This window comes from Maniola jurtina, chromosome 3 (genome assembly GCF_905333055.1).
Source record: "Maniola jurtina chromosome 3, ilManJurt1.1, whole genome shotgun sequence".
NCBI lineage: Eukaryota > Metazoa > Arthropoda > Insecta > Lepidoptera > Nymphalidae > Maniola > Maniola jurtina.
This window is the reverse complement of record NC_060031.1, coordinates 16686383-16751386: the sequence shown is the minus strand read 5'-3', so window position 1 is coordinate 16751386 and position 65004 is coordinate 16686383. Positions and strand designations below refer to the sequence as shown.

The 65004-nt window shown below is 44.9% G+C and overlaps 9 protein-coding genes and 1 long non-coding RNA gene across 10 annotated transcripts; 4 read left to right on the top strand and 6 right to left on the bottom strand.

The window, feature by feature from the left end:
* The first annotated feature begins 4458 nt into the window (after positions 1-4458).
* LOC123879566 lies at positions 4459-6934 on the top strand. Its single transcript, XM_045927349.1, has 2 exons — positions 4459-4715; positions 5002-6934. Exons 1-2 carry the CDS (start codon positions 4459-4461, stop codon positions 6932-6934), a joined length of 2190 nt encoding a protein of 729 aa, XP_045783305.1.
* A 3443-nt stretch (positions 6935-10377) lies between these two features.
* LOC123879635 (histone-lysine N-methyltransferase SETD1A-like) lies at positions 10378-12858 on the bottom strand. Its single transcript, XM_045927443.1, has 2 exons — positions 12167-12858; positions 10378-11174 (listed from the first exon to the last, which is right to left on the bottom strand). Exons 1-2 carry the CDS (start codon positions 12454-12456, stop codon positions 10463-10465), a joined length of 1002 nt encoding a protein of 333 aa, XP_045783399.1. The 5' UTR covers positions 12457-12858; the 3' UTR covers positions 10378-10462.
* Positions 12859-13687: 829 nt separating this feature from the next.
* LOC123879644 (ubiquitin-conjugating enzyme E2 S) lies at positions 13688-15379 on the top strand. The gene is made up of 2 exons (XM_045927470.1): positions 13688-14122; positions 14880-15379. The coding sequence occupies exons 1-2, from the start codon at positions 13975-13977 to the stop codon at positions 15320-15322; spliced, it is 591 nt and encodes a 196-aa protein (XP_045783426.1). The 5' UTR covers positions 13688-13974; the 3' UTR covers positions 15323-15379.
* Positions 15380-16318: 939 nt separating this feature from the next.
* Positions 16319-29677, bottom strand: LOC123879642 (aquaporin-5-like). The gene is made up of 4 exons (XM_045927454.1): positions 29405-29677; positions 25530-26074; positions 18443-18523; positions 16319-16883 (listed from the first exon to the last, which is right to left on the bottom strand). Exons 1-4 carry the CDS (start codon positions 29544-29546, stop codon positions 16746-16748), a joined length of 906 nt encoding a protein of 301 aa, XP_045783410.1. The 5' UTR covers positions 29547-29677; the 3' UTR covers positions 16319-16745.
* Positions 29678-34588: 4911 nt separating this feature from the next.
* On the bottom strand, positions 34589-39986 carry LOC123879775 (aquaporin-8-like). The gene is given in 5 exon segments (XM_045927676.1): positions 34589-34994; positions 36207-36400; positions 36402-36648; positions 37081-37508; positions 38195-39986. Coding segments are annotated over 5 exon segments (1077 nt in total). The 5' UTR covers positions 38235-39986; the 3' UTR covers positions 34589-34826.
* A 101-nt stretch (positions 39987-40087) lies between these two features.
* LOC123879760 (brahma-associated protein of 60 kDa-like) lies at positions 40088-43323 on the bottom strand. Its single transcript, XM_045927670.1, has 4 exons — positions 41991-43323; positions 41353-41448; positions 40584-40694; positions 40088-40470 (listed from the first exon to the last, which is right to left on the bottom strand). The coding sequence occupies exons 1-4, from the start codon at positions 43299-43301 to the stop codon at positions 40303-40305; spliced, it is 1686 nt and encodes a 561-aa protein (XP_045783626.1). The 5' UTR covers positions 43302-43323; the 3' UTR covers positions 40088-40302.
* A 7-nt stretch (positions 43324-43330) lies between these two features.
* On the bottom strand, positions 43331-47180 carry LOC123879559. Its single transcript, XM_045927336.1, has 6 exons — positions 46776-47180; positions 46571-46699; positions 45725-45898; positions 45471-45551; positions 43366-45302; positions 43331-43334 (listed from the first exon to the last, which is right to left on the bottom strand). The coding sequence occupies exons 1-6, from the start codon at positions 46992-46994 to the stop codon at positions 43331-43333; spliced, it is 2544 nt and encodes an 847-aa protein (XP_045783292.1). The 5' UTR covers positions 46995-47180.
* A 15-nt stretch (positions 47181-47195) lies between these two features.
* On the bottom strand, positions 47196-49590 carry LOC123879551 (basic proline-rich protein-like; the record flags this gene model as incomplete). Its single annotated transcript, XM_045927324.1, has 2 exons — positions 49207-49590; positions 47196-47324 (listed from the first exon to the last, which is right to left on the bottom strand). Coding segments are annotated over exons 1-2 (243 nt in total), but the record flags the coding sequence as incomplete, so codon positions are not given.
* A 2276-nt stretch (positions 49591-51866) lies between these two features.
* Positions 51867-53966, top strand: LOC123879658. Its single transcript, XR_006799053.1, has 3 exons — positions 51867-51896; positions 52043-52124; positions 53286-53966. It is a non-coding gene; the product is annotated as an uncharacterized LOC123879658 (long non-coding RNA).
* A 2001-nt stretch (positions 53967-55967) lies between these two features.
* On the top strand, positions 55968-59287 carry LOC123879651. Its single transcript, XM_045927481.1, has 2 exons — positions 55968-58033; positions 58132-59287. Exon 1 carries the CDS (start codon positions 56019-56021, stop codon positions 57972-57974), a length of 1956 nt encoding a protein of 651 aa, XP_045783437.1. The 5' UTR covers positions 55968-56018; the 3' UTR covers positions 57975-58033; positions 58132-59287.
* Positions 59288-65004: the final 5717 nt, after the last annotated feature.

Here is a 65004-nt window from a genome sequence, read left to right as displayed (position 1 = left end):
CTAACCTAACCTAACCTAACCTAACCTAACCTAACCCTAACCTAACCTAACCTAACCTAACCTAACCTAACCTAACCTAACCTAACCTAACCTAACCTAACCTAACCTAACCTAACCTAACCTAACCTAACCTAACCTAACCTAACCTAACCTAACCTAACCTAACCTAACCTAACCTAACCTAACCTAACCTAACCTAACCTAACCTAACCTAACCTAACCTAACCTAACCTAACCTAACCAGTGCCGCCGTTGCCCACAGCAGGAATCGCGCGCGTTTTAAGTGCTCCAACGCCCGCTCCGCAAAGTTTTAATCTTTGGAAAATAGAAAAAGTGGTTTTTTCTTATCAGATTGTGAAGTGTTATGCATCAAAAGTTGCGCCTCGTTTAGGCCTTCAATCTGGCGGAAAGTGCATAGAAATAAGTTGAAAATTGGACGGGCAGTGGCCAAAAAACCAAAAAGTTTGAAAATTTTCGAACTTAAACGGCGTGCGCCGCAAAAACCAGATCGACGACATACCTTTTTTGTTGCTGGAGTCGACGAGCCTCACGGAGCCCTACAAGGCGACACCTCTGCTGGATTTTTCCTGCACCGCTAAGTGGGGGGAAATACAGGAAAAACCACCGACCACGTGGCCACGTGGTCCAGGATCGAGACGACTTGGGTTGCTCCGGGAGGCCGCATTTAAAAGAAGAAATCAAGCCCCGCACGGCGACACTTAGATTTTAAAAATCGGTTAAGTATTCGCAGAGTTATTGAAAATTTTAAAAATTTCAAAATTTCAAAATTTTATTTTAAAAAATATAGATCGAGAACCCCTATTTATTTTTATTAGAATTTGTAGATCTCAATTAGTTGTACACACATTTTAAATTTCAAAATTTTCGGCCTAATAGTTTATTAGATATTAAATTTTTAAAAAATTCGGGGTTCTCACGACACTCCAAAAAAACGGTGCAATAACTCTGTAATACACCGGACCTACCGCGTGCATAGGCCTTAGATTGTGCAGTGGTAGTTAATTAGACTGTTAGTTAATTAGTATAGGTTCTTGACAGTAGGAGGCCCCATACACCTCCAACTTTTTAACTTTTAAAACTTGTATATAGCAAAATACGTACTAACAGTGGACACTAAATTCTATTAATTTTAAGTTATTTAACTGAGTAGACTGCACACTGCTAGTTAGTCAGTACTTTAAATAAGTTAGAAATAGGTTTTAAATTTAGTTAGTTATAAGTATCTTAGGCTATCTTTTGACTGTTGGGCCTTTTACACCCAAAAATATCTCTGTCAAAACCAATTCCGACTACACAAATTTTTTTCATTGTGTAAAGGACGATTCTTTTTGATGTACAAACCTTATGGAGGCTAGTTTATGTTGACCATTAACAAGACTCATTGGACCAGATTGATTGTACACTGATAGTTAGTACTTTAAATAAGTTAGTAATAGGTTTTTGACAGCTGGAGGCTTTTTACACCTCTAACTTTTTCAAATCTGGTTTAATTTGTTAAAAGTAGCTTTAAGTTTTAAGTTTAATTTTAATTTTGACTACAGGCCCTATACACCACTTATTCATTGGAACCTTTATTAAGCTTATTGACTTAACTATTGTAAGCGACTATTAAATATTCAATTATCAAATTTATACATTTAAATACATTGACTGGGGTACCTTTACACTACCCCGTTGACGTTGTACTAGCGGATACTATACCAGTAGTAAAGATGTTAGGAATACGCACCCCGACCAAGAACGCGTCAATGGCAAAATCACCCGAAGGGAACCCGCCGAAGCCACTGGAGGAGGCTGGATCTTCTTCGCAATCCAGCATAAGGAAAAGCGTAGGCGAATGGGAAGCGAGACTGGAAGACAAACAAAAGTCCATCTCTTCGCTCAAGAAGACAGCTAATGAGCCGACACAGAAAGCCAGCCCACCCGCCCAAAAAAGGCCAATCGCCTTCAAAATTGACAACCCTCCGGGCCCCAAAAATATCGTACGGAACCCAAGAGTGGTCGAGGCTAGAACATGCCTCGTGAAAGTCAAGAACGCCATGGCTCTTTCCAAAAACATAAAGAAAGAAATAAAAGAAGAAGTTACAAACCAGGTGGACAGACTTTACCGTCTGGTCAAAGAGGCAGAGGCGGACCACGAAGCAACCCCACCCATTAGTGCGGCTAAGCCAATTATAGAGGCAAATGACCCAGTGACTCCTCCTTCATCGTTCTCCCGCTCTGAGCGGGAGAGGGAGGTGGGGAGGGTCATTGAGTCTGAAACTGCAGCTCTCAAGAAGGTATTGGAAGAGCATAGCAAGAAACTTGCCGAAAATACCGAAAAAATGGACAGGCTGAAAGAGGCACTGCGGACTAGCCAAGAAAATATGCCAAATATCTCATATGCTAGTGCAGTGGCAAGACAGCCTACAAAATCACCACCTAGGCAAACAGTCCTCCACTCTATAGCCGTAACTACAGAGGATGAAGGAATAACGGGTGAAAAAGTACTCGATAAAATAAGGGAAGCAGTTGACGCTAAAGAAGAATGGATCAGAGTTGATAGGGTGAGAAAGGCGAAAAATAGGAAGATCATAATGAGTTTTGAAAAGAAGGAAGACAGAGACAAGGTAAAGGAAAGACTGAGGGTGAAGGGAACCGATCTCACCGTCGAGGAGGTGAAAAATAGGGACCCGCTTCTGGTCCTCAAGGGAGTCCTAACTGTAAACACTGATGAGGACATAACAAAAGCCTTGAGGAACCAGAATAGGGAAATCTTTGGAAACCTCAACGACGGGGACGACCGGATCTCAGTCAAGTACAGAAAAAGAACCCGCAATCCGCACATGGCCGATGTGGTACTGAGCGCCTCGCCTGCCATCTGGAGGCAGATCACGGTAAAGGGCAATGTCCACATAGATCTCCAGAGGGTCAGAGCGGAGGACCAGTCTCCACTGATCCAGTGCTCGAGATGCCTGGGCTACGGCCACAGTAAGAAATTTTGTAAGGAAACTGAGGATGGGTGCAGCCACTGCGGAGGACCGCACCTTAAGACCAAGTGTGCGGAGTGGGCCGCGGCCACCCCGCCCTCGTGCAGGAACTGCTTGAGAGCGAAGCTCGATAATAGAGAGCACAACGCTTTCAGCAGCGACTGCCCGATTAGGCGGAGATGGGACGAACTGGCCCGCTCCACAGTGGCGTATTGCTAAGGTTGCGCATGTGGATACGGTGGCACTTCATCTCCTCCAGGCGAATCTCCAGAGAAAGAAATTGGCGTTCACAGAGCTGCTACTCGAGTCGGGGAAATGCGGGGCGCACATAGCGCTAGTACAGGAGCCATATGTTGGTAGAGAAGGCAGGGTCTCGGGTCGGAGCGGGATCAGGGTCTTCCAGAACGTTGACAACGGGGAGGGTACGGTAAAGGCTGCAGTAATTGTTTTTAATGCGGACCTCCACGTCATACAGTACCCAAAACTCACCACGAACAACATCGCGGTGGTGGGGATCCGAACCAGCGCCTGGGAGATAGCCCTGGTATCGCTCTACTTCGAGCCTGACCTAGAGATGGACCTCTACCTGGCGCACCTCCGCAAAATCCGGCTTGAGTTGGGAGCACAAAAATGGATAGTCGCGGGTGACTGCAATGCCAAAAACATTTGGTGGGGTAGTCCCGTGACGGATCGCCGGGGAGAAGAACTGCATGGGACTCTGGAGGACCTGGGTCTTGTTATCCTTAACAAAGGGGAAATTCCCACGTTCGACGTCGTAAGAGGTGAGCGAAGATACACCAGCTTCGTCGATATCACAACGGCGTCACCCGACCTCCTGGACCTGGTGGACGGCTGGCGCGTGCGCGAAGACTTAACTACCTCGGACCACAACGGCATATCGTTTAAGTTACACCTAAAACGCACAAGACACAACTATATCAAGCACACAACACGATCATATAACACACGGAAAGCCAATTGGACCCAGTTTCGTGAGAAACTGGGTCAAATTTTGCAATCCCAAAACATTACAGTCACAAACATCCAAGACACTATCACAGCTACACAATTAGATTACATCATACACAAACTTATACAGGCGTTAACTGGAGCGAGTGAGTGTGCAATTCCCAAAATTAGGAGGAAGGACACACTCACGTTGCCGTGGTGGTCTGAGGAGCTGTCGACGCTGAAGCGCGAGGTGGCCACCAGGAAGAGGAGGATCCGGTGTGCGGCACCGATTCGACGGTCGAAAGTGGTCGAAGAATACCTGGAGGCCAGGACAAAGTACGAGACCAAAGAAAAAGAGGCTCAAACTAGGTCCTGGAAGGAATTTTGCGGGAAACAGGACCGAGAGTCTCTCTGGGGGGGTATATATAGGGTGTTGGGCAGGACGGCCAAGCGGGAGGAAGATCCACCGCTGGTGGTAGAAAACACGGAAATTGATGCCAAGAGCTCCGCCCGACTTATGGCCGAGACCTTTTACCCCAAGGACTCCGAAGAGCAAGACTCCGAGGAGCACCGACGGGTGAGGGCCCTGGCGGAGCTCACGGATAGCGAGACTTCCTCGGACCAGGGGGACCCCCCTTTCACTCATTTAGAGTTAAAGCTGGCGAGTCGTTCTTTCGACCCGAAGAAAGCCCCTGGAGCGGACGGCTTCACCGCCGACATATGCCTGCATGCGATAAACCTCAACCCGGACCTCTTCTTGTGCCTTTTCAACCGGTGCCTGGCAATCCACCACTTTCCCGGGGCCTGGAAGGAGGCCACAGTAATCTTCCTTCGGAAGCCCGGAAAGGCCACCTACACGACCCCAAAATCGTATCGTCCTATAGGCCTCCTTCCGGTACTTGGAAAGGTCTTGGAAAAGATGCTTGTCACTAGACTACAATTTCATATAGCGCCTAGGCTTAGCACACGCCAATTTGGCTTTATGCCCCAACGGAGCACCGAAGACGCCCTCTACACCTTAGTGAAACATATCACTCTACACCTTAGTGAAACATATCAGACATAAACTAGACAGCAAGAAGATTGTCGTTCTGATATCACTGGATATAGAGGGCGCATTTGATAACGCTTGGTGGCCCAAAATAAAGGTCAGGCTGGCGGAGGAAAAATGCCCCATAAACATCCGACGGCTTTTGAGTAGCTATCTAAATGACAGGAGCGTCAAAGTCAGGTACTGTGGGGAGGAGTACGCAATAGCTACCGAGAAGGGTTGCGTGCAGGGATCTATTGGCGGACCAATATTATGGAACTTACTTTTAGACCCACTGCTCCGGGACTTGGAAACTAGTGGCGCGTACGTGCAGGCATTCGCTGACGATGTGGTGTTGGTGTTCGAGGGCGACACGGCCCTCGAAATCGAACGGCAGGCAAACGCCGCCCTTGAACGTGTGAGAATGTGGGGAGCGGCAAATAAACTTCGATTTGCGCCTCATAAGACCAATGCAATGGTTATGACGCGCAAATTAAAGTACGACGACCCGCGTCTACGCATGGGCGGGGTCGACGTTGCCTTGTCGAACGAAATCAAACTGTTGGGTGTTGTCATTGACCGAAAACTCACATTCAACGCCCACGTCGCGAGTGTCTGCAAGCGCGCGGTAGCCTTCTACCATCAGTTGGCACGAGCAGCTAAGGTCAGCTGGGGTCTCCACCCCGAAGTAATCCGTACTATCTATGTAGCGGTGGTCGAACCTGTAGTTCTGTATGCCGCCAGCGTATGGGCGCCTGCTGTGGACAGGCTCGGAATCCGGAAGCAGCTGAACGTGGTCCAGCGAGGCTTCGCACAGAAGCTCTGTAGGGCATATCGCACTGTCTCCCTGAACGCGGCCCTGTTGCTCGCTGGGATACTCCCACTCGACCTTCGCGTCCGCGAAGCCGCGGCGCTGTATGAGGCGAGGAAGGGGGTGCCCCAGCGAGAGATAGGGGATCGGGAGGTAGAGCGAATGTCTTCGGCCCTTCGGTCACCGCATCCCGCCAGTCATCTCGACCTCGAGTTCAAGTGCCTGATGGACCAGGAGCAACTTATGGCCAATAATGACAATGACTTCAATATCTATACGGACGGTAGCAAGATTGAGGGCAAGGTGGGGGCGGCGCTATCCATATGGAGTGACGCCGCCGAAACCAAAGCCCTCAAGCTTGCGTTACCGTCTTACTGCACGGTCTACCAGGCGGAGCTTCTGGCGATATGCCGGGCGGCACGGATGGCCGCAGCAAACTTGGCCGGATCTGTCGGAATTTACTCCGATTCATTGTCAGCATTGCAGACGCTGCAAAATCCAAAGGCTCTCCACCCCCTGGCGGTAGAAGCGCGAGGGTTCCTGCGAGACGCTTTGCTCCAGAACAAACGTATAAGCTTGTTCTGGATCAAAGCCCATGCAGGACTGGAGGGGAATGAGCGTGCCGACAATCTGGCCAAGGAGGCTGCTCTGAAGTCTAAACGCAAATTTGACTACGACAGCTGCCCCGTCTCATTCATCAAGCGAAGCATTCGTATGCGATCGCTTGATGAATGGAACGACCGGTACCGAGCCGGTGAAACGGCCGGCGTCACCAAAATATTTCTCCCTGATGCGGTGGCGGCCTACAGAGTTGTAAGTAAAATGGAGGTGGACGGACTCGTCACCCAGGTGTTGACGGGGCACGGCGGATTCTCCGAGTACTTGCATCGCTTCAAGTGCAAGGAGAGTCCGTCCTGCATCTGCGACCCCGGGGTGTCCGAGTCTGTTCCCCATCTCCTGTTTGACTGTCCAGTTCATGCGTATAAACGAATGAAGCTGGAACAAGAGATCGAAATTCAACTGTCGATAGGTAATATTGCGGATATCATACACGATAATAAAAAAAGGGATGTTTTCTTTAAATATTGTAAAGATATATGCATAGAAGTAAATAAGCGAAACAGTAACCTGATTGGGAACAGAGCGGACTAATGTAGACACAGTGTTTCTTGTATATTATTGAATATAGTAACCAACATGTGTAAAAATTAGATCCGCTCTGTCCCCAATATCGTATTGTTAATTATTCATCATAAAATAGTATATATAAACAGATGTAAATAGATATAAGAATGTAATTATTTGTGTAATAAAGATATAAAATAAAAATAAAAGAAAAGAAAACACCCCCGAAAGTAGAAAGATGGATAGGAAGGGAACCCACCCATCGAGTGAAAGAAGACGCATGAAAGAAAGATCTAGTATGAAGAATGAAAGTACGAGCAGAATGTTAGTGAGAACTGGAATGAAAGAGTAGCCAAAAACAGAAAAGCAGTCACAGTCTCTGATAACGTCAGAGGTCAATGTATTTAGTTTAAAAAAAAAAAAAAAAAAAAAAAAAAAAAAAAAAAAAAAAAAAAAAACCTAACCTAACCTAACCTAACCTAACCTAACCTAACCTAACCTAACCTAACCTAACCTAACCTAACCTAACCTAACCTAACCTAACCTAACCTAACCTAACCTAACCTAACCTAACCTAACCTAACCTAACCTAACCTAACCTAACCTAACCTAACCTAACCTAACCTAACCTAACCTAACCTAACCTAACCTAACCTAACCTAACCTAACCTAACCTAACCTAACCTAACCTAACCTAACCTAACCTAACCTAACCTAACCTAACCTAACCTAACCTAACCTAACCTAACCTAACCTAACCTAACCTAACCTAACCTAACCTAACCTAACCTAACCTAACCTAACCTAACCTAACCTAACCTAACCTAACCTAACCTAACCTAACCTAACCTAACCTAACCTAACCTAACCTAACCTAACCTAACCTAACCTAACCTAACCTAACCTAACCTAACCTAACCTAACCTAACCTAACCTAACCTAACCTAACCTAACCTAACCTAACCTAACCTAACCTAACCTAACCTAACCTAACCTAACCTAACCTAACCTAACCTAACCTAACCTAACCTAACCTAACCTAACCTAACCTAACCTAACCTAACCTAACCTAACCTAACCTAACCTAACCTAACCTAACCTAACCTAACCTAACCTAACCTAACCTAACCTAACCTAACCTAACCTAACCTAACCTAACCTAACCTAACCTAACCTAACCTAACCTAACCTAACCTAACCTAACCTAACCTAACCTAACCTAACCTAACCTAACCTAACCTAACCTAACCTAACCTAACCTAACCTAACCTAACCTAACCTAACCTAACCTAACCTAACCTAACCTAACCTAACCTAACCTAACCTAACCTAACCTAACCTAACCTAACCTAACCTAACCTAACCTAACCTAACCTAACCTAACCTAACCTAACCTAACCTAACCTAACCTAACCTAACCTAACCTAACCTAACCTAACCTAACCTAACCTAACCTAACCTAACCTAACCTAACCTAACCTAACCTAACCTAACCTAACCTAACCTAACCTAACCTAACCTAACCTAACCTAACCTAACCTAACCTAACCTAACCTAACCTAACCTAACCTAACCTAACCTAACCTAACCTAACCTAACCTAACCTAACCTAACCTAACCTAACCTAACCTAACCTAACCTAACCTAACCTAACCTAACCTAACCTAACCTAACCTAACCTAACCTAACCTAACCTAACCTAACCTAACCTAACCTAACCTAACCTAACCTAACCTAACCTAACCTAACCTAACCTAACCTAACCTAACCTAACCTAACCTAACCTAACCTAACCTAACCTAACCTAACCTAACCTAACCTAACCTAACCTAACCTAACCTAACCTAACCTAACCTAACCTAACCTAACCTAACCTAACCTAACCTAACCTAACCTAACCTAACCTAACCTAACCTAACCTAACCTAACCTAACCTAACCTAACCTAACCTAACCTAACCTAACCTAACCTAACCTAACCTAACCTAACCTAACCTAACCTAACCTAACCTAACCTAACCTAACCTAACCTAACCTAACCTAACCTAACCTAACCTAACCTAACCTAACCTAACCTAACCTAACCTAACCTAACCTAACCTAACCTAACCTAACCTAACCTAACCTAACCTAACCTAACCTAACCTAACCTAACCTAACCTAACCTAACCTAACCTAACCTAACCTAACCTAACCTAACCTAACCTAACCTAACCTAACCTAACCTAACCTAACCTAACCTAACCTAACCTAACCTAACCTAACCTAACCTAACCTAACCTAACCTAACCTAACCTAACCTAACCTAACCTAACCTAACCTAACCTAACCTAACCTAACATAACCTAACATAACCTAACATAACCTAACATAACCTAACATAACCTAACATAACCTAACATAACCTAACATAACCTAACATAACCTAACATAACCTAACATAACCTAACATAACCTAACATAACCTAACATAACCTAACATAACCTAACATAACCTAACATAACCTAACATAACCTAACATAACCTAACATAACCTAACATAACCTAACATAACCTAACATAACCTAACATAACCTAACATAACCTAACATAACCTAACATAACCTAACATAACCTAACATAACCTAACATAACCTAACATAACCTAACATAACCTAACATAACCTAACATAACCTAACATAACCTAACATAACCTAACATAACCTAACATAACCTAACATAACCTAACATAACCTAACATAACCTAACATAACCTAACATAACCTAACATAACCTAACATAACCTAACATAACCTAACATAACCTAACATAACCTAACATAACCTAACATAACCTAACATAACCTAACATAACCTAACATAACCTAACATAACCTAACATAACCTAACATAACCTAACATAACCTAACATAACCTAACATAACCTAACATAACCTAACATAACCTAACATAACCTAACATAACCTAACATAACCTAACATAACCTAACATAACCTAACATAACCTAACATAACCTAACATAACCTAACATAACCTAACATAACCTAACATAACCTAACATAACCTAACATAACCTAACGGTTAGCAGTTGGTCCTTAAGTTTACAAAGTTATGTATGCTGCTGTCATCTGTGCACTTTGTTCCCATTGGCCTACCTGTCAACTACACGTTATGTTGGTCGCTTATATTTCGTCAGATATTTATTCCATAGTAGACCTGATTTCATGTATATGTTTGTGGTTATATAGGCTAATACAATATAATTTTTCCATATTTTTCATTACATGAGTTCAGGAGATAAAGGGGCTGTAACTTTCAGAAGTGATGTTAGAGAACCATTTTTTTGGCTTTGGTTTTGAGAAATTACTCGACATATTTGCTGCATGTTGAAAAAAAAAACATTTGCTGCACGTTGAGAAGAAGAAAAGGTACTAATTTAGGAGAGAGAGAGAAGAGGTACTATTTAACATTAATATAATTTTAAACAACGCATTCACTGGTAACACAGTTTATTGCTATAATGATACAGATCACTAGGCTGTATGCTTATCATTATTAAATGATGTCCAGATCGAGCGAGTGTACCATTCTCGGTTTCCTCACGCACGCGTCCTCGTTCTGCGCCACGTCGCGCGGCGCGGCGCGGGGCGAGGCGTCGGGAGAGCGGAGCGGCACGGAGGGCGAAGCGCCGGGAGTGCGGAGCGGCGCGGAGGGCGAGGCGTCGGGAGAGCGGAGCGGCGCGGAGGGCGAGGCGTCGGGAGAGCGGAGCGGCGCGGAGGGCGAGGGCGGCGGCTCGGCGGGCACCGGCGTTGGAGCACGACGGCGGCGGCGCACGCGGCGGCGTGCGCGGCGCGGGGGCGGCGGGCCCTCGTCCAGCGTGTGCAGCAGCGCCAGCGCTCGGCGCTTCAGACTGAGCAGAGAGCCCTCGTCACCGGCGCTCACATCGGTGACTGTTGCTTGCAGAGTGTCTCCGGGAGCAGAATCCAAGGCGTCCTCGGCCGAGACATCCGCCACTGTGGACGGCGGCTCCGCCACGCTCTGGGTGTCACGCTCGCCGAGCCTCGCGCTGTCGGTGTTGGCGGTGTTGTTTGTTTCCATGTCGTGGTCATCTCCATTGTAAAGAGATCCATTGCACACTGTGATGTCCGCACTGAACGATGTGGTTGTGGTTGTTTTCTCTTCAGATGGAGATTCCTTGGCTTCAATGTGTGCATTAGCAACTTGTCTGATTTGGTTTTCCCCGTGTGCCTCAGGTAAGGGTATCACTCTGAAACAAGTAATGTGTATGATGCGTGAGAACTAATGCAGACTGACATATCAATATATCTCTTTAAAATAGACCCCCACTGAAGATTTTGAGTTTCAATGGAATGTTTTAAAAATCTTAATCTGTGGGAACCGAGTCATGGGAAAAAGCTATTCCTAACACAAATTATTTAAAATAACAAACGACAACCACATGCAACTCTATGGATAAACTCCGGTAACACTATTTAGTTATGTGCGACATCAGATGTTACCTTCTCACATTTAAGATGAGAGAGTGTAATGTCACTGCACAAATCTGTCTCGTTTGAACTGAAACTTAAGTCTGAGTCGAGTCAAAGCTTGCTACAGATTTTTCTTATTGTTTAGGTTTCCAACCTCAAAAGGAAAAAGGAACCTGTAAAGAATCACTATGTTGTCTGTCTGTCGGCCCATGGTGTCTGTCAAGATGACCTGTAGGGTACTTCCCCTTGACCTAGAATCATGAAATTTGGTAGGTAGATAGGTCTTATAGCACACTTAAGGGAAAAAATCTAAAAACTAAAATATTAAAATAAACTGAAAATATTAAAATGTGTTCACAAAAAAATTAATTTATTAAATCTAATGTTCTATATAAAAGAGTTAGGTAGTTACTTTTAGTATGATGGTACAGAACCCTTCATATGCGAGTCAAACTTGCACTTGACCAGTTTGTTTACATTGAGTGTGACATTTATAGTGTAATTTGACTTTGCTTTGACTTCAGTTGAGTTAAAGCGAGACAGATTTAGGTAAGATATATACGTCTGGCTCGTTTGAACTCTGTCTTAAGTCTCTAAGCAAAGTCCGAGTCCCTGAGATAGGCTTGCGCTTGCCGACGACCATGCCTGAGTAACAGCAATAATCTAGGTTGACGTTTATCCTTGCCTTGAAGGTATTTAAGTCATACTTGGCAGGAACCATGGACAGAGATATAAAAGAGCATTGGATGTCAAGCGGACGTGCACTCACTCGACGCGCTCCCCGGCGCGCAGCAGGCGTAGCGGCTCGGCGCTCGGCAGCAGGTGGCCGGCCGCGCGCAGGCAGAAGGCGCCGCGCAGCGCGAACAGCCGGCGCAGGCGCCGCTGCAGCCAGCGCACGCGGCGCGCCGGCCGCGCCAGCACGAAGGCGCGCGCGCGCACGTCGCTGAAGTACCGGCGCAGGCAGATGCTCACACGGAAACTTGATTTTGAGTTATGGAACGAGTCCGACAGTGCCGACACATCCGAGTCATCGGAACTACTGTGTGCTGTTGAGGACATGACTCCCGAAGTCGCGATTTCCGAAGTAATTGTAACTTTAAGACAAATGTACCGGCACCTAAACCTGTGATATGAACCAACAAGAAATATACCGCCGACTAGGAAAAAAGCGACGAGAGACAGAGATCTATTTCTAAACTAACATAAAAAGTAAAAACATTAGCCTGGCCCACCGACCAGAAACAAAAGCCACAGACCAAGGCCCAGAAAACACAAAAAAAGTATTTCCAAAATTTATCGGACTTTTTTTTAATCTCTTCTTTTTTTTTAATTTATTTTACAGCCCTGGATTCCTGGATATGACTCTTTTGAGGCCTTTTTTTATGATGATGTTGATTTTATCCCTTTCAGGAAAAGGCATGGGAAAAAGCCTTTTTTTATCTCTCGTCTGGCTTGGCTTTACACAGATTAGCCCAAAGAGTATGATCCAATCACAGATCCAATCATCGGCTCTACATTCGCGGCGCGAACGGCCGCGAAAGCCCGCGACAACTGCGAATCACGAGTGTAGATGTTGTTCATGCCTTCGCGTTCGCGCTTCGCGCCTTTCCCCGATCAGTGTCGGTTTTTGGTCCGCGACAAAGGGTTTCGTCCATAGTCACGAGCAAGACTGTGAAGAATCGCGGCATACATTCACGGCGTGACTTCGCGCCGTGAGTGTAGAGCCCACTTAACATGTAGGTACCCAAGGTACCCTTAAGGTACCTGACTAGTGACTAATTACCAATCACGGGTTAAATTAAAGAAATAATCTTATGTAGGTACCTTATTAAATCATGACTGTGATTTTCAGTACACGTTGTCCCGGGCAACATTGTAAACGCGTCAAACGTTATGAGATACGCCTCAATCAGAGAGTACTTTTCAAATATAGGATAGCCTCAATAGAAAATGGAATAATAGCTAATACCACATACCTATAATTTATCTCTTTTTGTTTGACACTTTTAATTTATTTAGTGTCCTTTACTGTCCTAATAATATCTAGTCGTAATCTTAGGTTGTAACCACGTAACGAACATGGGTAACGAATGAAAGACGGGCGTGTGGCTGCACCAGACGATCATCGAACGTCACGAATCCATCATCATCAGACCGTCAAAATGATTTTCTAAAGTTACCCAGATACAGAATTTCCTAGAACTTTGTCTATGATAAGAATAGTCTTTTTATGCTTTTTACCTTTCTTGACTAATCTATGATTTCTTGACATAGAGTCAAGAGTGACCCATAGAGTAGGATTATATTAGGAGTGACCGACAGATGTATTATTTATTATTATTATTTTCATTATTTTCTTCCAACGAACTTCTAATTTCTATCGTTCCGAATAACGCAGAAGAAATCTAGAAATACAATAAATTGTGCAAAACTAATCTCGTTTTTGCCATAGTGAAAGTGGTCAAGTAATTCACTTCGTTAGTATCGACATTCGGCAGTGAAGTGCGGTGGTGCGGTGTTCGGCCAGCGTCCGTGTGATGGTGTAGCGTGTGTGCGGCGTGGGCGCACCGGCGCAGCATGTCCAACGTGGAGAACGTGTGTCCGCAGGTGCTGCGCGGCGTGGCGCGCGAGCTGCGGCGCCTGGCCGCCAGCCCGCCCGCCGGCGTCAAGGTGCTGCTGCGCGAGGACGACCTCAGCGACGTGCACGCGCTCATCGACGGCCCGGGTCAGTGCTGCACTCGACTAGCTTGCACCTTGTCAATAATGCGTACAATAGCCATTCTGAACAATGCCATAGTACGTCAACTTACCATCAACTTGTATGTCGACCAACAATTCAGATATTATTGTTGGGAATGAGCTACATAGTAGGTATGCAGCTACATGCATAGTAGGTATATACAGGGTAGAGATGAAACAGATAGCTGTTTGGCCGGATTCTGGATATTGTGCTAGCCTCGTAGCTGGCGGTAATACAGAATATACAGCGGAGGATATTCTGCCCAATAGAACAACACCTGCCTGCTACACAACACCCAAATTTAATCAATCACACAAACTATCTTTCAACACTCTGCAGCAGTGTGTGCAGCTAAAGACTTTTTTCTGAAGTTGGCCTCATTTATGAAGACAAGAGATACCACTTGTCACCAGAAATGCAGAAACATTATTACCACAATTTGCCATTAGTGCTGTATGAGTTTTTTCTAAGTTTTAGAATGAAAATTTTGTGACTACTGTTAATATTTGTTGTGACATAAATATAGTAGGTAGCTACTTAACAAAATTTGGTAGGTTCTTTATATTTGATATTTTGTATTTTTTAATAGATAGCCATCTGTTATCTGGTAATTTAGGTCTGAATAGTAATTTAGGCGGATAAGCTGAATACCAGTTAGCATGCAACCTGCAGGCAGAGGTAGTTTCCCTTGCTGAAGCTATGATGAGAGCATCAGTATGAAGGAGTGGGTGGTGTGTTGCAGCCGACACGCCGTACGCGGGCGGCGTGTTCCGCGTGCGGCTGGCGCTGGGCCGCGAGTTCCCGGCGGCGCCGCCGCGCGCCTACTTCGTGACGCGCATCTTCCACCCCAACGTGTCGGCGGCGGGCGAGGTGTGCGTGGACACGCTGAAGCGCGACTGGCGGCCGGAGCTGGGCCTGGCGCACGCGCTGCTGGCCGTGCGCTGCCTGCTCATCGCGCCCAACGCCGAGTCGGCGCTCAACGCGGACGCGGCGCAGCTGCTGCGCGACCGCTACGACGACTACTTCGCGCGCGCCAAGCTCTACACCGACATCCACGCGCGCGCCACGTCCGACGCGCCCGACGCCACGTCCTCCGCCTCCGCCTCCGCGGCCGCCGCCGACGCGCCGCGCGCCAAGCGCTCGCGCCGCGACGGGCCCGGCCGCCGCATCCTCAAGCGCTTATGAGGGCCGCGATGGCTTGTGCACTTGTATTTATTTTGTATTAAATAATGTCAAATATTAGTGTTGCAGTTTTTCACGAATATGTTCCTAGAGTCCTATACTGCCTCGGTGACCGAGATGACGATAAGTCAGAAAAAGCAGTTTCGAAAGAAAAACTGGCTTAAAATTTACTTCCAATAGTTTTTGTTTCTAAAAACTGCCCCCTCAATCTCCACAGAGTAAACATTATGTTCCTTGCACTCAATCTTCATGTTAGAGTTCCTTAGAAGCATGAAACCCAGGCTGGGAGAAAGTTCATTCATATTTTTAAAAATCTAACTTACTGACCTCTGGATTACCACAGAAATATAATACAGTTGATCACCTCCTATGGATACTTTTATTTTTCACATCACTAGAGTGAGCAATAGTCATTTTTGCTCACTCAGTGTGCACTCACAAAAGTGTTTTAAATTTAGAACAAATTGGTATTTCTTCAATTCATTGTCTCAAGAAACATTTGGAAAATTGTGTATCCCACTATCCATCCAAAATTTCCAAATATTTCTTGTGAAAGAAAAAATGCTAATGCAAACCCTGAGTGCTCTAAATTCAAAACTTTTTCTGACTAGGTGAGAAAAACAACTTTTACTCTCTGGTTTTAGGCAAATGTGCCCTTTTTGAGCTAGTGAGATGATGATGAGTGATGATGTACCTACCTAACAGAGTTTAATGTCTATGATATGATTTTTTGCTACCGTTTTTCTTAAAACTACTGGGCTGATTTCCATGGTACTTTTGGCATTGGATATATGAAAAAATATATCACTATCTCTACAGGGTGTAGTACCAGTACTTGTCACATTAATACACTTTGTCACTACACTCCAAGTTCCAACTCCTCGACCTGATGCCTCCAGGCCTGCACAGGCAGATCACAACACAAGGCAGCCTGCCGTTCATTTTGGATGTTAATGAATTTTTATTTTTGGCTTGTCGAGTAAAATGATAAAAGTTACGAACAATAAAAGTGTCACATTTGAAAAATTACTTACAATTTCTTAATAGATAATTATTATAATTAGGTATAAAATTTTACATAATAACAGAAACAAGAATATTACAATTAATAATAATTATTACGAATCTCATAACAACGACTGGAGACTGGAATATACACAATCCAGCTCGTACCCTGTAAGGACTGAGTCCGGGCACGCGACGCGCAACGGGAGTTGTTGCGGGAGCCGCTGTGGCGCCGCGCGTCGCGCGTCCGTGGCTTAGCGTAGCGTAAAGACATAACCATTTTAAGAAAACTTGGTGGTTCACTTGAAACCGGCCTCGTGTTCCGGCGAAGGGCGCCACTCTGCCGCCGAAGGAGTTACATGATTTGAACAGAACTGTCGTTAGTAGGAGGTTTGTGCAGCAGTGTAGTGGCAGGGTGCGGTCAGTGGTCGCGCTTGTCGTGCAGCGGCAGGTCCTCGGCGCGCGCGGCGCGCGGGGCGCGCGGCGCGGGCGGCAGCAGCACGAAGCGGTGCAGCAGCGCGGCCGCCGCGGCGCCGCCCAGCGGCCCCACCCAGTACACCTGCACGTCGCCGAATCCATCAAATTATTGCATTCAACATCTGGGAGTTATCCCTTAAGGGGCATGAGACCGGCTTGCCCGCGAAATTCAAATTTAATTTGGTTTTTTGCAATTTGTAAACTAATACGACAACGTAGGCTTATGGCATTCTGATTCCGACAGTGGCAGTATCATCCTCACAGGTATATATAAAAATCTTTACTTGAAAAGGTCCAGTTTAAGAAATTAATTAAATTATCGATTAATTTGTGAGAATAGTCGATACTTTAATTAACTTCTTAAACTGGAGCTAAAAATTGGTTCGAATGTTGGGAACACCATTGAAAAAAAAAGTATTCAAGGTCAAAGTTCTCAAAAATGATGATGAGATGAATCAGAGATGAATGATTTCCTGTATAAAATTGATCTTATAAAATTCCTAAAGAATTGCAATTGAAATCCTAAATCCTATCCTATAAATCTAATCCTATCCTTAATCCTAAAAGTTGAAGGAGTTCGCCATATTGAATTTATGATGACGTCACATCCCGTAGCATCGTAACATCGACCAGCGGGACTACTCATAAATACTATTACATTAGGTATATTACGCCTACCTACCACCTATATACATAGAATAATAATTATTACTTACCTACTTGTTATAACCAATAAAGTTGTCTTTTGATATTTACTCGTAGTTTGCTATTTACTTATTCCAATGTGCAGTTTACAAACCGCTGCTACCTAGTACCTACTAAACAAATACACCTAAGTAGTATAATCTCCAGCGTATTGTCTCGAGCTGTAGTGACGGGCTCGCCAGCTGTCAGCTACCTACTGGTAGGTAAATAGGTAAATATGTGCTAGAAACACATGAGAGGAAATATTTAGACAGGCAGGTCTTGTTCTTATACGAAACTAATACCTATACGCACGCAACAGGTCGAGATGGCAATCGGGGTGGGATCGCCCCGCACGCCCCCCGCGACAATCCAGTGCGGGCGAGCGTGGGTGTGCGGGGCGTCCCCTACCTCATATCCACCGATCTGTCACGTACTACACTTATTTGGCATCTATTTTCTGTGAGAAATAAACAAATAGGTACCTAAACTTACCGAGAAGAGAATGTGGAACAGATAGGTAGTGGGTACAGAGTGAGGCAGATAGGCGCGTGTACTTACCCAGTGATGCTGGAAGCAGTTCTGCAGCAGAGCGGGTTCAGGCTGCGGCGGGACAGGCGTGTCGAACGGATAGTGAGGCAGATAGGCGCGTGTACTTACCCAGTGATGCTGGAAGCAGTTCTGCAGCAGAGCGGGTTCAGGCTGCGGCGGGACAGGCGTGTCGAACGGATAGTGAGGCAGATAGGCGCGTGTACTTACCCAGTGATGCTGGAAGCAGTTCTGCAGCAGCGCGGGTTCAGGCTGCGGCGGGATAGGCGTGTCGAACGGATAGTGAGGCAGATAGGCGCGTGTACTTACCCAGTGATGCTGGAAGCAGTTCTGCAGCAGAGCGGGTTCAGGCTGCGGCGGGACAGGCGTGTCGAACGGATAGTGAGGCAGATAGGCGCGTGTACTTACCCAGTGATGCTGGAAGCAGTTCTGCAGCAGCGCGGGCGCGAAGCTGCGCGCCGGGTTCAGGCTGGCGCCCGTCATGGCGCCCTGCGGAAGGGACATGGCGTAAATATCATTGAGTTACATCTAAAGCCGCGCCCGGCCGGCACCGCCGCAACCGCTATGTGATATTATGTCCCTGCATTTTAAATCAGGGGGCACGGCAGTGCCCCCGCCAAGACGAGCCAAACGGCGGCCGGGGCGCTACGTACCTTTTTCTCGAAGTGTTTCGCCGTATTTTCGACCCGTCATAACTTCGGTCTGGATGACGTTAGAAAGCTGAAATTTTCAATATAAGGTGTCCTCAGCAAATTTACCAAATATACCAAGTATCAAATATCTAGCTTTTATAGTTACAGATTTATTGATACCTAAAATACGCCGATTTCGTCCCTCACTGATGATCATCAAAACCTCTACTCAAAACCTCTAAGGTACTTCCCGAAGTCCTAGAAGACTGAAATTTGGTATGTAGACTAGAAATTGCATACAAACTACAGGAAAATTAAGAAATTGGAAATTGCCCCCCCTCTACGCCTCTTATGGGAAAAGCAAATCTGTAAATTCTGTCGCTAGAACGCTGATATTTTCAGGATAAGATGTCCTTGGCAGATTTATTAAACGCACTGAGTATCAATTGTCTAGCTTTTATAGTTTCAGATTTATTGACAGTCAAAACTTCTAGTCTGTAATTCTAGGGTACTTCCCGAAGTGCTAGAAGACTGAAATTTGGTATGTAGACTAGAAATTGCATACAAACTACAGGAAAATTAAGAAATGGGAAATTGCCCCCCCTCTACGCCTCTTATGAGAAAAGCAAATCTGTAAATTCTGTCGCTAGAATGCTGATATTTTCAGGATAAGATGTCTTTGGCAGATTTATTAAACGCACTGAGTATCAATTGTCTAGCTTTTATAGTTTCAGATTTATTGACAGTCAAAATTTCTAGTCTGTAATTCTAGGGTACTTCCCGAAGTGCTAGAAGACTGAAATTTGGTATGTAGACTAGAAATTGCATACAAACTACAGGAAAATTAAGAAATTGGAAATTTCCCCCCCTCTACGCCTCTTATGGGGGAAGCAAATCTGTAAATTCTGTCGCTAGAATGCTGATATATTTTCAGGATAAGATGTCTTCGGCAGATTTATTAAACGCATTGACTATCAATTGTCTAACTTTTATAGTTTCAGATTTATTGACAGTCAAAACTTCTAGTCACAAATTCTAGGGTACTTTCTGAAGTCCTAGAAGACTGAAATTTGGCATTAAGCAGGAATTTCAAGAATTATGAACAACAGATAAATTAAGAAATCGGGTCCCCCTTCATCCCCTCGTATATGAGATGCATATCTGTAAAATCTGTTACTCGAATACTAAAGTTTTCAAGATAAGATGTCCGTGGCAGATTTATCAAACGTACCAAGTATCTGTGTTTCCTGAAGTCCTAAAAGACTGAAGTTTGGTATATCTGCTTCAAAATTGAGTTGCAAGATTCCACCCGAACAAACATATTTACATACGAGTACATTGCAAGTTGAATAAAAGCTTTAAAAAAAAGAGGTAACGATAGAGAGTGGGCCATGTAAATGATGTACCTACAAGAAATAGATCCAAAAAAAATCTAGGGCACCTGCCAAAAAGAAATGAAATCCCACCAAAAACATTTCATGTAAAAAGGTAGCCAAGACTCACAAGTTCATAATGTTTTCACTGTTAAAAAGTTATGAGATCTCTAGTAGAGCCAAGCCCCTAGCTGAGCTTAGATTTGTGCTGGCCATGGGAGCTATCCCAAGTCCAAAGTATATAGCTTTTAAATGTTCTTGACTATATGACATTTATAACAATAAATAACAAATCACTCTACTTACAAGCTCTGATTCTACAAACCCTATATCTTGGTAAAAAAGTACGGCTTGGCCGTTTACAGTTCGTGGATTTTTTATCTGAAATAACATTTAAGCCCGGAATAGCTTCTGCGACCATCACGAAGTACAATACAAATTAGTAATTGTCGAACAAACTATTCCTTATGGCCTTAAAATATGTTATGTCATGTATTAGTTTTACGAACATTAAACGGCCAAGCCGTCCTTTTTTACCAAGATGTAGGGTTTGTAGAATCAGAGCTTGTAAGTAGAGTGATTTGTTATTTATTGTTATAAATGTCATATAGTCAAGAACATTTAAAAGCTATATACTTTGGACTTGGGATAGCTCCCATGGCCAGCACAAATCTAAGCTCAGCTAGGGGCTTGGCTCTACTAGAGATCTCATAACTTTTTAACAGTGCAAACATTATGAACTTGTGAGTCTTGGCTACCTTTTTACATGAAATGTTTTTGGTGGGTCTATAATATCCTCGAAAATATTCATGTAAAGGGCTACATTCATAACACCATCACAAACGCTGAATTTTATTTAGCTTTCTTTCGGGAAAGCCGTGTGAAAATAACTATATCTAGTTCCTACCTACCATCACCTACTTACCTAGGTATTCTTACATTTTGTATTTTTTCGCTATTGAGGTAAAAAAATTGTATGTAAATTCTCTTCTAAAATCAGCGGTATCGCACGACAGCACATGTACACGCTACAACTTCAGGTGTGTACAGTAAAATGATACTTCAGGTCACTGGTTATATGGTTGTTTATTTCTTAACTCGTATACCACTGAGTACAACAACGATCGATACTGCACTCGATACTGTATGCTTCCGCAAGCATCAAACTACCGCGCGATGCACTCGGGCGACAACGCCATCTATCCGCGGTTGGCGAAACCAAACACACATGACTACGAATTTTATAAAACATTTTAGCAGATTGTACATTCCGCCCACCATGAACCGCTGCTGGTTCATAAGTAACTAGTATAACAAATATAGAACTTAACAATTTGATGATCATTAATCACTAGTCCATGGTGGCTCTACAGAATAATTTCATAGAAGTAACACATTATGACAACCTTAAATTTAACTTACACTAGAAAGCAATTTGCTTACAACTTAACAAAATACTTAGGAACTAAATTACAAAATTCTCAAATTCTTGGCTACAAGAGATATCTATAAGATGGTTGTAAGTCAGTGACTAATCGCTAACAACAAAAGTGATCTTGTATCTACCTATCACATCATGCGTAACATTGTCCGAACCAGCATGCTTGCCAACGATTACGTCCTATAGCCATCTAGCTGAGTGAGAAAACTGACCCATCGGACGTACGATGGATTGACTAGATGGCGAAATACGACAAAAAGATTTCGGTGATGTCTGTCTGTCTTTCTCTACTAGTTTGGTATCTTGGCACTCTTTATGTGGACTGTAATTTATTTTAACCTTGCTTAGCCAAGAGGAACCTTGCTTCCACAAATTTAAACTATCGCGATCTTCGACAGCTCTCAAAATATCCGATCTACGATTAGCATTGAAGGTCTTCCATCTACTTCGCTGACTGCTACGCGACGCAAGTACTACGGGAGAGTCCGTCCGAGCGTGAAATTTCTCCTTGGATGAAATATCATGTGGTTCTGGCTCCCAGAATTTCTTCAACATATCATTCTCATTTATCTGAGTGTGCATGCTGACCATGACACTGTTTTCTTGGCACAACTTAGATTTTTGAGGATTTGCATGAATCTGGCCATATAAGATCCATCCAAAGTGAGTGTTTTGGACCACAGGGGACCCAGGAGGACCCTTGATGAGACCTTCAGCTAAAATCTGACTATGCACTTCTGCACCAAGCAGCAAATCTATTTTATTGGGTATATCAAACTTCGGGTCAGCTAACTTCAACCTAGTTAGTTCTGGCCATAGCTGAACGTTTACCTTCTTTGAGGGAAGAAAAGGCGTCAGTTTGTTAACTACATGAGCTTTGACTACCAAAGTGTATTGAGGATCATGGATAGACTTCAGCTTGATTTCTACCATCGACATAGAAGCTACAGACTTGTCCTGATTACCAACTCCTGAAATGTATACCGTGTTGGGAGTTTTCTTCAGTCCTAATGCTTGTACAGCTGACTCGGTTATTAGAGAAGCCATTGAGCCTTGATCCAACAAGCATCTAACAACTACATCAGCACCTCTTCCCGACTCTACTTCAACAAGAGCTGTAGGCAAGAGGACTTGGCTACAAACCCTTGAAAAACGGGCAATTTCTTCGTTTTGTGATGTGGTTGCTGACGAAACAACTACATCTTTCTCACTCGACTCTCCATTCTCTGACTCTACCTTCTCTGACTCTACATTCTCCGTTGCTTGGGGGTGAAGTAGAGAATGGTGCTTCCTTCTACATGCTCTACATCTAGAGGATTGACGGCATGAAAAGACAAAATGGTCCGGGCTCATACAATTGAAACACAGCCTACTAGTTTGGACAAAGTTATGCCGGGTATTATAGTCACTCTTCGCAAAATCTTTACAATTCATTAACTTATGATCGCCTCTACAATATTGACAGCTAAATTTGGACAGATTGGGTGTATTAGAACCATTAAAATTCGCTACATGAAAAACATTGACCTTATTGCTCACATTAGAAGGCTTAGGTTTAGCATCCAAAAACTCTAGAGATCTAAACTTATGTTCAAGAAACTCTTTAAAAGCAGACAAAGTAGGCAATTCATCAGATTCATTTGCCTTTGATTCCCATTGCTTCCTGGACTCAGGATCCAGCTTTTGACTCATAATGTAAATGATAATAATGTCCCAGTTACTAATGTCTATCTCTATATTTTGTAGAGCACTAAGACATTCGTTCATATTGTCTAATAATTCTCTAATGGCACTAGACGATTCATCTTGCAATGCTTTCTGACTCATGAAACGCAGTAAAATGCTGTTAGCCAAATATTTTTTATTATCATAACGATTAGTTAACTGAGTCCAGCAAACACAATAATTTTCATCAGTAATGGGAAAATGTCTCAAAAGCTGCTCTGCTTCTCCAGACAAATGACTCTTAAGATAATGTAGTTTCTGAACGTCATCTAATTTAGTATTGTTGTGTATTAATGAAGTAAAAAGATCCCTAAAACTTGTCCACTCTGTGTACTTTCCAGAAAACTTTGGTATGGAAATTTCAGGCAATTTAACAAAATATTTAGATTTACTATCTTCACTTGACAAACTTACTGACTCTACGGGTGCTTTAACTTTGCCTTTTAATTTTAGTAATGTTTCTTTTAATTCAGTTTTATAATCAAAATATATTTCCTCCGTTCTATCATAGATTGAATTTCTAGAATAATTAGACGTTTCAAATTCTTCCTTAGTTACTTCTGTAATTATCTGTCTATGCACGTCCACAAATGATTGCCATTGATTCTCTAAAGCCTCCAAACGCGTCTCTACATATGAAACCGTTATACGATCTTTAGGTGATTTCCTAAAGTTGACTTTACCTTTAGAGATAAGCTCCTTATTATCCTCCTGAAGTTTATCGAAAACTTCCATGGCTATTATATGTGGTGCATAAACAAATAACTCACTAATCAACAAATAGTAGTAGTACAAACATAAACACAACTTAAAGTTCAATTTTGAAAATTTCACAAGTCCAAAATAGAACGCAAAATATTTTACAAGTTAGAGTTCAACTTAGAAAATCACAAGTCCTTATTATAACTTAACTAATTCTATGTTACAATCTACAAGAAAATTTTCTAAGTGTTTGAGAATTACAGACATAGACGAAATTTGGGCATGGATTCCCCGTCACTTCACTTTTCTTCGAGAATTAGTCTATGTCCATGCACTAGCTTTAATTTGTTAAAGTTAATTTCTTCTTTGACTTAAGGTCCAATTTTGCTTGAATTTATTTCTTTGACTGAAGGTCCAAATTAGCTTGAAAAATAAGTAATTAATAAAGTACTCACAATTTATCACGGCACACTTCACTCACTATATTCCGCACCAACTTCGCACTCCTGGTCGGGTCGTGTCGTCATCGGGTCCTCGTGACGTCCTCGGTTGAACTTCCTTCTCGCTCCACCACTGGCCGCTGACGTCATAGCCTGTTCTTCCTCTTCAGGCTGAAACCCCTGGCTCCAATCTCCAGGGTTGACACCATCGATGACAATCCGCCACCACGTCGATGCCGACTAGGTTGTACAAACCACCAACCCTATAATCCGCTATATCCGGTTCGAAGGACCATATGTACACGCTACAACTTCAGGTGTGTACAGTAAAATGATACTTCAGGTCACTGGTTATATGGTTGTTTATTTCTTAACTCGTATACCACTGAGTACAACAACGATCGATACTGCACTCGATACTGTATGCTTCCGCAAGCATCAAACTACCGCGCGATGCACTCGGGCGACAACGCCATCTATCCGCGGTTGGCGAAACCAAACACACATGACTACGAATTTTATAAAACATTTTAGCAGATTGTACAGCACAGTTTTTCTTTTCTTATGCTTAGAATCCCTCACTGCAACTGCACTTGTGATTCTAAACTACAAAAAATCTGTGTTATTTTTGCGTTACATTCGGTTTGTTAACAAAAAGATACTAAAGAAAATTTCTGTGATTTTAACATCTAAAAAGGGACCTATTTTAATCCATACTGTTATATCAATAATAAAAATTTTTTTTTAAAATTTTTTTTTTTTTTATTTTTATTTTTTTTTTTATTCTTTTTTTTTTATATTCTTTTGTTTGTAAAAAATGGAAATATAGGAGTAAAATCATAAAATAAATTAATCTTTTTTTCTTTTTTGTCAGCCCTAGCACAGACTACGGTCTATTTGGGCTGCAAAATTCCAAACACCAGTCTGTTTTTTATCTAGTGCTTTGGTCTATAAAAAATGGTGAAAAATGTTTCTCTTTAAATTAAGTCTATTACTAAATAAATAAAAAAAAAAAAAAATATCTGTCTGTATGTTAGCTTATTTACAGTCTATCGTTTAAAACCTATTTTGATGAATTTCAGCACATACAAGCTAAATCCCGGAGAAGGGCCCGGGCCACTAGTCGGATATGTGGCAGGGCAGTCGCGGGGGAGTGCGACGAGGGGAGCGGGGAGGACTCACGCCCGCGAACACCAGGCCGGCGACGGTGAGGCCGAACTTGACGGAGAGCGCGGGGTCCTCGCGGCCCGCCTCGTGCGCCGCCCACAGCGCGCAGCACAGCAGCGCCAGCGCGCCCGTCAGCAGCGCCTCCACCGCCGCCGCCGCCGCTGGGCCCACGCCGTTCGGCAGCGTGACGCCGGCGCCCTCGCGGAACGCGGCCGGCGCCAGCAGCGCCAGCGCGCCCGCGCCCAGCAGCGCGCCCGCCAGCTGCGCCACCACGTAGGCGGCGGCGGCGAGCGCGGGCAGGCGGCCCGTCAGCAGCGCCGCCAGCGACACGGCGGGGTTCATGTGCGCGCCCGACGCCGGCCCGAACGCCTCCACGTTGAGCAGCACCACGAAGCCGAACGCCCAGGCGGGGTGCGCCAGCGGCGGCGCCGCGCCGCCCGCCGGCAGCAGCGACGCCACGCCCAGCAGCACCAGCAGCGCCGTGGCCAGCAGCTCGGCCACCAGCGCGCGCCACCAGCGCCGCGCCCAGCCGCGCGTCCCGCCCGCGCCTTCCGCCTCCGCTGCGGGACACCACATGTACATACTCTCTCTCATTTGTTCATGAGCAGAACTTACGATCCGATCAGCGCAGCCTACGGCGCTCGTCGGAGGCCGGGAGCGGGGTGACCTTATTCAGTGACCCCGCCTTAGGCCTCCGGGCGGCGATATGATCATTTAACATCAGGTGATCCGCCTGCTCGTTTGCTCGATATTTCTATTTAAAAAAAATCCTAAGCTCGCGCCTCGCATCTCTCGCTAGGTATATAGTAAGTATGTATAAAAAAAACTTAGGTTCATTGAGTCCCTTTCCACCAGAGCTAAGCTAAGCTACGCAACAGGAATACGTTCTGCTCGTATGACACATCCGTAGCTTAGCGACGTAGCACAACGTAGCACTTGCACGTGCTAGGTACCTACAATGTACCTACCTACTCAACGGTGAATAATTAGTGGTTGGAAAGAAATGCCTAGATGAATCCCAATTGCCTACCTAGTGTACTCATTAGGTACGACGAGTGGCCGCGGGTCTTGACCTTTACAACATTTAAGTTGACCGCCTTTGTACTGACAACTAAATGGGTGTTCCTCAAGGCTCTATCCTAGGTCCCTTCATGTTCTTGGTATATATAAACGATCTACCATATTTTGTCCAAAATACTTGCGATATTGTACTATTTGCTGATGATACGTCTTTGATTTTTAAATTAGATAGAAATGAGAATAATTTACCTAATTTGCCTAGTTTGAACCCCGAGCGGGCGAAGGATTCTATAATAGAATCACGAATCACGAGCGTAGCGAGTGATTCTACGTTAGAATCCTGAGTGTAGCGAGGGGTTCAAAGGCACAAGAAACAAAAACTTTGCTATCGTGTGATACAAAAAACTTTTCACCTCAATAGCGAAAAAATACAAGATGTAAGAAAAATAATTATTTATTGAAACACTAAGAATTTTTTACATTCATGTAAGTATATTACGTGTTATAGAAATATTAAGCTGTGCCTATTAAGACTAGTGGTTAGAACATCCATCTCCTAATCGGAGGTCGGGGGTTCGATCCCGGGCACGCAACACTAACTTTTTAGTTATGTGCGTCTTGCTTTAACGGTGAAGGAAAACATCGTGAGGAAACCTTCATGTCTGAGAGTTCTCCATGTTCTGAAAGGTGTGTGAAGTCTGCCAATACGCATTGGGCCAGCGTGGCAGAGTATGGCCTAAACCCTTCTCATTCTGATAGGAGACCCGTACTCAGTAGTGGGGCGGAACTGGGTTGATCATGTTATTGAATTTATTTGGGAAAACGCGAGTAGATAAGTATTATTTATAAAAAATCTGAATCGGAATGTAGACCGTTCGGTTTTATTTTCGATCTAATTTTATTGGTAGAGTTGGGGTGACATTTCGCCGTCCGAGCCGCAGGCGCCCGCGCGCCGCGCTACACCTCCACTCTACACGGGTCACTACTATGAATATAATGAATATTGAAGTGTGCAGGCCTGCCTTCGCCGAACGTTAGGCCGGCTTCTCACGTAGACACATGCTCGTCGCGCAAGCTTGAAATGAACAACATCGAACGAGCACGCACTGTGAGGCCTAGCTTTAGGCGCACTGCGCACGGTCGAGTCGCCGCGCCCGCTCCGCGCCGGCCGCAGCGCGCTCGGCACTTCCGTATTGTTAAACTTAAAGGTTCCTCGGAATGAATTCTTAAACGTTCTAAAATCCTCTTAAATTATTCGCTACATGTTCTGGAGAGATACCGGCGCTTATCGCGAGCGGCGACACCGCGCGGCGCGGCGGAGCGCGGGTCCAGAGTTCCTTCCACTATCTATACGACTTATCGTCCTCACAGTATTTACCTACCTACTCGCCTAATGAAGCCCGAAATGAACTTATAGTTTCCTGTTATTCGATGTTAATGCGTTCGCTAAGGATTGGGCAGTTTGGTATTTTTTTAATTTTCGACACTTATCACTACATTACTATATTATTTAAGTTTGCTAACCGTCGAGGAATAGCTAGGTACGCAAACATCGACCGAACGCCGCGAGCCGCTTTGTTCGTCGTCGTACCACGCACTTGAGAATCGACATTGCGTATTTGTTATTCAAATAGTAAACATCAGAATTTAATGAACTTGAATTTAATTATTATTTAAACTAGCCCTAGATGTTTCCCGCTACTTCGTTCGCGTACATTTAAAGTTTTCAAAAATCCCGTGGGAACTTTGAATTTTCGGGATAACAACTTTTCCTGAACCGATCTGATGGGACTTACCCCCGGACTTGGTCTCGTCTCAATATCGGAGCCAACATTCCGCGACTCAGCTCATCGTCAATGAGAGCTTCACTCCGCTCCGGCACATCACGATGTGTGTACCTACTACCTACGTACACACGACACGCGCGGCGCACGCTGCAGTGTTTGGCGGCGAAGGAAACAGTGAGCCCGTGAACAAATACTTACATTTCAGATAGCTAGCTAAAAAGGGCCGCCTTTAGGTATTGCCTAGAACCAGTGAGCAAAAGCCGTTGTCGCCTCACCCAGTGAGAAAAAGTGTTTTCAATTTAGAAAGCTCTGGATTGGTAGTTAGGTATTTCTTCAATTCACTGTCTCAAGGAACGTTCGGAAATTGTTATATACTTTTTAATTTTAGATTTACGCTTGTATTAATTTTGTACCTACTCATCTTAGTACAATGACAAAATTATTTTAGTATCTACTAACTACTGATTAATTTCAATCATAATAATGCTACGTGCTAACCATGTTATGTATCTACCTAGCTGTAATTAATGCAAATCTATGTACTGCATGCCCGAGGAGGCGATGTAGGTATGTCCTGTAATAGTAGGTAATTCAATATTTAAATGAATTTGAGCTTTGAATATTTCCAATAACAAAATACATTTCTGACGTTTGTTTTGATATATCGTTGTAGTGAGTGTTGTCACAAGTCGCGGCGCCGCGCGTCACCGACACATGGCTCTTATTTCGTCGGCTTTTTTATATTTGTAACAAACACCTGATTATAAATAGGAGACCGTGCGTCGAGCGCGCGCCGCCGCCGCCCGCCCGAGGTCCGAGTTCTGCGATCCGCCTTCACGGGGATGGGACGTAATGCGACGCGTGGAGATCTGCCGTAGAATTATAAAGCTCTGCTCTATGGACGATCTCTACACACACAACTTCAACCACGAATTATAAGTGAACACGGAATGCGGAACTCCGAACGCAAACCGAATTATTTTCATACGCACGTGGACTTTTTTAAACTTTTCCTGAGTGCCGAAACTTAAAAGCTCATGATCTCTCGCACACGCGGGCGGACCGGGGAGGGGGGATACTGACCGTCGCCGGGCATGTCGGTGTGGGTGCGGGTGGTGCGGGAGCAGCAGCGGAGCGGCCGGGGAGCGAGGCGACAGGTCGGACGCCGCGCTCGGACTGGCAGCAGCGGCGCGCGTTCGCCGCTCGCTGCGAGCGCGGTCTTCATATTTTGTCGCCGATTTATAAACAACACTATCGACGCTTTTCTTTTCTTTAAATATTGTACCTACGGACTACAGTATATATTCTTCCATATTATTTGAATAGTGTGTTTAATTTGTTAGTTTTATACTTACCTACAATACTGGTTATGTACTAGGTATATAACCACAATAGATAAGTGGTAGGTAGGTATGCCTCTGTATGAACAATTGCAAATGAGTATCAAACTTGAGCTATGTAATAATTATATTATTAATTAAGTAAGTATTACCTATATAAGACAGAAGGCCGGCTACGCAAAAGCCTACAAACTGAGATCTCAGCCGGAGACATTTAGGTATCCATTAAAGTAAGAGCTGTTGACCGTTACACATGTCCCCGCCTTCTTGATTTGGAGCGCATTAGGAACGTGTCGATGCCGCTCCGCTCCGCTCCGCCCGTCAGCTCAACACTGCCGCTGCACTCACTTGTGTCAAAAACCTTCTTCTAGGGAAACTGCCAAGTAGGTAGAAGTAACTATATGTGCTCGCTCGAGATCGTTCACCATTTTTAATTTGTTACCCAACGACGCCAATCCGGTTGTACACAAATCCTACACAAACGAAACGGTGGCCTAGTGACATCCTGTTTCGGCTAGAGTATTGTAAAAAGAATGCCATTAGGTATTTCGAATTTTAGTTTACAGGACGAAATAAGTACCACTTGTGAATTAAGATATGGAATGTATCCATCTAAAACCAAAATAGCAATATTATTCCGATTAAAATATTTACAAGTTAGGAACCTCTAGTTTGTACCCACGCATTCAAATATCTTTATATGGATTTTTGGTGAATGGCTGCGGTCAGTGGAGCGCGTGTCCTTACTCGTTATGCAAATGAGGAAATAACGTTAATGCCATTATAGATGTACCGGTAGATTCGCGCGAGCTTCGCGGCCTGCGCCCTTCTCTTCGCTGCTTCCGACAGATATATCTAGTTATGTGACTTATTTTTATACGAATTAACTTTTCAGTTATTTCGCATAGATGTAACAATTTGTGATAAAAGAAATAACACAAATGTAGCGTTGTATTAACTATCGCAAAGCTTACTCCTACAACTTCGCCTCGGGTACCTACTTCATTTTTTTTTAACTGATACGATAAACGAAAAGGTAGGTTTCTATCAATTTGAATGGTTTTCACATAATTGAAAGTAAGTATGACTCTCTACTTGCTGTTAATTTGAGATAGTTTCTATACAGCAAATATAAATGAATTCGTGAATGTAGAGAGTATGACGTCAATGTGAAAGCTTCGCCCGCGGCGGTGCGTGCATCCACGTAGAACATGACACATAGAACATGATCAAATAGATTTTGTTGCGTAAGTCGAGTAGGTAGGTACATATCGTCGAATGATGTATGATTACAATTTGACTAATGAGTTGTTGGTGTAGCGTGTTTATCTGGCTGTGTAAACGCATGCCGTGTTATCGGCGCGGGTCACTCGGCGGCGCTCGAAGCCTGCCTCCTCGGCACGACAGCTGCGATTATCGTCCTTTGCTTGGTTGAACTTACTATTTTGGTATGTCTCTTTACCTAACAGTGCGGGAAAGTCCGTGTATCCGCCGCGACGCGGACGAGCTGCGCCTCAGGGCGCTATGCGATCGCAACAGGGTCCGATACACATTCCTACTTGCCTACTGTTAAACTGCTATTGCCGTTGCTCCCAAGTCCCACTGCTACGGCTAAACTATGCGGTCGCAGCAGCAACGCCGCGATTTCAGCCAATCACAACAACTGAAGAACAAACTTCTCTACGACACACCAAAATGAGAGTAACGAAATATTACCTAAGTATTATTGTAATAAAATATACCTACAATACGGGAGTGTGCCCTAATTCCTGCAAGCGATCTGTCGAAGGCGACCCTCGTTAGGGAGTAAAGTCAGGTTTGTAACACACACAAGGAACTGTGCCGCACCGTCGCGTCGTGTGACGTCACGGCAGGGCGGCGCTATCGCGGCCCGCGGGTCAGCGGCTATCGGCAGTTATCGCGCTATCGGCTGTTTGCTCCGACCGTAATCTGCCCGTCGCATTCGAATCATAAAATATTCGGACCATTTTAATATCTATGAATGAGATAGAGATGCAGATGCAGAGCTGTAGCGGGGCGAGATGAAGAACCAACCGGGTTGTACAGCACTTCTTACATCTATGAGTACAAAAGAGCTGAAGATGAACTTAACAATTGTTGGTGCGTAAGTAATTAAGCACGATAAAATGAGTTACTACAAGATCTGAGGACCAGTAAGGTAGGTACACAAAATAGGTAGGTTTTTTTTTTCCTTTAAATCTGGCTTTACTCTGATTAGCCAATGTCAAGTTTGTGATATTTTCAAGTTATTGAATTTATACAAGTATGGACTCCGTCTGCGCCGGCGCCCGCCGACATACGCGCGGCGCCCATTTGGAGCGCTTCCCAGTCAGTTCCACCACCAAAAAACACCAACTAACACAAAAACCAGCCACTCTTAACAAAAAAAAAACACTCCAAACAAGCACAGCACGCGCGCCAGCAAACGCCATCACAGACGAAGTCAAATAGGTAGGTTGAGGTTTGTACAGTTGGCGCCGACCGCTGCGCGCCGCGCGCACACTGCGGCGCCGACCGCTGCGCGCCGCGCGCACACAGCGGCGCCGACCGCTGCGCGCCGCGCGCACACAGCGGCGCCGTCATGCGTCTTCCACTTCCATCGATATTATCTACCTATCATTTACTTATTTCCCTACGTTAATAGCAATATGTCGTTTTTAGGGTTCTGTAGGGACCTTTCTAGGCACGTCCGGCCCGCCTGTTTGTCTGTGTGTCAGATGTTTTAAGCTTGTTATGCGTGTTACACGTAGGTACTCGACCAGACTTTTGCATTCTATGCCACCAATTAATATTCCTTATCGATAAGTAAAAATTAAGTTTATACTCAAAGAAAAATTCGTCGTTCTCATAGGAATTATTTCAAATGATGACATGTTCGAAAGCCCTAGGTAAGTGGTAGTGCAGCAGTGCGGCGGCCGAGGGGAATGCCTGCTCATGTCCAGTGTTCTCTGTGAATATCCTGCACTGCGATATACGTAGGTACCTATAAATAGCTAATGAACAGTGACACGATCGGCAAAATAATATGTAATATGATTAGGTAATGATTCTGCTAATGAGGCGTGAATTAATTAGCCGTGCGTGCGGCGACGTGCGTCTCCACGGACCACGTTCGCTTACTAAATATCTAGATATACCTAACGTAATGGTCGTTTGCTTTGACGAAGCAATGTTCCTGAATATTTATAACTTTAATATGATATCAATAAAATTATGCTAATAGCGAGCGTTAGGTATCAGCGCAGCTGGGTAGCTACGTGTAACGACTACCGAGTATCGCTATACCTAGCTAGTGATATCGATACTCGACGCGCTGGTATCGAGTGCGCTATTTAAGAATCAGTGCGACGTGGGGGTCGCGCCAAAGGTTATTTTTTTTAACTGCTTTAGTATAACTAATTTATTTTATATTCACTTGAACACGGATTCAAGGTATTGGGCAACATTCAGATTACTTATTTGACATACATACCCACCTACCTATACCCAACTGTGCGAATAAATTGAAATGTCCGCCGGATTGAAATTCTCATAACATAGACATAATATCTACCCTCAGGCTCACAACATAATGATGACTGCCGGGCGACGTGCAAACTCAGATATTGTTACAAGTGGCCTCTGAGCCGTTTGTGGGCGGCAGTCGACGCGTGCAGCACTTTCCGCGACGGAGCCTCCAGCTTCGCGCCCTGGAGCACCAGCATCAGCCCCGAGCGCGCTCTGCTCTCACAATGAGAGGGGTTCGGCCGCCGCGCTCGCGCTGGCCGAGTGCGGAGCGGCAAACTTCACACACTTGACAAAATTATGGAGAACTCTCAGGCATGCAGGTTTCTTTCGCCGTTATAACGAGTGATGTTTAATTTCTCATAATTCATATAACTCTGAAAAGTTAGAGATGCTTGCCCGGAATCGAACCCCCGACTATGCGGACGGAAGGCCGACGTCTCGACCACTAGGCCATAATATATAGGAATAGGATTCGTAACCGTCATCATCATACATTGATATCCAAGTAGGGTGTACACTCCCACGTTGACTCGGGACCGGGTTGGCGGGACCGAGCTCGGCGCTCGGCAGCAAGTGAAACAATAAAATGTAATTTGGAGCGTTCAGCAGACTTCAGACCCGCGATAAAAGTTGAATAGTGTTGTGGATTTTTAAACTGAAAGTCTATTTGAAAGTTTAGATAATAACGTTAATTTATTTAACAATACTTAACATTTATAGATTCACAGTTGTTAAATTTTAGGTGTGGAATATTTATTTGGTTTAGAACCACCCACATAATTACACACCTGAATTATTAATGTTATTCCTTTAATCCTGTAGCTCCAATTTATATACAAAATCACAAAAATAAACTTAGGCACTTATCTAATATACAATTTGAACACAGGTCAAGTTAGTGTTTGTTTATGCGTTCGCTGCCACGGCAGTTGGGCCGAGGCGGCGCGCTGTGCGGCGTCACTCGGAGCTTAAACCATTGTGATAGGTTGAACCATTGAACCTCTTTATGTGTGGTTGACAAAATTTTTCTTAACTTTGTTAACTTATATACCTAAGAATTAATAACTTAATGTAAAACCTCAAAGTTTGCGCGGGGACTCACAGCGCGGTGGCCGGGCGACACGCGGCGCCGCGTCAGGCAGACGCGCGCGGCTTGCGCGGCGGCGCGGGCGGCGCGGCGGCGGGCGCGCGGCGCCACGCGCTCGCGTACAGCACGGCGGCCAGCGCGGCGCCGCGTCAGGCGGACGCGCGCGGCTTGCGCGGCGGCGCGGGCGGCGCGGCGGCGGGCGCGCGGCGCCACGCGCTCGCGTACAGCACGGCGGCCAGCGCGGCGCCGCACGGCGGCCCCACGCAATACACCTGCGCACCGCACGATACCAAATTACCAATGCACAAAATACCAATAGGAATTTGGAAAACGAATTATTTGGTAAAATCATAAATAAAAATATAAATGATATTTTACCATTTGGCACATTTACAAAGTAAACATTTGTAAATACAATATAAGTGAACGTCCGCGGAATGCGACGTTTGCCATCTGACTAGTTTTGAAACGTTTTCGGTGTCGACAGGGATGTCTACGAGTCGTTCGTAAAACTTTCAATTCACGAATATTCTGAAGGAACAGGATTTACTTATGTATAGACACACCCCCTCCATTGTTGCGCAAAGCTTTGATCCCGCTTTCGAGCATTACAGAATGATACGAGATGATGCATTACCCAGAGCGCCGCGAGGTCGCCGGCGAGCGCGGCCGGCGCCAGGCTGCGCGCGGGGTTCATGCTGGCGCCCGTCACGTCGCCCTGGCACACAAGCACATCGATGAGCCTTCCAATCGAGATTCGCTGTTACGCGTTGAGTAGTTCTCCATTTCCGAAACTATTCATCACATCTTCACAAAACTAAATGATACTAACATGACAGTACATCCTTTGTAAAATAAAAATAATTGTGAAAATCGGTTCAAATTTGACAAAGTTATGGAGTAAAATCGATAAAAATTTTGATAGCATGAAAACTACCCTATAAGTTCACCTGGAGTATATAAAACCTGGAGCTACCACTATATAAAATTTCATTCAAATTCGTTAAGTAGTTTTCGCGTGATGTGGGCACAAAAAAAAAATTGTTTTGTGGTCTATATCGATAATAATGTTTCCTCCTATTAAAATTTTCAAAATATATTTAATGTTCAGAAATCGTCCAGTTCCAGTTTTATTATAAGTATAGATAGATAGATATAATCTTCTTGAAGTAGAAGTTCACGGTCTGACTTGCGCCCTGTTAATATAGAAACTTCTCTAATCTAGCATTTTCCTCACTGTAGTGAGATGAAAAGATGTGTGTTTCGCAAGGCTGCAAAATTGACGATCGAGCCTTTGACTTTTTCGCTATGCATAGGATTATATTTTTATACTAGCTGATGCCCGCAGCTTCGCCCGCGTGGATTGGTCAGATCCCCTGCAGCATCAGGATTGAGGAGTTGGACTCCAAATTTTTTATGAAACAATGTCGCAAAGTTCCTCTATCGATTAAAAAGAAATGACGCAAATCGGTTCAGAAATCTCGGAGATTTCGGTGTACATAGGTTGAAAAACACAACTCCCTTTTTGAAAGTCGGTTAAAAAAGTAGCCTATGTTACTCCCTGGTCAATTCTCTACTTGTCTGTGAAAATCCCGTCAAAATCGGTTCAGCCGTTCCCAAGATTAGCCTTTTCAAACAGACAGACAGACAGACAAAAATTTTAAAAACGTGTGATTCAGTTATAGTATCGTTCAAATAACCATATGACCTTAATATGCGGTAGTTATTTCGAAATTACAGACAGACACTCCAATTTTATTTATTAGTATAGATAATCGTGGATATAACGTCAGCGCGGCGACGGTGAAGCCGATGCGCAGCGGCCACGAGTCCTTGTAGTGCGCGTTGCGCGCGTCCCACGCCGCCAGGTTGGCCAGCGCCAGCACCGCGCCCAGCAGCGCCTCGATACACAGCGCCTGTCAACACTCACGGCAGCGAACGTCAGCGCGGCGACGGTGAAGCCGATGCGCAGCGGCCACGAGTCCTTGTAGTGCGCGTTGCGCGCGTCCCACGCCGCCAGGTTGGCCAGCGCCAGCACCGCGCCCAGCAGCGCCTCGATACACAGCGCCTGGAAACACTCACGGCAGCGAACGTCAGCGCGGCGACGGTGAAGCCGATGCGCAGCGGCCACGAGTCCTTGTAGTGCGCGTTGCGCGCGTCCCACGCCGCCAGGTTGGCCAGCGCCAGCACCGCGCCCAGCAGCGCCTCGATACACAGCGCCTGTCAACACTCACGGCAGCGAACGTCAGCGCGGCGACGGTGAAGCCGATGCGCAGCGGCCACGAGTCCTTGTAGTGCGCGTTGCGCGCGTCCCACGCCGCCAGGTTGGCCAGCGCCAGCACCGCGCCCAGCAGCGCCTCGATACACAGCGCCTGGAAACATCCACAATATCGCTTACTACTCGTGGTGTACAGCGGGGTGAATCAGCGGCTTCGTAGCGCAGCCGAACCACGCTGTTTTTCTATTATAGAAGCCTTCGCTCGCTCGGGATTCAAACTAGACACTTGTAACAAAAACGAAAGTTATCTTGATGATTAAATTGTATATCAAATTAGAACTCTCACGGAAGTTTTAAAAACTTAAATTCACGCCAACGAAATGTGCGTGTTAATGATTTTAAGTTTATTTCGTGGTTTAACGACATCTTATATTGTAGATATTTCGTGGCATGTTCCGCTATCGTGCTCCGTGTGTGTGAGATACGTATGGTTCAGAGGATACTGTGATGATATAACTGCTTCGCTTTGACACTTGACAAAACCGTTGTTGCTTTTGTGCGTAACTCGCTAGCGCGGACGCCTCACCTGGTACACGGACACGACCCGCAGCTCAGGCAGCGTGACGCAGCGCGCCACGGCGCCCGGCGCCAGCGCCCACGTCGCCGCCGCGCCCGCCAGCGCGCCCACCAGCTGCGCCGCCAGCGCCGCGCCCGCGTGCGCCGCGCCCACGCGCCGCGCCATCAGCGCCGCCAGCGTCACGGTGGGGTTGAAGTGCGCGCCGGAGATGTGGTCGAAGCACTGCACCAGCGCCGCCACGCCCAGCCCGCCCGCCAGCGCGCGCTCCGCCAGCGGCCGCCGCGCCGCGCACGCCGGCAGGCACGTGAGCGCCACCAGCAGCGCCGCGCCGCACGCCTCGGCCGCCGCCACGCGCCACAGCCCCCCGCCCCCGCCGCCCGCGCCGCGCGCCCGCGCGCCGTCCAGCGGCCGCACCTCCACCTCCGCCTCGCTGCCGCCTGTCCGAACGTGCACCAATTCAATGAAGCGCGCCTGCGGCTGGCACGACACGCGACTGCTGTCTCCGATTAAAAGCGCACGCTTTCGAAAGAAAAATTCGCATTCGAATCGGTTCATTCGTTTAAAAGCTACCGTAGGTAGAACATCTCTCAAACAAAAGACAAAACCTCTCTATGAGACAAAACATGCCAGAAAGATGTTAAAAACCATAATTTGAATTCATTTTCATAATAATTTTACAACCATCTCCAAATCAAACCCCAAGTTTTTGGCTGGTTCTTCTCCGCGACGGACACTCCAAAACAATAGTAAATTCACTTGAGAATCCATAAGCACTTCTTAAAATTTATTTCTATTTCTCAACAGGTAGTACGTTCAAGATACCACATCAACAATTTTAACTTATTCAAAGCTTAATCATAGCTATAAGCTAGTATGCTGTTTATCGACACTAGATATCTGATGCCCGCAGCTTTATCCACATCACTTCAGGTCAATTAAAATCCCCTGTGAATTCTTAAACCCTATCTCATCTGACACCCCGGGGCCTGTCCGGCTGCGGACAGTCTGCGCCAAACGTCAACATCCATTCAACGGCTACGCCGTGCGACGGTAGCAGACAGACACACACTATCATATTCATGATAGGTATTAAGTCTGGTACGGTGTACTGGTGAATACTCACGGTCTAACATAACCGGGCTGGGCTCCTCCGCGTACACCATACTGCCGCAGTGTCCCTCGTCCGCCTCCACCGCCACCAGCACGCCGGCACCGCACGGGAGCAAGTCGCGTCGACGCACTCCTGATTATGTCAACTGTACTGCGGCTGCCATTGTACTGCCGAATTCATGAAATAATAAAAAGGCTATGCACTACACTGATTAAATAATAGAGTAATCACATTACGCATACAAAACAGAGTCGAAAAACACGAGCAAAAACCTGTTCTTTTAAGGAAAGTCAAATCAAAATGTAGCAGCGCCTCCGCCGCGCTCTGTAGTCGCGGATCGTTATCTCGTGAGTTACAACTTGATGATGTTTGCTCGCCCGCGCGTGTTATCTGCGCGCGCGAAACTGGCTCTAATGTGGGCTCGGATTAACTTCTCTCTTCCTGTACGCGGCGAGCCTTCAGGTTGTTTGCTCGACTGACACTAAGCCACTAATTTTCACAGCGTCTCTTTATGGTTTGCTTTGCAAGATCCTACGTACTGTGAGTCACTATATTCAAGAACAAATCTGGCGGTAATAAAATGACTTGTTCATAATAAAAAGATAAAGGATTGCAAAATAAAATGTCGTAGGTAATAGTTAGTTAGTTAGTGTCGCTTTTTACGACGGTAATGCAAAAAAGACAGAATATTGTTTAACTTACCATGCAGCTTTCTTTTTTCGCTCTTCTCTATATTTTTTTTATCACACCATAATTCTTGATATTTTTCCATAATTGCAACAACTAGATATGGATAATATTATGTACGTATTGTTTTTTAAGTATTCTAGAAGTACAAGTCTGAATCGGTGTAGACGGGTGTCGCGTACGTCACGAGCTAGCTCGGAGCGACAGCGAGAGGTGCCACACTCGCGTGTCCTACTTTAGCTTATCTTTTAAATCATAATTAAATATTAACCGAGAGTATTTTATGCTAATCAAATGTTAATATTATATCTTTATTCAGTCTTCGGTAGTGTTTTTATCAACTTTGTAGATCGGTCAAAATACTAGGATTGCTTGATTATAAAATGTTCATAGGCGTCATTGTTGCCGTTCGTGCAAGTCCTCACCGCGCCGCAGCTCGACAGCTGAACTTTATACCTTACGTCAATACGTAGTATGCCTATCTAGTACCTACTTATTACAGAAATTGAAAAGAGAGATTTATTAAGATTTTAAAATGTAAGTAGGTATAGTAAATGATATCGAAATTTATTATTATTTATGGAATCTTCTAACGAAAACTTCGAGCGGAACACCATACAAAAAAAACCGTTTTTCTTGTAATTTTGCTAATCATTTATATGATTAGCAAAATTACAAGAAAAACGGCTCTAACTAAAATTGATGGCCTGCTGATATTTATAATTAAAAGTTTCAAATTAGGATAGAGGAGCGCGTACGTAGACAGTGAAACACTGGCATTATGTAAATGTATCGTATATTACGGTGCAACATCTCGCCGCGCAACCTTCACCCGTCTGATAACCACATCAAAGGTGTTTTCTATAAAACGTAGACCAAAAGTAAGTATAGCAAACAAAAAAATAACGTTGTCTAAGGAAATTCGGTCAATCCAGGGTTATCGTGCTTTAAAGTTTGAAAATGTAGGCAAATTATTCTAACAAACATCTATAGAGTCTAATAAATAAAATTGAATTGTCGTGTCTGTTTGAACGGGCTAATCTTCGGAATGGCTAAACCTTTTTTGACGGGGCTTTCACAGACAAGTAAAGGATTAACCAAGGAGTAACATAGGCTATTTTTTTAACCGACTTTGAAAAACACAACTCCATTTTTCATACTGCATTCATATCTCCGAGATTTCTGAACCGATTTGCGTAATATTTTTTTTAATCGTTAAGGAAACTTTGCGACATTGTTCCATAAAAAATTTGGATTCCAACTCCTCAATCTTGATGCTGCAGAGGACCTGACCAATCCACGCGGACAAAGCTTCGGGCATCGTCTAGTAATAAAATATAATTGAGAGTGACTCTACTGTAGAATCCTTCCCTCTTTGAAAAACACTTCTCATCCGATCATGAGACGGGCGAAGGTGGGTCAAGCGCAGTGCGCTAGACGCGCGGCAGGTGGTGCGGCGTGAGCGCCAGGTCGAGCGCGTGGCGGCGCGCGGCGAGGCGCGCGTGCAGGTAGCGCGCCGCGCCCTCGGCCGCCCAGGGCTGCGCGTACAGCGCGCACAGCCGCTCCTCCTCGGGGTTGCCGCCCGCGCCGCTGCCCATGCTCTGCAACAGAGCGACGCCGCTGGTTAGCGTCTGCAGCACGCACCCCGCGCGTGTGGTGTGGTACATACATATTTCAGAGCGACCTGTAAACGGTTGCAGCAACAGAACAGTACCTTGAGGTCTCGCGACTGGCTCACGAGCCACTTCTGGATGAACTGCTGCGGGTCCTTGCTGAAGCTCAGGAAGAACTCGCGGTTGGTCTTCAGCTGGTTGATGGTGTCCACCTGCGGCGACACAAGCTGCGTCAGCTCTGTAGCGACAGTTCTATACAAAGAACAAGTGTCGCGTAGCGCGTATAGTAGCTTGCACGATTAACTGTAAGATCTAACTCATGCGATGCGCCACAGCATTGGTGTCAGCTTGAACATCCGGTCAAGTGCGAGTACTCGGCTATTTGTTCCGGCATTTTGCATGATAAATCAAAGACTTTTCAGACTTGGGCGCGTTTGGAATCCTCTTTAGTTTAGAAGCTTTAGTTTTAAGTTTACGTCAAAGACTACAATATTATACTGGGTAGTTTACGTAATTAATTATCACCACTATATCATCTTTACTACTAATACTGACCAACAAAAGGTGTACAATTTATAGTATCTACTTTGAATAAATGATTTTGATTTTTTTCTCATTATACATAGTACAGTTCGACCTTTTCCACGGCTCTGGCTGGCGGCAAATCTGCACGTTGTCCGCGGCCCATTCATATTATTGTCTGTGACACGCGCATGCGCGGTCGATGCGATATTTAGCTTGATAGTTAATTACTGTACTTTAATTGATACAATTTATACTGTGGCACAAAATGTACATGCTCAGTATTCCAACAAATGTGTCTTATTTAGTTGGAAGAATGTAATAATGAAGAATATAATGTCCACTTACAGTTTCATGTATTTTGGAGTCGAGCCCCTGTATCTCCTGCTGGTTGGCCGTGCTCAGCAGGAAGTTGTTCATCTGCGTCTTGAGGGTGTCGTCCACCTGCCGACCATGTGTCACTACATACAGAACTGTTCACGTGCAAGTGGCATCGCGCCGGCCACGCGCCGACTGACTCCACACTCCACAAACAGCAGGAAGTGATTAGTTAAGTAGGTGGAACTTCGGCGCTTACTCGCTTACGAAAAGGTTGTAAAAGTTTCGTAGATATTTGTTGTTGTTGGTACCAAATAAACAGTTTTTCTTTTCTTTCTTTCTTTCTTTCTTTCTAGATATAAAGTTGCTTATGGTGAGTAAAGGGGGCGCAGAAATTTAGTTCCCGCTCTAACAAACCCGCTTTGCCGGAGATGCGTGGTTTTTTTTGGTTTGACATTTTTAACCAATACAAGGAAAAATGTACGTTAACTGCAATGGAGCAGGGTATAAGGTTTATTTTATCATTTTGTTTGGGAAATTTGTCAACTTCTCTGGCAAGTAAACTTGATGTCCGGGGATCCCCTGGAGCCCCGCAGCAGCGCGCCGAGCCGCGCCGGCACCTCGGCCAGCTTCATTGAGGCGCCGCCACCGCGCCGAGCTGTGCCTACCTCGACGTCGATGTCGTAGCACGCGGTCTGCTTGGCGTCGTGCGGCGGCTCCACGGAGATGAGGTGGTTGATGACGATGGGGTCGGGCGCGTGCAGCAGCGCGCCGAGCCGCGCCGGCACCTCGGCCAGCTTCATTGAGGCGCCGCCACCGCGCCGAGCTGTGCCTACCTCGACGTCGATGTCGTAGCACGCGGTCTGCTTGGCGTCGTGCGGCGGCTCCACGGAGATGAGGTGGTTGATGACGATGGGGTCGGGCGCGTGCAGCAGCGCGCCGAGCCGCGCCGGCACCTCGGCCAGCTTCATTGAGGCGCCGCCACCGCGCCGAGCTGTGCCTACCTCGACGTCGATGTCGTAGCACGCGGTCTGCTTGGCGTCGTGCGGCGGCTCCACGGAGATGAGGTGGTTGATGACGATGGGGTCGGGCGCGTGCAGCAGCGCGCCGAGCCGCGCCGGCACCTCGGCCAGCTTCATTGAGGCGCCGCCACCGCGCCGAGCTGTGCCTACCTCGACGTCGATGTCGTAGCACGCGGTCTGCTTGGCGTCGTGCGGCGGCTCCACGGAGATGAGGTGGTTGATGACGATGGGGTCGGGCGCGTGCAGCAGCGCGCCGAGCCGCGCCGGCACCTCGGCCAGCTTCATTGAGGCGCCGCCACCGCGCCGAGCTGTGCCTACCTCGACGTCGATGTCGTAGCACGCGGTCTGCTTGGCGTCGTGCGGCGGCTCCACGGAGATGAGGTGGTTGATGACGATGGGGTCGGGCGCGTGCAGCAGCGCGCCGAGCCGCGCCGGCACCTCGGCCAGCTTCATTGAGGCGCCGCCACCGCGCCGAGCTGTGCCTACCTCGACGTCGATGTCGTAGCACGCGGTCTGCTTGGCGTCGTGCGGCGGCTCCACGGAGATGAGGTGGTTGATGACGATGGGGTCGGGCGCGTGCAGCAGCGCGCCGAGCCGCGCCGGCACCTCGGCCAGCTTCATTGAGGCGCCGCCACCGCGCCGAGCTGTGCCTACCTCGACGTCGATGTCGTAGCACGCGGTCTGCTTGGCGTCGTGCGGCGGCTCCACGGAGATGAGGTGGTTGATGACGATGGGGTCGGGCGCGTGCAGCAGCGCGCCGAGCCGCGCCGGCACCTCGGCCAGCTTCATTGAGGCGCCGCCACCGCGCCGAGCTGTGCCTACCTCGACGTCGATGTCGTAGCACGCGGTCTGCTTGGCGTCGTGCGGCGGCTCCACGGAGATGAGGTGATTGATGACGATGGGGTCGGGCGCGTGCAGCAGCGCGCCGAGCCGCGCCGGCACCTCGGCCAGCTTCATTGAGGCGCCGCCACCGCGCCGAGCTGTGCCTACCTCGACGTCGATGTCGTAGCACGCGGTCTGCTTGGCGTCGTGCGGCGGCTCCACGGAGATGAGGTGGTTGATGACGATGGGGTCGGGCGCGTGCAGCAGCGCGCCGAGCCGCGCCGGCACCTCGGCCAGCTTCATTGAGGCGCCGCCACCGCGCCGAGCTGTGCCTACCTCGACGTCGATGTCGTAGCACGCGGTCTGCTTGGCGTCGTGCGGCGGCTCCACGGAGATGAGGTGGTTGATGACGATGGGGTCGGGCGCGTGCAGCAGCGCGCCGAGCCGCGCCGGCACCTCGGCCAGCTTCATTGAGGCGCCGCCACCGCGCCGAGCTGTGCCTACCTCGACGTCGATGTCGTAGCACGCGGTCTGCTTGGCGTCGTGCGGCGGCTCCACGGAGATGAGGTGGTTGATGACGATGGGGTCGGGCGCGTGCAGCAGCACGCCGAGCCGCGCCGGCACCTCGGCCAGCTTCATTGAGGCGCCGCCACCGCGCCGAGCTGTGCCTACCTCGACGTCGATGTCGTAGCACGCGGTCTGCTTGGCGTCGTGCGGCGGCTCCACGGAGATGAGGTGGTTGATGACGATGGGGTCGGGCGCGTGCAGCAGCGCGCCGAGCCGCGCCGGCACCTCGGCCAGCTTCATTGAGGCGCCGCCACCGCGCCGAGCTGTGCCTACCTCGACGTCGATGTCGTAGCACGCGGTCTGCTTGGCGTCGTGCGGCGGCTCCACGGAGATGAGGTGGTTGATGACGATGGGGTCGGGCGCGTGCAGCAGCGCGCCGAGCCGCGCCGGCACCTCGGCCAGCTTCATTGAGGCGCCGCCACCGCGCCGAGCTGTGCCTACCTCGACGTCGATGTCGTAGCACGCGGTCTGCTTGGCGTCGTGCGGCGGCTCCACGGAGATGAGGTGGTTGATGACGATGGGGTCGGGCGCGTGCAGCAGCGCGCCGAGCCGCGCCGGCACCTCGGCCAGCTTCATTGAGGCGCCGCCACCGCGCCGAGCTGTGCCTACCTCGACGTCGATGTCGTAGCACGCGGTCTGCTTGGCGTCGTGCGGCGGCTCCACGGAGATGAGGTGGTTGATGACGATGGGGTCGGGCGCGTGCAGCAGCGCGCCGAGCCGCGCCGGCACCTCGGCCAGCTTCATTGAGGCGCCGCCACCGCGCCGAGCTGTGCCTACCTCGACGTCGATGTCGTAGCACGCGGTCTGCTTGGCGTCGTGCGGCGGCTCCACGGAGATGAGGTGGTTGATGACGATGGGGTCGGGCGCGTGCAGCAGCGCGCCGAGCCGCGCCGGCACCTCGGCCAGCTTCATTGAGGCGCCGCCACCGCGCCGAGCTGTGCCTACCTCGACGTCGATGTCGTAGCACGCGGTCTGCTTGGCGTCGTGCGGCGGCTCCACGGAGATGAGGTGATTGATGACGATGGGGTCGGGCGCGTGCAGCAGCGCGCCGAGCCGCGCCGGCACCTCGGCCAGCTTCATTGAGGCGCCGCCACAGCGCCGAGCTGTGCCTACCTCGACGTCGATGTCGTAGCACGCGGTCTGCTTGGCGTCGTGCGGCGGCTCCACGGAGATGAGGTGGTTGATGACGATGGGGTCGGGCGCGTGCAGCAGCGCGCCGAGCCGCGCCGGCACCTCGGCCAGCTTCATTGAGGCGCCGCCACAGCACCGAGCTGTGCCTACCTCGACGTCGATGTCGTAGCACGCGGTCTGCTTGGCGTCGTGCGGCGGCTCCACGGAGATGAGGTGGTTGATGACGATGGGGTCGGGCGCGTGCAGCAGCGCGCCGAGCCGCGCCGGCACCTCGGCCAGCTTCATTGAGGCGCCGCCACAGCACCGAGCTGTGCCTACCTCGACGTCGATGTCGTAGCACGCGGTCTGCTTGGCGTCGTGCGGCGGCTCCACGGAGATGAGGTGGTTGATGACGATGGGGTCGGGCGCGTGCAGCAGCGCGCCGAGCCGCGCCGGCACCTCGGCCAGCTTCATTGAGGCGCCGCCACCGCGCCGAGCTGTGCCTACCTCGACGTCGATGTCGTAGCACGCGGTCTGCTTGGCGTCGTGCGGCGGCTCCACGGAGATGAGGTGGTTGATGACGATGGGGTCGGGCGCGTGCAGCAGCGCGCCGAGCCGCGCCGGCACCTCGGCCAGCTTCATGCGCGCGCAGCCGAAGATCTGCTCCAGGTACTTGTCGCACACGATGTACTCGCGCTCGTGCGGGTCCTGCGCACACGCCGCACTCTTAGCCTTCGACAAACTTATGAGTCGTCTAAACGAAACATAAAATTTTTGGCGAAAAGTAAAAAATATTTAATCAAAACACAAAATTCCACAAAACACGGCAAAATAATGCATCCTTGGCACGCGTTTCGACGGCAGACAGGAGTTGGGCTCACCTGCAGCTTGTGCGTCTTGACGTACTGCCACAGCGCGTTGACGATGACGGGGCGCGCCTGCGTGTGCACGCCCAGCAGGCGCGCCAGGCGCGCGTCCAGCTTGAACTGCAGCGGCTGGTAGTCCAGCAGCAGCAGGATGGTGCAGCGCACGTTCTTGTAGCCGGGCCGCTTCACCTGACCGACACACACATATCGCCTAAACCCACTCTGCCATCGTATTTTTTAAAGTTCCGTACCTCTAAAGCAAAACGGAACCCTTACAGGAACACTTTGTTGTCCAGGTCTGTCTGTCCGTCTGTTGGTGTCTGTTAAGAACACCTATAGGGTATTTCCTGTCGACCTAGATTCTAGAATCATGAAATTTGACAGGTAGGTAGGTCTTACAGCACAAGTAAAGGAATAAATCCGAAAACCATGAATTTATCGTTACATCACAAAAAAAAAAATTAAAATATATTCATAAACAAGTAATAAATAATTAGTATTTTCAATTTCCAAAGTAAGATAACTATACCAAGTGGGGTATCATATGAAAGGGCTTTACTTGTACATTCTAAAACATTTTATGTTTTATTTTTATGCATAAGAAAATCATACCTGCGTACGGAACCCTCGGTGCGCGACTCTGTTTCTTTTTAATTATTCAATTAGACTTTTACGAGTACTTTTGAATTGTCAAGAGCGTCTACCACTGGTTCGGAATGCCTTCGAAAAGTGATTCGGACTTGGCTGGTTTTTTTTTTCAAAGAAATCAATATTGTTTCTCATTTCTGTTTTATAGCTCAAAGGGGAACAGCACACAGCACGAGTGGAACTGTGACAGAGCTTTGCTGGTATAGTGCTGACCTGGAAGCCGTCGGTCTCCTGCGTGGTGAGCGTGCGGTGCCACTCCACCAGGTGGTTGTCGGGCCCGTACAGCTCCTTGTCCAGCTCGATGACCAGCGACTTGAAGAAAGACGAGAACTTGCGCTTCACCTACAACAGACGCTCACGTTAGCGGGTCGGGGGGCGCGGGGCGCGGGGCGCGGGCGGCGGGCGGCGCTGCGCTCACCTTGTTGGGGTCGTTCTTGGAGTCGTCGAGCAGGCGGCCCTCGACGCGCAGCTCCCACGACGCCACGGCGCTGTCGCCCTGGCCCGGGTAGAACGTGTTGGAGATGAAGATGCGCAGCTTGCGCTTCTGCTTCATGGGCCGCTTGAGCGCCTCCTGGATGTCGAGGCGCTTGCGCATGATGGTGGCGTCCAGCTTGCGCTCGAAGGCCAGCAGGTCCATGTAGGCCTGCGACTCGGGCACCAGGTCGCGCACCTTCTGCGGCAGGATCTTGTCGGCCAGGCGCTTCTTACGCTTGCCCGCGCCGTAGCCGTCGGCCGCGTAGTGCTGCGGCTTGTGAGGCGCGCGCGCGTCGGCGGCGCGCTTGGGTGGCGCGGGCGCGGCGGGCGCGCGCGGCGCGGCGTAGGGCGCGGCGGGCGCGGTCGGCGGCGCGGGCGCGGGAGGCAGCGGCGCACCGCCGTAGGGCGCGGGGCCGGGCCGCGCCGCCGGCCCGCCCGCTCCGCCCGCGCCGCCCGCCCCACCCGCCGGCGGCGGTGTGAACCCGCTCCGGGGCTGAAACGCACCACACACTAATGTATCTTACAAATTTAACGACAATCAAAAAGTGTGCAAAGGTACTTATTTTGAATGAATGGTTTTGACTTTGAACCATAGCTTGGAAACACTTTAAGCAGGATTACTTACGTTAGGCTATTGCTAAGTGGAGATTACATTTTAAGCAATTGAATATCACTTGATTTAATGTTGAAGAAATCTGCATGCCTGAGAGTCCTCCATAATATTCTCAAAGGTGTGTGAAGTCTACCAATTCGCATTTTTTTTAATATTTTTTATTTATTTATTTGTTAATAAAACACATTTACAGGGTATTTGAGATTGCGGTGTAAACATAAACTCTCTTGAGTTTTTCTGTACACCTTACTTTATTTTTTTGTATTTGGCCAGCATGAGCATGGCAGAGGAGTATGGCCAAACTTCTCATTCTGAGAGAAGATCCATGCTCAGTACTGAGCCGGCAATGGGTTGATGATGATAGAATGGAATAAATATATTTATTCAAATAAACTTGTGACAAGTGCTTTTGAATCGTCAGAATAATTTACCACCACAATGGTTTGGAATGCCATTCCTACCAAGAAGACCCAGCAAGAAACCAAGATTGATTGGTGATGATAGCTAGGCCTGTCCCACTTCACACTTTACACATTTTACCTATGGAGGTGTGACCGCTACAGGATCTGACCAGTGTCACACATATACTGCAATATGCTTTCAACATTTGCTAGCCTCTACATATTCTGTACTGACATGTCAACATACAACTGGAAACATGAGATTTTGCATGTAAGTTCCATTTTATACACTAAACCCTTACTACACCACAAATAATAAACTGAGAACAAGGCAATGCGATGCCAAGATTTCAAGATACAAAAGTCATATTTTATTTAAACACCATAGTGGAGTTTGCTTGTGCTTTGAACTATAATTAATTAAGTACTAGCTGATACCCGCGACTTCGTTCGCGTGGATGTAGGTTTTTTAAAATTCCCGTGGGAACTCTTTGATTTTCCGGGATAAAAAGTAGCCTATGTGCTAATCCAGGGTATAATCTATCTCCATTCTAAATTTCAGTCCAATCCGTTCAGTAGTTTTTGCGTGAAGGAGTAACAAACATACACACACACACATACACATACAAACTTTCTCCTTTATAATATTAGTGTGATAAGTAATATGTTACATTATTATAAAAGTGTAACAAATTGAAATGAAATGATATGAAACATTTATTTATGGAAAACATAGGCTGTGTGTATCGCTCAACACTTTTAAACCTGTTGTTATTGTGAGTTATGAGTTTTTCTCTATTCATAAATAAAGGTTCATTCTTTTTAGCAACATTAAAAAAGAAGGATGCAGATAGTCTTAATCTAGTTTAGGGATAAAATTAGAATCAACACCATTGTCTCGTCCAAACATGTTTAACTTATACTAAAACTATCATTTAACATGTTCTGTGAGAATTCGCAATACAAATTATAATATTTTTCCATAGAAATACTCACAGACTTAGTATTTAATAATTCATGTGGTTCATAAAACATTGAAAACTGTTGGACAAGTTCATTGTTGTAAAGCTAAGGTGTCCCTCGGAGAACATGTTTTGGGCACAGTCATTGATAGATGGCCTACCGTGCCTAGCATGAAACTTGTGGTTACGTTACATGCTCAATGGTTGTGATTGGTTGAAATTATGGTACATGTTCTTGCTGCAAATGTGTAATTGTTTAGTCAATAGCGAGACAGTGTCAGCCAGAGCTGATCACAATACGTCAAACAGCGGCTTGTGAAACTGTAGCACTACTGGATAATTCTCTGCTTCATCAGTCGTTCGACACTTGCGGTCGAAGGAATCGACGGATGTGATTACCGGAAACGTGGGTCCCGAGTAGGGTCTGGGCGGCATGGGCGAGCCCTGCGGCGGCGGGCCCGCGTAGCGCTGCGGCGCCGCGCCCGCCGCGCTCGCCGGGAACCGCTGCGACATCTCCGAGCTGTGCTGCGACTGCTCCGAGCCGACTCAAATAACACTACGCTCCTGTGAGGAGTGCGAGGCCGCGAACATTCACTTTTGCTTATTCATCACAAGTAATCACGAGTATAATAATATTGGTTATTCAATTTTGCTTGAAAGTTATTATTTAATCGTAGTAGTAAAACGTTTTAAATTGAAAAAAATGATGATCTTAATACGAGCATAAAATCACAGACCACGACCTAAACAAGCTTCAATTTTACACACCGCTTTGATAAATTTTTTTTTCTCTCTCGTCTGGCTTTACAAAGATTAGCCAATGTCAAGTTTGTAGTTATTTGTAACAAGTTAGTTTAACTATACAAGTATGGATGGACCCCGTCTGTGCCGCCGCCCGCCAACATACGCACGGCACCCCCTTAGAGCGCTTTCCAGTCAGTTTAAAAAAAAAAAAAAAAAAAACACTTCAAAAAGGCAGGGCACGCCCGCCCAACGCCCGCCAGCTAACACCAATACAGACGAAATCCCAGATAACTATTTTATACTAGCTACACTGACAGTGTTTCTACTTGCAATTTTGTTTTAACCACATATATCTTTATAGGTAAACTAGCTGATGCCTGTCGCGAAGTTACCCATTCGCGAAGTAATCAGAATAAAGGTAAATATTATGGCAACATTCGTCTATGGCAGAGAAGTTAATTTGTCTATGGTATACCGGAAGGATACAGTTGTAAAAGTACATTCATTTTCATCTAGTTACTCAAAATGGTTGCTGCGGCTCGAAATGGCGAGGCACCGAGCACGTGGATTAAACCCGTTCCAGTGTTCGTGTGGATGGTGAAGTCAAAGCTAAGTACCTAGGCTATTTCATATTTAGACCATTTTCTATGTGTTAGATATTCCCGGTTAACCTGTAGATATAAAAGTCCCACGTGTAATGGTTGCGCACCCATTGTTAGTTTGTTAGTGGACAGATGTGTGTACCTCTCTTCACAGGCCATTGGGACTGAGTTAAAGTAAATTATGAAAGAGGTCAAACCGTCGATCGGCAAAGACGAAAGGCTAGGCGAGGTATGCGGAGGGTTGCTCTCTCCCAGTAGCGAGAGGGCGATCGGGCACTCCATGCACCCAGGACCCGGAAGCCTAGAGTATCGGCGAAGACGTCAGGCTAGGCGAGGTAGCGAGAGGGCAATCAGGCACTCCATGCACCCAGGACCCGGAAGCCTAGAGTATCGGCAAAGACGACAGGCTAGGCGAGGTAGCGAGAGGGCAATCAGGCACTCCATGCACCCAGGACCCGGAAGCCTAGAGTATCGGCAAAGACGACAGGCTAGGCGAGGTAGCGAGGGGGCAATCGGGCACTCCATGCACCCAGGACCCGGAAGCCTAGAGTATACAGCACGCGCTATGAGAAGGACGGTACAGCCAAGGTAGACAGAGAGGGCGTTAGACTCGCTCAGTAGCGCGAGGTCAGCCGGGCATTCTGTCACCAGCTGTGGTTCCGAGGAACCATAGCCAGCCGAAGTAACCTTTAAATCAGTGAATAGAATATATATTGGAGGGTCCCAATCGCTGGGTGGGAGAGAGATGCACACATTCCTAACCTATAGATACCAAGATAGAGAATTGCCCCATGGTCTAGGTCTTAGAGATTTCACCTACGGTGAAATCATAGTTTGTGTAACCCTACAGGTCACTGAGAGACGAGCTGGAACAGCCTGAACGATGCAAGGAATAGAAAGGACGTACGGGGGTCGACAGTGAACGACCGACCTACAAAGAAACAGATAAAGGTGAGCGTGACTCCTATAATATGTACGAATTCGGTAACCCCTCTCACTTCTGACGAATAGTATGGTTCATATAAAGAGAAATAAAAGGCGAAGCAGATGAAGTGGAAGTTAGGGGGGTTCCCGACATGGTGGAGAAGTGCTGGGATCTGGCTGAGAAACCAGAGTTTTCAGTGTATGGAGTCACACTCAGCCTAAGCGATAGTAAAGTAGTTAATAGTATATCAAGTCCTTTCTACTCTTTCATTTAGTAAGTGAAATGAAAATTTAAGTGTGCAGTAATGTCGCTGTTGAGCGATGATTATGATTGTTTATTATAAGTACAATTCGGTATAAATATTATATTGGTGTTAAAATGTAAGAACTTGACCTTCCAACTAATAGGTGGCAGTATAGGTCATTCTGAGCGCCAACGAAAGTCGTGTGGGAGCAGAGCCAACTTAAAATTCAAAAAAGGAGAAAGAAATTAGTCCAGGTAAGTTGGCAACATTGGTTTCAGAGACGCGACGGGCACGCTGTTAGTTGAAAGTTTGAATTTCCCGCTTTAATTTGTTGTAGATAGACCATAGAACAAGCAAACAGGTGATACCAACATGACACAACACAGCACATAGTGACATAACAAATTATACAAAATGGCGTAAAAGAGAAGTGTCTTAGTGTCTTACCTCCGGTATACCTACTTCTTGAACAATAAAAATTTAAAGTACAATTTATGTGAAACGAATTATTGAATATATATATATATATCAGATTTATTCAATTAATGGATGGAAAATAATAATTTTCAACAAAGTAAGTGCGTATTTACTAGATAAGTAACGAAGAAAGTTGAGTAAAGTGTTAATGGCGTCTAGCTATGTATGTATAGGAAGTGTTTGAGAATAGATCGAAGTTTATCTAAATTACTTGATATTATAAAGTACATAATTACTTTTCAGTTGGAAATCGAATTACCCAAAGTGATTAATTGCAAAAGAAGTTCAATCATTATCATTTAACTTTGATGACAGTAAGCAAGTGGTGAGTACGATAGAAGCACAGGCCGTGTATTAACTATAAAAACCTTAAATGTCTTGTTATTTATCGAGAAAAAGTTAATTAGAGGTGCAAATACTCTTTTTATCAAATCAATAAGTAGGTATGTACTACTTACTTAGCTAGTTGGATAGAACCTATCAATTTATAAAAAGGATTATTTAAGTTTGAAATACAATTTGATATTGTAGGTATGGGAGAGAAATGTGGTTTCTTATGGTTTGTGATAGGCTTATTGAACTAAAAAATTATTAGATTCTGCATATTCACCTTATTAAAAGGATCTTTAAATTACTGTATTGAGATTTAATATTTGAAAGGAATGAAACTTGACTTAACAAAACTCACACCTAGGTTCTTGTTTAGCTTGAGTAAAGGAATCCTTGTATCATTCTAGTACATAGTTGAGTACCTAGATAATTAGTAAAGAGTGAGGTTAGATTCTTAAGGAGAAAATCCTTTTGAATTTATTTTAAACATTATAGAGGAAGTAATCTTACTTGATAGTTGAATGTGTATGAAACATGAACCTTTAAGTTTCATTTGACTGAAATAACTTGTAAATCATAATAGATTGAGTGCATTTATACAATTCCCTTTTTGAGAGAAAATGGATAAGTAATTATACTTTATTAAGATGAGAGAATACACATAAAGATTGACAAGTGAAGATTTTATTCCTTTGATATCTTGAGACAATATTAAGTTTCATTTGACTTGTAAAAGTCTAATTGAATAAAAATTATTTTGAATTCGAATTTGAACTTTAAGTTGATATGTGTATAAGGATTATGAGATTTGAAATGATTTTTTTTACACTTCAATTATTATCATAGCATATTACATATACTATTACAATAGGTTATGAAAGGATAGTTTAATTCTATTAAAACTCTTTAAGATAAGAATTGATCTTTGACATTGGTATTTATTCATTACTTTGACGTTGGTATTTATACTTAATTATTATTTATCCATAACAAGGAATACCTTGATGTTTGGATTTGTATGTTAAGGGGGGTGTAACTCAGTGGAAGAGTATCTGCTGGGCGGACATAAGTAATGACATAGTAAAAGATTAAAAGTGCTATAAGGATCTAGATATGAACGGATGATTAGACAAGCCAATCTTAATATCTGTTCCAGAATATTCATTATGGATGAACTATTATTAACGAGACTGAAACTTCTCGCCACTCAAATAGAAACTCTCTCGAATCAAGCTCTTAGTCTCGGCTCTCTGCACAATGACTTAATCTACAATGCAGAAGTAATCAAGACTAAATTGCAAAACCTCTCGACGAGATTAAACGATGATTTACATAATTACTTCAGAATGAATAAAACGGAGATTTCAGCGACAAATGGGGAACCTCGAAGTTTTCGTAAGAGACGGTTTTCACAACGGGAAGAACGTAAAGAACAGAGAGAAGATACAACATCAAAAGGAAGTAATACGACAGAGGGTGAAGTTGTCTCGAAGAGGATGAAAGTACCATGCGTGTTTTGCAAAGGCGATCACTACAACGACCTTTGTGATAAATATAAAACAGCCAAGGAACGAAAATCACGGTTAGGAGACAGATGTTACGGATGTCTCTTGAGAAATCATCGGATTGCGCAGTGCTATAACAATAAAAATTCTTGCTATTATTGTAAAAAACGTGGTCTACATCACAGAGCATTGTGTCCTCAGAAATTTCCATCTAAAATCGAAACCACCACTCTAACAGAGGGGACAGAAGATGACATACGGTTCTTCAAACAGCAGTAGTGATGGCACGAGGAGATAGGAACAAGGATAAACAGACACGATGTCGTATACTATTCGATTCAGACTCTCAGAGATCTTACATTACCCAAAAAATTGCGAAAAATTTAAATTTATCAATAGAGAAGGATGAAAATTTGTCTGTCTATACCTTTGGTTCAAGAAGTCCTCGAGAATTTAATAGTCCAGTAGTTCAACTAGAGTTAGAGACTAGATCTAAAAAAGGAAAGATCATTTATGCAAACATTGTGCCTATGATTTCTCAAAGCGTACCCTATGCTGAAGAACTTAACAATTGGAGATACAAGGTAGAACTTGCAGATGACGGATCGTTAACAGATCAAGTTGATATTCTTATTGGAAATGATTATTATTATTCGTTTCTTCATCCAGAGAAAATACGAATAAGTGAAGACTTATACCTAGTAGATTCTGAGTTCGGATGGATACTATCAGGTCAGGGTCCACGTAGAGATATAGAAGAACAACACATGTCAGTTATCACATATTTTCAAACAGAGATAGATTTTAAATTTAACAAACCTGACATGCCTTTAGATCAAGGAAGTATAGCATTCTTGTGGGAACTAGAGTCAATTGGCATAACCGATTCACCTAAAATTACACGAGAGGAAGAGGCTATTCATAAATTCAACGAGACTACTAAATTAATTAACAATAGATATCATGTCAGTTGGCCGTGGAACGAATACCCACCGTCACTAACACCTAACTATGGATTAGCATATGGTCGTTTAGTAAATTTAGTCAAGCGGTTGGATAAGGAAACCCTAAAGTCCTATAATGATGCTATACAGGAACAAATATCGAAAGGAATAGTCGAAGAAGTATTAGACAAGACCCGTGTAGAACATCCAGTACACTATCTACCACATCATTGCGTTGCTCAGAAGAATAAACCTATTAGGATTGTCTATGATGCCTCATCGAAGATTAAAAGCAATAAAAGTTTGAACGAATGTCTGTATTGCGGTCCATTGATGTTAGAAGATTTAACATGTATACTTATTAGATTTCGAAGTCATAATATTGCTTTATCAGCAGATGTCGAGAAGGCTTTCCTTCAAATAGGATTACATGAAAAGGATCGCGACGTAACGAGATTTATTTGGTTGAAAGATGTCGAAAAACCACCACATGTAGATAACATTATCTGTCTAAGGTTTTGTAGAGTTCCTTTCGGAATTATATCTAGTCCGTTCTTATTAAATGCAACAATTAAACATCATCTTTCTAAAGGAAATGAACAGCTACAACTAATTGCTAAAGATATTTATGTTGATAATTTAGTAACTGGGGTTCAAACACTTGACGAGGCTATCCAAATATATCAAGACACAAAGGATACGTTTGGACAAATTTCAATGAACCTTAGAGATTGGAGTTCAAATTCGAAACAATTTATGAATAGAATACCCGATGGTGTTGAAGAAAAGGTTGTAAAAATTTTAGGCCTAGATTGGAATTTAAAACATGATACGTTACATGTAAGGTTCACGTTAACCACCGAAGCATATTCTAAACGGGAAGTATTGAAGGTAATCGCTTCGATATACGATCCTTGTGGATTCGGAGTACCACATGTTTTATCAGCTAAGCTATTTCTACAAGGACTTTGGAAGACTAAAGTTAAATGGGATACGAAGTTTTCAAAAGAAATGCAAGATAAATGGTCAGAAATCCGAAAAGAATTAGAGACTATTAGAGGAATATCGATACCTAGATGCTATATAAAAAATGTAAAAAGCGAAGAATATCATTTGCATTGTTTCACAGACGCTTCACTCAAAGCGTATGCTGCAGTAGTATACATAACACATGGTGCTAAGACAAGTTTTGTCATAGGAAAAACACGATTAGTCCCTATAAAGGATCAACAACATTTAAAAATTCCTCGGCTAGAATTGCTAGGAGCTTTAATTGGTTGCAGACTAATTAAGATGGTTTTAAAAGCATTTAACATGAAATTAGGATATCAAACATTATGGACTGATAGTCAAATTGTCATAGAATGGTGCCAATAGGATAAATTGCTTCCACCATTCGTATCTAGACGAGTTGAGGAAATAAGGAGTAATAAAGAGCTCATGATTAAGTATGTTCCTTCAGAGTTGAATCCGGCAGATATTGCAACCAGACCGATGAGTTCCAACGAAGACAAGGAAAGATGGCTTACAGGTCCACAGTTTTTATCAGAATCCGACAAACAGAAAACGCCTGTGAAATACATGTCACAGTCATTTTTTCTTTCGACGCGGGAGGGTCTGCCGAATACCTCTAAAGAAAAGGATAGTAATCTAGAGCTACAAAACAACTTCTCAGGAGAAAGTATTAGAGCCAAAGAAGATAGCAGAACTAGTTACAAAGAATCGCTTTGTATTACGGAAACAATAAAGAAGCTACAAGCAGAATACTTCACTCAGGAAGTTGCGGGGAAAGAAACGGATTTAAGTCGTAATCTCAAGTTATTTAAGGATGTTGATGGATTACTACGGTGTAAAGGACGTCTTCAGAATGCAGAACTATCGTTTGACAAACGGTACCCTATATTGATACCTAAGGAATGTGACTTTACGAATAACCTTATAAAGAAAGTTCACAATGATAATTATCATGTAGGAGCGAATCATACACTTAGTCTCATCAGACAGTCATATTGGATACCAAAGGGTAAATCTCAGATTCAGAGGATATTGAAGAAATGTCCAAGGTGTATTAAACATGGAGCGGGTCCATTTAAGTTACCACCTACTCCAGCGCTTCCTGTAGAAAGAGTAGGTTACAGCGAACCATTTACCTTTGTAGGGGTAGACTATATGGGTCCTGTTCTTGTCAAGATTGGACAAAAGAGATGGATCTGTTTATTCACCTGTTTAGCGGTAAGAGCTATTCATTTAGAATTAGTGCAAGATCTTACAGCGGAGGAAGGTTTATTGGCGTTGAGAAGGACAATAGCAACCAGAAAGGTCCCTCAACTCATTACATCAGACAACGCGACACATTTCAAACTTATAGCAGAGATTCTCTCGAAACAATATTGTATTGACAACAAAATTCAATGGAAGTTCATACCTCAGTTGACGCCTTGGTTTGGTGGATTTTACGAAAGATTGATAGGGATAGTTAAGAATTGTATGAAGCGTACACTAGCAAAGCACATGCTTTCAGATAGTCAACTAACTACCGTAGTCAAGGAAATTGAAGCTGTAATAAATTCAAGACCGCTTACATGTGTAGATTCAGAGTTGGATATAATTCTAAAACCAGCTGATTTTCTTACACTAGGAAGTTGTATCACTATAGAAGGAACCGTCGAAGATTGTCTAGAGAAAGGTACTACGATTAAAGTCGATCTTATAAAAAGTTGGAAGAGGGGTCTCATCATCGTAAGAGAATTCAAAGATATGTTTGTTAACAGATATTTACTAAGTCTCCGAGAAAGGTATCAGCACTCACATAAAGAGCCACGTGTCACATCGAAACAGTCTCCGGCGATAGGACAGATAGTGCAAATAAAAGGAGAAAATAAAAATAGAGAAACCTGGAGAGTAGGAAAAATTGTTTCACTGAAAGAAGGAAGTGATGGTTTATGTAGAGTAGCCATAGTAAAGGTTGGAGATAAGAATTTCACACGGTCAATAGCGCATCTGTACCCTCTAGAGGTTCAAGAGTCAGAGGAAGACATGGAAGAAAGATTTATAAGAGATGATACTTCGAGTGAGCTTGCTTCTGCCACGTTAGCCGAGCCTTTGGAAGAGAGTACCGACAGACAGATAACTATCTCAGAGGGGATAGCTCAAGAAGAGAACTCACCTATGATGCAAATAGACGAACCCATTCAGGAGACAATGGAGTGTGAAACCTTAGAGAGTGAAAGTAGAGAATCTATTGGGGATGTTATTGATTCAGAGGAAGTCGGGACACTAGCGAGAGACGAGGAGAAGGAAGAAGATGGTAGAGTGGGTAGAGTGAGGAGAGTTGCGGCCACTAAAGCCCTACAGAGGATTAAAGAGTGGACGAACAACTTATTATGCCTATTTTGATCTATTTTCCGGCCGGGAGTGTCGCGAAGTTACCCATTCGCGAAGTAATCAGAATAAAGGTAAATATTATGGCAACATTCGTCTATGGCAGAGAAGTTAATTTGTCTATGGTATACCGGAAGGATACAGTTGTAAAAGTACATTCATTTTCATCTAGTTACTCAAAATGGTTGCTGCGGCTCGAAATGGCGAGGCACCGAGCACGTGGATTAAACCCGTTCCAGTGTTCGTGTGGATGGTGAAGTCAAAGCTAAGTACCTAGGCTATTTCATATTTAGACCATTTTCTATGTGTTAGATATTCCCGGTTAACCTGTAGATATAAAAGTCCCACGTGTAATGGTTGCGCACCCATTGTTAGTTTGTTAGTGGACAGATGTGTGTACCTCTCTTCACAGGCCATTGGGACTGAGTTAAAGTAAATTATGAAAGAGGTCAAACCGTCGATCGGCAAAGACGAAAGGCTAGGCGAGGTATGCGGAGGGTTGCTCTCTCCCAGTAGCGAGAGGGCGATCGGGCACTCCATGCACCCAGGACCCGGAAGCCTAGAGTATCGGCGAAGACGTCAGGCTAGGCGAGGTAGCGAGAGGGCAATCAGGCACTCCATGCACCCAGGACCCGGAAGCCTAGAGTATCGGCAAAGACGACAGGCTAGGCGAGGTAGCGAGAGGGCAATCAGGCACTCCATGCACCCAGGACCCGGAAGCCTAGAGTATCGGCAAAGACGACAGGCTAGGCGAGGTAGCGAGGGGGCAATCGGGCACTCCATGCACCCAGGACCCGGAAGCCTAGAGTATACAGCACGCGCTATGAGAAGGACGGTACAGCCAAGGTAGACAGAGAGGGCGTTAGACTCGCTCAGTAGCGCGAGGTCAGCCGGGCATTCTGTCACCAGCTGTGGTTCCGAGGAACCATAGCCAGCCGAAGTAACCTTTAAATCAGTGAATAGAATATATATTGGAGGGTCCCAATCGCTGGGTGGGAGAGAGATGCACACATTCCTAACCTATAGATACCAAGATAGAGAATTGCCCCATGGTCTAGGTCTTAGAGATTTCACCTACGGTGAAATCATAGTTTGTGTAACCCTACAGGTCACTGAGAGACGAGCTGGAACAGCCTGAACGATGCAAGGAATAGAAAGGACGTACGGGGGTCGACAGTGAACGACCGACCTACAAAGAAACAGATAAAGGTGAGCGTGACTCCTATAATATGTACGAATTCGGTAACCCCTCTCACTTCTGACGAATAGTATGGTTCATATAAAGAGAAATAAAAGGCGAAGCAGATGAAGTGGAAGTTAGGGGGGTTCCCGACAATGCCCGCGACTTCGTCAGCGTGGATTTACGTTTTTCAAATCCCACGGGAACTTTTTGATTTTCCGGGATAAAAAGTAGCCTATGTGTTACTCCAGAGTATAATCTATCTCTATTCCAAATTTCAGCCAAAAACATTCAGTAGTTTTGCGAGGTTGAGTAACAAACATCCAAACATCTACACTTTCACATTTATAATATTATTAGGATTTTTATCCTTATAATGAAGTTTCTGTGTGATTTCACCCTAAATTACTTTAAAGTACATCCAAAATACTGTAATATATATAGTGCATAATTATTATTGTTACGTTCTCAATATTATTTCCTGATCCTAAATTTTGACACTTGTTAACGAAGAAGATGCTTAGTGAATTGTAATTTTTTCTATTTAATTAAGTAGTAATATCTTTCAGTCTCAAAATATTGAAGCCTTGCTTATTAGAAAATAATAATTTATCTTTTTACAAACCCGCGATAAACAATGAAAATTTTTTACATTCTGCCTTTTTCTAGCTCTTTGAGCCTATTTACTAAAAAATACAAAATCACTCTATGTGAGTGTAAAAATAGGGTTAACTACCTGATGCTCAATCGTATCCAAATAAATCCCTGACAACACAAAAAAACCCCTAAGCCATAGCTAATATTAGGTAATTATTTCGCCCTAAAATAGGGGGAAATTCCGAAAGGTGAAAAGACTGCATTGACAAGAAGAGATTGACGTTGAGTATTGACGTATAATTGACATTTGATTTCTTGGATGAATTGTTTATATCTTTTATATACTATCTCTATGTTTGATTTTGTTACCTTCATCCAAGTTTTGATACCATAGAGATAGTTTTGATACCTACTGAGATTTTTTTGGACTTCGTCTGTGTTGGTGTTAGCTGGCGGGCGTGCTCTGCCTTTTTGGAGTATTTTTTTTTTGTTAAAACTGACTGGAAAGCGCTCTAAGGGGGTGCCGTGCGTATGTTGGCGGGCGGCGGCACAGACGGGGTCTATGGACGGGGTCCATACTTGTATAGTTTAACTAACTTGTTACAAATAACTACAAACTTGACATTGGCTAATCTTTGTAAAGCCAGACGAGAGAGGGGAGATTTTTTTAACCGGCTTTTTGGTTCAGAGTTCTAGTTTTTCTTAATCTATGGAATGGACGTTTGTGACTACAGTGGCGTAGGGTAACTTTAGTGAACAAGTAAAATGATGAGTACACGACGCTATAGACAGGTAATAGGTATAAAGATCGCACATTCTCATTGAAGCAAATACCTATTTATAAATATCCCAATTTCCACTTTGACCTAGGTATCAAATTATACACCACATTCGTCGGACACCATGCAATGGGGAAATGTGCACCATGAAACAGTCTTTCATGGCTGAATTTGCTAGTTGAAGTGGGATAGCGATATGTAAATGGAACTAGGTAATGAAAAGCCCCAAAAGACCCAAAAAGAGGGGTGTTATAAGTTTGACGTGTGTGTCTGTGGAATCGTAGCTCCTAAACGAATGAACCGATTTTAATTTAGTTTTCTTTGTTTGAAAGGTGGCTTGATCGAGAGTGTTCTTAGCTATAATTCATCGGTTCAGCCGTTTGAAAGTTATCAGCTCTTTTCTAGTTACTGTAACCTTCACTTGTCGGGGGTGTTATAAATTTTTAATTTACACTTGTAGATATATTTCGTGCAATGTATAGGTACGTATTCTCGTCCAAAATTCCTCAGTACTTGAAGAACAAAATCTTCGAACCGGGCATGTTGCCTTTGGTGGCATATGGAGTATGGACCCGAAACATGGTCGCTAACCTATGGGCCTCATATTAAAAGGCTCAGAGTCACTCAGCGGGCGATGATGGAGAGACACTAAAATAGCGAACAAACGAGCAGGCGGGTCGGGTCACCTGGTGTTAAGTGATTATCGCCGCCCATGAACATTTGCAGCATCAGAGGAACCGCCGATGCGTTTCAGGAATTTGTTGGTCCGCCCCTTGAATGATCCCATGTTGTAATGGGGATGCTTAAAGTTTGTACGATGTTGTTTTCGGCATAAAATAGAATACTGATTTGTAGCGTGTCGCATTGTGGCATGTTGTTTCTCCGGCTTAAAAGAGCCTTTACATTACATAGAGAAAAACAGAACTCTATTTTGTTTGTGTATTTATATAAGTAGCTTATGCCCGTGACTTCGTCCGCTTCGTCCTCTTCCGTACCTACATAAATTATGAACATCATATTTTGGACAAGATTTTGGGTGTATGAAATTTTTCTTTTCCGAGCTAGAACATCCCATAAACCGTGAAAAAAAACCAAATAATGTTCGTTTGTTTTGTGCACAGCTTACAAACTATTTTATAATCGTTGTTTTCAGTATACAAAGTATGTAGGGGAAGGTGGGGGGACACCGGAGGGTTAAGGTAAAGACACAATGAATTAATCACAATGTTATTTATTGAGATAATCAATATGATAAATGTTTAAGTATATCTTAGGCATCACTTTTGCATGAAAATATCTAAGATCTATCTTAATAACTACAAACTACAACAATTTTAATCAAAAATGATAAATCCGAATTCACCCCATACCTATGGGTCAAACCGGATAGGCATTTTATACTAAAGGGGTGAATAAAATTACTAAAAATTTGGGTATTGGTTTTGGGTGACCATTACAGCCTATATTTTGACATTCTCACATAAATTTTAGTAAGGGATGGACGCTCGCACCCTGTAAAAAGTAAAAAAGTAGTAACTACTTAATGAAAAAGAGGAATATGACAATCGCCCACAATACTTACATATAGGTCAATCGGGGTGAAACCGGATAGCCGAAATCACCCCGTCCGCTTGTACCCCACAGCTACCATATTCGAAATTGTAATAACTAACCGTTATGTTCACACTCATAACAAAAACAAATACCGTTTTGGAAGGCTAAACATGTATTACTTTTCGGAAAATACAGCTGTAAATTATAGGATATAACTAAACTCAACAATAACACTTTATAAAAATCAAAATATTGGATAACTTACCTTTGTTTTCAATTTTCGTTTATAGACGCACACGTTGAATTGTTACAGTTGCCATCATTTGTAATCGTACTGAGTAAGCGTTCGTCCGTATTTCTTCACTAGCTAGAACGACCTGGCTATACGCGGAGTAATGAAATAGCAGCTATCCAGTTTCACCCCTTATGCGATTTCCCCCACCTTTATATGGAATTAATATATCTTAACATATATAGTCTATGGGTACATAATATACCGAAATTTCATATTCCTAACCATAAACCATGTTCCTAACGATGGTTCCCCTAAGGTTCCTAACTAGTTTAGTTCAAAGAGTAGGTATGTAAACACTACGTTATAGTTTAGTTTTTGAGATAGCCCGCGTCACAAAAATGGTCTAAAACTGAGAACTTTGACAGCCAACAATGTTACGCCACATGCTAGGGTAAGAAAAAAAATTTTTTTCAGCTCCTTTTTCACGTCGGTATGGGAGCCCGCCTCAAAAATCCATACTTCCATACTAATATTATAAATGCGAAAGTGAGTCTGTCTGTCTGTCTGTCTGCTACGTTTTCACGGCCCAACCGCTGAACCGATTTTAATGAAATTTGGTACAGACTTGGGATACATCCCGGGGAAGGACATAGGCTACTTTTTATCCCGGAAAATCAAAGAGTTCCTACGGGATTAAAAAAATTGAAATCCACGCGGGCGAAGCCGCGGGCATCCTCTAGTAATTAATATAAAAGAGTTTACAACTTGTTTACAATTGAATATTTAGTTTTGGGTTAACCTACCTAACCTAAAGGGCCTGAGAGTCGGACAAGTGCAAATTCAGTCAAGTGGATCGTCAAATATTGTGATAGGTAGGCATGACTTTACTGGCTCGTGCTCGCGACTTCGTTCGCGAGGTCTACACAAATTCAAAATCATTTTTCAAAAATCGTTTCTTAGCGGATGTCTACGTCGGAATTGCAGCCCGATCCGTCAAGTAGTTTGAGCTGTGCATTGATAAATCACTTCAGTGAGTCAGTTACATTTTCCTTTTATTTATGTTAGTAGATAGAAGTATACCTACATAATATGCATAAAATTACTTAGAAGATTTAATTTCGAAAATTCGAACGCACAAGAAAACCTGTCAAGTGAGAGTTAGTAAGTAGATGGTTAGTAGTAACAGACGATCAGATTCCACACGAAGGGTTCCGTACACAGATAAGGGATTATTCCCTGATCTGTGGTTCCGTACCATCGTACACGAAATACCGTACCGTACCGTACGTTACCGTACGTAACACTTTTTAGGGTTCAGTAGATACCTCAAAAGGAAAAACGCAACCCATAGGATCACTTTGTTGTCTGTTTGTCTATCTTTCCGCGTGGCCGTCTGTCGTGTCTGTCAAGAAAACCTATAATTAGGGTACTTATCCCGTTGACCTAGAATCATGGGCAGGTGGGTAGGTCTTATAGCACAAGTAGGTAAAGAAAAAATTCCGAAAACTGTGAATTTGTAGTTAAGTACTTAGGTACACTTACCTTACAAAAAATAAATTGTTTATGAATATTTAGTAACCTAAGTATTTTCAATTTTCATAGTAAGATAATAAGGTATACCTACCAACTTACCAAGTGGGGTCTCGTAATTTATGAAAAGGTAAGTATATTTACCAGTACATTCTAAAACGAATTTTTATTTATTTTTATGCATAGTTAATAGTTTTTGATTCGTGCAAAAAAAATACCCGAGTAGGTACGGGACTCTCGGTGCACGAGTCTGACTCGCACTTGGCTGGTTTTTTAGGGTTCCGTAGGCACATTGCAAAATTTTTAAAATAAGATAACTAAACCAAGAGGCCCGGTGGGGTATTATAATATGAAAGGCCTTTACCTGTACCTACATCCTAAAACAGATTTTTATTTATTTTTATACGTATATAATAGTTTTTGATTTATCGTGCAAAAAATACCCGAATACGGAACCCTCAGTGCGCGAGTTTGACTCGCACTTGGCCGGTTTTTTTGTGATGTTTAGGCACAAATTCACGATTTTCATATTTTCCCCTTTACTTTCTTAAGTGGGGAGTTACTTACCTACTTGTGCTAAGTAGGTAAGTACGTGTGCTAAGACATTGCTACTTGCCTCTCATGATTCTGTCAAGGCGAACTAAGTAAGTACTAAGTAGGTATAGCCTATGGTTTTGAATTTTTGACTCCCTTGACGGGTATTGATAGACACGACAGACAGATAACGAAAGGAAGGAATTTTACAAAAGCTCCTTTATGTATTTCTCTGAGCTCTGGGGATACCTACGGAATCCTAAAAAAAGGAACATATCTACTTATTATGGATAGAGTGGTTCGGCAAGAAAGCTGCTCACAAATGAAGACAGGCCTGAAGGTGACGGCGTAGACATCAGTCGTCAGGCGAAGGTGGGGAAGTTACAATACTACTGATGTTGTCCAGCGTGGCTCCTTCTCCTCCCCTGACGCGAGAGGCGGGCTACCTACCTACCTACCTACTTGTAAACATTACTTAGCTTCTACTGGAGACGTACTTAGGTACCTAAGTACCTACTGAAGCACAGAGTACCTACCTACTTATACTTATACCTACCTAGGTATAGCAAGCTAGATATTCTATTAGTTTTGTTGTCTAGTCAAGTCTACAGTTCAACCTCAGTACCTACAGTCTCA

Excerpts from the sequence above, each read along its gene's own strand:
- LOC123879566 (XM_045927349.1), top strand. The coding sequence starts at position 4,459 with ATGGCCGAGACCTTTTACCCCAAGGACTCCGAAGAGCAAGACTCCGAG. Across the intron at positions 4,716-5,001 it reads TTCTTGTGCCTTTTCAACCG|ACATAAACTAGACAGCAAGA; the intron begins GTGCCTGGCAAT and ends GAAACATATCAG.
- LOC123879635 (XM_045927443.1), bottom strand. The coding sequence starts at position 12,456 with ATGTCCTCAACAGCACACAGTAGTTCCGATGACTCGGATGTGTCGGCA. Across the intron at positions 11,175-12,166 it reads CGCGCCGGGGAGCGCGTCGA|AGTGATACCCTTACCTGAGG; the intron begins GTGAGTGCACGT and ends TACTTGTTTCAG.
- LOC123879644 (XM_045927470.1), top strand. The coding sequence starts at position 13,975 with ATGTCCAACGTGGAGAACGTGTGTCCGCAGGTGCTGCGCGGCGTGGCG. Across the intron at positions 14,123-14,879 it reads CGCGCTCATCGACGGCCCGG|CCGACACGCCGTACGCGGGC; the intron begins GTCAGTGCTGCA and ends GGTGTGTTGCAG.
- LOC123879642 (XM_045927454.1), bottom strand. The coding sequence starts at position 29,546 with ATGAAGACCGCGCTCGCAGCGAGCGGCGAACGCGCGCCGCTGCTGCCA. Across the intron at positions 18,524-25,529 it reads CCGGCCTGGTGTTCGCGGGC|GGCGCCATGACGGGCGCCAG; the intron begins GTGAGTCCTCCC and ends TCCCTTCCGCAG. Across the intron at positions 16,884-18,442 it reads ACTGCTTCCAGCATCACTGG|GTGTACTGGGTGGGGCCGCT; the intron begins GTAAGTACACGC and ends GGCGACGTGCAG.
- LOC123879760 (XM_045927670.1), bottom strand. The coding sequence starts at position 43,301 with ATGAAGCTGGCCGAGGTGCCGGCGCGGCTCGGCGCGCTGCTGCACGCG. Across the intron at positions 41,449-41,990 it reads GCTACGACATCGACGTCGAG|GTGGACGACACCCTCAAGAC; the intron begins GTAGGCACAGCT and ends CATGGTCGGCAG. Across the intron at positions 40,471-40,583 it reads GCCAGTCGCGAGACCTCAAG|AGCATGGGCAGCGGCGCGGG; the intron begins GTACTGTTCTGT and ends GCTCTGTTGCAG.
- LOC123879559 (XM_045927336.1), bottom strand. The coding sequence starts at position 46,994 with ATGGACCTGCTGGCCTTCGAGCGCAAGCTGGACGCCACCATCATGCGC. Across the intron at positions 46,700-46,775 it reads CCAAGAACGACCCCAACAAG|GTGAAGCGCAAGTTCTCGTC; the intron begins GTGAGCGCAGCG and ends CGTCTGTTGTAG. Across the intron at positions 45,303-45,470 it reads CGCGCATGAAGCTGGCCGAG|GTGCCGGCGCGGCTCGGCGC; the intron begins GTGCCGGCGCGG and ends AAGCTGGCCGAG.
- LOC123879651 (XM_045927481.1), top strand. The coding sequence starts at position 56,019 with ATGATTAAGTATGTTCCTTCAGAGTTGAATCCGGCAGATATTGCAACC.